A 53,744-nucleotide genomic window follows, 5' to 3' on the forward strand; every position below is an offset into this window, starting at 1 on the left:
TTCTGGATTTTTGGAGCTTCAAAATCTTGGCTCCCATTCACTTGCATTGTATAGACCAAAGGTGCTGAGAAATTCTTCTAAAAGTCTTCATTTGTGTTCAGCAGATGAAAGAAAGTCATACACATCTGGGATGGCATAAGTGTGAGTAAATGATGAGATAATTATCATTTTTGGGTGAATATTCCTTTAACCAGGCTCCTCAATCAGGACTTTTTTTTTCTTTTTCTTTTTTTTTTTTAAACTAGGTTCAGAATGGCTTCTGTCTTGTTTTGATATGGTGGATATAAGACCAGGTAAAGTTAAATACAGTTTAATAATGCACAATTTTCACATAAGTTGAAAAATATTGGTTAAAGGATTATAATCACCAATAATGGATTGTGTTAGGAATCTTATTTTATGGTTTGTCCTTAAATGGAATAAAAAAAAAAAACTAAAAAAAAATGGGATTACAGTTTATAATTGAATTATAATGGAATTGATTTGTTAACAGTCAAGGAAACTTTACAACAGTCAAAAAAATTTGACAACAGAAGACTGAACACATGTAAGGGAGCTGCTGCCTGGTTTACCATTGCACTTAGTGTTAATGTGAAAAATCTGGATGATCATTAAGCCCTAAGAAGTTTGTGAGCATGACTCAGTGTTGTAAATCAAACACTAAAGTTGAAACCAACGACCTTGTGCCAGCCAATGTAACTATGACATTATTTTCAAAAGCCTTGACTAAATTGAATAAATGCTTTTTGGCTAAAGACAGACAACTTCTGAAGGTTAAGGGCTCTTAGGGTGAATACAGGCAAAGTGGGACAACACTTAAGTTTTTGTTTTTAAAATTACTCCCTTTTCCCACTGTATATTATATTGGAGATCTTCAGATATTTAAAATTATATTGTGTGAGGGGCTAAGCCATTTGATGTTTCAAAACAATGCCAGTGATAAAAATATCAGTAAATGTCCCACTTTACCTTTATTTACCTTACAGACTGTATTTACCCCTTCACAGTGACAATTCATGTTGTCACTGATCATCAGTATGTATCTACTGTATGTTGCTTGTCTCTTTTGAAACTACAAAATGTCTTTCTTACCTTTTGCTGGTTACTTCCCTCATTTGATGAATCCTCAAGCTGTCACTTCACTCTCACCGATTTTCTCTCCCACTTTTATTTCTTCTCTCTCTTTTCCCCTCTTGCCTCCGTACTTTCCTTGTTCTCCTCTGCTAAGCAGGCTGCCTATTGGGTCTTTCCCTCTTTTCTTTCTGAAGGTCAACAGTGCTGTCTCCCTGCCCCGCCTTCAGGGAAAGTGCCAAATGAAATCGAAATGTCCATCCCTCAACTACAGGATCTGCTCTCATCACTCCTCCTCTGTATACACTGATGCATGTAAATGGGTTTGTATCCAAGTGTGGACCAGAGGACAAGAGGACTAGGGGGAAGGAATGGAGGGAGAATCAGAACTCTGCTGGTCTTATATAGAATAGCTCTGTTCAGTGCCGTCCACTGCCTGATCATAAGAATCTTGGGATAGTTAATCATAGACTTGTGCCTTGTATGTAGTTTAGAACTGCAGAGGACTGGGAAATATTTCTGGCTTTTGAATACTTAAAGGTTTAGTTCACCTAAAAATTAAAATGTTGTCATCCTTTACTCACCCTCATGTTGTTCCAAACCTGTATGAAATTCAACAGAATGACCAAGGTGCTTTTTTCCCCCCCATACATTGAAAGTGGATGATGATCATTGCCTAGCTCCAAAAAAAAAAACAAAAAAAAAAAACAAAGCACCATAGAAGCGTCATAAAAGTAGTCCATATGACTTGTGCACTATATTCCAATTATTCTAAAGCCATATAATAACTTTGCGAGAGGAATAAACCAAAATTGAAGTTGTTATTCACTGATAATTTTTCCTTCCATTGTACTTCTTAAATTTTCAGTTTAAGAATTTAAATGACAGAATTTTAGGGCTGGGAAATTTAACGCGTTAATTTCTGCGATTAATATTTTAACTTAAAAAACTAACGCGTGGGGCCTGGGTAGCTCAGCGAGTATTAACGCTGACTACCACCCCTGGAGTCGCGAGTTCAAATCCAGGGTGTGCTGAATGACTCCAGCCTGGTCTCCTAAGCAAACAAATTGGCCCAGTTGCTAGGGAGGGTAAAGTCACATGGGGTAACCTCCTCATGGTCACTATAATGTGTGGTTCTTGCTCTCAGTGGCCCACGTGGTGAGTTGTGCGTGGATGCCACGGAGAATAGCGTGGGCCTCCACACACGCTACATCTCCGCAGTAATGCGCTCAACAAGCCACATGATAAGATGCGCGGATTGACGGTCTCAGACGCGAAGGCAACTGAGATTTGTCCTCCGCCTCCCGGATTGAGGCGAGTCACTACGCCACCACGAGGACTTAGAGCACATTGAGAATTGGGCAGTGTTTAATGCAGTATCCTTTTTTTTTTTTTTTTTTTTTTTTTTATTCCTGAAATTTCACGCGATAGGAGAAAGGTGTTCAGAGTTGTTCCTGGCAGGCTACTTAGCCTTACAGGCTCCGATTAGGGTGGGGGTGGGGTTAGGGCATCTGCCGCCTGCCAGGAACAAACCCAGGCACTTTTGTACAATGAAACTACAAAATGTCTTTCTTACCTGTTGCTGGTTACTTCCCTCGTTTGATGAATCCTCAAGCTGTCACTTCACTCTCACCGATTTTCTCTCCCACTTTTATTTCTTCTCTCTCTTTCCCCCTCTTGCCTCCGTACTTTCCTTGTTCTCCACTGCCATGCAGGCTGCCTATTGGGTCTTTCCCTCTTTTCCTTCTGAAGGTCAACAGTGCTGCCTCCCTGCCCCGCCTTTGGGGAAAGGTCCAAATGATATCGAAATGTCCATCCCTCAACTACGGGACCTGCTCTCATCACTCCTCCTCTGTATACACTGATGCATGTAAATCAAATCAAATCAAATCACTTTTATTGTCACACAATGATATACATATACATACGATAAGTGCAATAGTGTGTAAAATTCTTGGGTGCAGTTCCGAGCAACATAGCAGTCGTGACAGTGATGAGACATTTACAATAAACATCAGATTTACACGACACAATTTAAAATCTAATATACACATAATTACACACAACACAATACACAAATAATAACATACAATGTACATTATACAATACACACAATATAGAATACACATTATACAATAAAAAATAGTATATATAGTATATATAAAATGTACAGTAGGTTGTATTGTACTGTATTGACATTCAGGCTGTCGACTGATAGTCAGTTGCCAGTGTGTTGTTAAGAGAGAATATAATTTATGACAGTCCAGTGTGAGATATAAGATTAATAAAGTGCAGCGCTGATGTATATTGATCGTGAGAGATCAAGAGTTCAAAAGTCTGATTGCTTGGAGGAAGAAGCTGTCATGAAGTCGACTGGTGCGGGTCCTGATGCTGCGATACCGCCTGCCTGATGGTAGCAGTGAGAGCAGCCAATGGCTCGGGTGGCTGGAGTCTCTGATGATCCTTCGAGATTTTTTTTACACACCGCCTGGTATATATGTCCTGGAGGGAGGGAAGCTCACCTCCGATGATGTGTCTGGCAGTTCGCACCACCCTTTGCAGTGCTTTGCGGTTGTGGGTGGTGCTATTGCCGTACCAGGCGGAGATGCAGCCAGTCAGGATGCTCTCTACAGTGCTGGTGTAGAACCATGTGAGGATGTGGCGGTTCATTCCAAACTTCCTCAGCCATCTCAGGAAGAAGAGGTGCTGATGAGCCTTCTTCACAATGGCCTCAATGTGGACAGACCATGTGAGTTCCTCAGTAATGTGGACACCGAGGAACTTGAAGCTGCTCCATTGATGGTGATGAGGCTGTGTTCTCTTTCTCTTTACCTGAAGTCCACCACAAGCTCCTTTGTCTTTCTGACGTTGAGGGAGAGGTTGTGCTCCTGACACCAGCGTGTCAGAGTGTGCACCTCCTCTCTGTAGGCTGTTTCATCATTGTCAGTGATCAGACCTACCACCGTCGTATCATCAGCAAACTTAATGATGTCATTGGAGCTATGTGTTGCCACACAGTCATGTGTGTACAGGGAATACAGGAGTGGGCTGAGAACACAGCCCTGTGGGGCTCCAGTGGGTTTATATCCAAGTGTGGACCAGAGGACAAGAGGATCAGGGGGAAGGAATGGAGGGAGAATCAGAACTCTGCTGGTCTTATATAGTATAGCTCTGTTCAGCGCTGTCCACTGCCTGATCATAAGAATCTTGGGATTGTTAACCAGACTTGATTAACTATCCCAAGATGGGCCAGTGTTAGCCACTTTTCAGGAGGTACTCGCTTGACTCAACTGCACATCCTAACACAGAAACTGATTGTGTGAAGCAGTGCATACTATTCAATGCCCGGGCATAATAAACACGAGAGTGGATTCACTGTACGGTGAGTGAAGACTTCATCCGCAAGCGGGCGAGTGATACGGGCAAGCTGATGTATCTTTTCGCATAGCACGACAAAATGTCCACTGATTTTATGGCATGTACACATACAGTATACTTGTATCAGAGATTAATAATACCTGTTAAAAATGTGTCAAATTAACTATCTAAAAAAAAAAAAAAAAAAAAAAAAAAAACTGTATATTTTAAATGTACACATTTAAATAATTAAAATAAATGATGACTAACCAATTTCTTGCAAGTTCTTTGAGACAAAGTATAAAGTAAATACATTTATGATTTTTTTAATGTTTGTTGTAATGTATCATGTATTTAATTATTTATTTACGATTAATCGTGACTAATCACAGAAAAATGTGCAATTAATTAGTTTACATTTTTTAATTGATTCACAGCCCTACAGATTTTTTTTTTTTTTTTTTGGGTGAACTGTTCCTGTTGCTTTATCTGAAGTTAAAGAAATGTTTTCATGAGAGTTCCCCTAGGTTCTATCTACTTTTGTGATCCTAACTGCACTAGGTTTTTTAATGCAAACTTGCTTTCTCTTGCTCTGTCTCTTCTGTACTCTCTATGAATGTTTGTTTCTTGTGAAGTTTGAGCTGCAGCTGCAAAACCGTGATGATGAGAATATTTGCTTACTCCCAAAGAAAGCTATTTTTCTGCTGCACACATATGCACACATACACGTACAGTACTTGCACATTCACATAAGGCCAAACCCAACCCAGTCCTTATAATATAAACTTAAGTGGATTAAACATCTGGCTTAATGACATCTGTGATAAATGATGTTTTAGAACAAGCCTTAGAGTTGCAGTTACGTATTTTGAATTGACTGTTCACTGTTGTCATCCTTGGAGTTGTCCCAGTGTTTCAACTCTCTGATAAATGCCTTGTGCTTATTTGGAATTGAAAGATCTGCAGTTGTGGTCAGCCTTATGGAACCTCAGCTTTCTCAGTCGTCAGTGGTATACCCTTATTGTTGATCAGCTCTGACATGTGAAGTAATGTTTCTGGTTCTGATCCAGTTCTGTTGTAGAGAGATCATTTTCATATGCTGAGATCTTTTGTTAGGGAGTTTCCATTCCATTTCCTCCTTTTCATCTTCAAATCAAAACTCACTAGAGATCAAAATCAACTCCTTATAATGCTATTCAGGCACTAGCTGGATTCGATCAAATAACATTACAGCAGTGTATTCATTGATGTATGCATGTACTGTATATACAGTATGCTTTTTTATTAATTACATGCCAGCCCAAGGAGGAGGGCTTCCCCAGCTGAGTCTTGGTTCCTCCCAAGATTTCGTCCTCATCTGCGTAAACATCTTGGCAAGTTTATACAGTAAATTGATCTTGCTGTTTACTGTATATGAGTCATTGTAACATTAATTTGGATATATTATGAGATCATTTAGGGGTCAATGACATGATTGACGCACCTTTTTTTTTTTTTTTTTTTTTTTTTTCCAGATCTATTAAATTATTCAAAAGTACATAAGAAGTACAACTCACACAAAACAATGACTTGAATACACCTCTTTTATGATGAACATGTTTTCATTTACTGATTTTTTATGTTTTTTTTTTTTTCAAAAGTCAAAAATGTGTTTAAAAGCTGAAATCCTTGAAAAAAAGAAATGTTGGCATGAGTAGTGCAGAAAAATCTTTTATTTATATTTCGGTAACACTTTACAATAAAGTGCGATTTATTAACATTAGTTAATGCATTAGGCATCATTAACTGACAATGAACAATATATTTATTACAGCATTTATTAAGCTTTGCTAGCTAATAAAATTACAATTGTTCATTGTTAGTTCATATTATTTCATATTGCATTAACTAAAGTTAACAAATACAACTTTAGATTTGAAAAATGTATTAATTTATGTCATAATTAACATTAACAAACATTAATATATGCTTCATTAATATAGTTCATGTTAATTAATGTTGTTAACTAATGTTAACAAATGGCAGTTTATTGTAAAGTGTTACCAATATTTATTTTTTAAAAAGCTGCGAAACAATGTTTTTTTTTTTTTTTTTTTTTGGAAATATGACTGATATTTGATTTTTCTTTTTTTTTTGTCCACCAAATTAAAGTCATAATTGATGTAACCAATATATAGGTAGCCATTTTGTTAGTTATTTTGACAAAAACCATAACACAGAAAAGACCCCTTTAGACTCATAAGAATGAGTGTGAAGTTTTAAAAATCAATATCTGTTATTTTGACATTTTTATGTGTAAAGGCACATCTTTTTCAGGTTATGTGGTGTAACCCTGAGAAATTTTCTTGATATTCTTAACTTCATGATATTTGTAAAACATATTTTTTTACTTTGAAAAATGTGTTTGAAAACTTTTTTAAATTGAAGATTAAGTTGAAGTAAATTTTTCAACTATTTTTTCTTCTTCTTTTCTTTGTTTTTTTGTAGAAAATGCTATAAATGTTTTTTCAAAAATGTATGAAACCAAATTGTACACAAAGATTATGTTTCTACGAACATTTAACAAGATTTTAAAAAAACATTCTCACTTTTTTCACCTCGGACAACCTTATTTGTCAGTGATCAGGATTTTGTCATGATTTTTTATTTGGCACAACAACACGTCTCTGCAAGAAATATATTAATTAAGCCAGCATCAGTGTGAACTATTCATTACTGACAGAGGCAAACCCAAAGTTTGATGATAATTAGAAGTAAATGGCTGGAAAGTGCACAACTGTAGACCCTTTTGGTAATGACAACACAGGAAATGTCTTTCCTTCCTCTTACAACAATGACAAATTTATTTCCATATCAAGCTTTATTACCCACTTATTTAAGATTTATGGCTACAATAATGGTTTGGCACATTGTGAAAACAACCATGGGTCATACTGTATGGATGGTACAGGGTTGAAATGACCCTGACCAAGAATTTAAAAGAAGAGTCACTGTTTTTCTTCTTGTATTGCTAAGATGTGATAGATTTATTTTGGCATGTGTTTGACAGATGATATTAGTGTGCCTCTGATGTGTGCAGTCTTGCCATCTGGGTTGTTTTTATTGTGTGTGTGTGTGCACAAAGACAGACAAAAACGATTGGCAGATGTGCGTACCCAGACGCACAGTATGTGTGGATATGATGGTTTTGTCTACCCTACAGATATGACAAATTATAGACATCTCCCTGTACAGACCAGAGCAGTGGTTATACTACAGTAGTGTTAACCCTCGGGAGAGTGGGGTAGATAGGCTGAGATCATTATTTATGATAAACAAGCTCATATTGCATGACTGGTCACTCCTAATTTTTGCTCTGTCTAATGAATCCATTCAGGGATTCATGAAGTAGGGCTGCACGATTAAGACCAAATTGTCGATTATTTCCCTTGATATTGTCTCGAAAGATCTGTCATCTAGATTTTTCTATTAATGTGCAGCCCTAGCATGTACTATATCTTCCTTTACATATTGTGTAAGCTTTTTTATGTGCCTTGTTTAGGGGTGTTTCTTCAACTGCAGGCACATTTAAGTCACATGGGCAATTTTTATTGGAACCAACAGACTTTTTTCCCTGACACCCTGATTTTTTTAAGATGTTGTAGCCTGGTTGAATAAAGCCTCTTTTTTCATACCATGTGAGTGCCTTTATTTCAAAAACTTTCTTTATTTCAAAAACGTTCTTCTCTTGGAAACTTTTAACATGCCTTCATCATGTATTTTTGGCATTTAGGTATTTTTACACAGACTGTTTAATACTGCTCATAAATGCATTTACACAGCAAAGTTGCATAAACAATGTTATGAGATAAATGTTTTAAATATAAAATTATAAATATAGAAAGGCTGCTCTGATGCTGTATTTCATTTATACAGAACCAAAGCAGCATCATAATATATTAGCTCTGAAATAAGTCCAATATAAAGTTGTTGTTTATATATATATATATATATATATATATATATATATATATATATATATATATATATATATATATATATATATAAACATTTAAAATGTAATTTCCACCACCAGAATTTCCACAGAATGTTCTCAAATAAGATAAATTTGAGATGTGTTGGAACTGACATTTGTTGGCAAAATGGCAAAAAATGGAATGTAATTCTCCTGTGGATATGTATAATCTCTGTCGGACATTATTAGTAGACATTATATAAACTAGTAAGAGTAATGGACATTTTTATTTTACAGAAAGTGAGTTTATTTTTCTGTAAAAGTCCACAGTTCCAAATGTGCCCATAGTTGAAGGAACACACATACAATACAACTATGTGTTCACCAGAAAACTTGTTTAATATCTGTTTGAACTGTTGGTACAGTATAACTGTATTCCGTTTTTTAAATTCTATTAAATCATGCTTAACAAACCATCCACCCTTACACCCTCTTATTTTGCCATCCAGAATGAAATCATGAGTTTCAGATCAGAAGCAGATGCTTAGTGATTTGTCAAAAGCATCTTCACCACCCAGTTTTTCCCTCTGTGTTTGAATTAATGAAATGCTAAGCACCAGACTTTTAATTCAGCTGTGGCCACCTAAAGCACTATGCTGATCTCTCTAGTGGAGGTCTGGTTGATGTAATCAGACTGAATTTCATTAAGCACTTTTTTCATTGCTAACCAAGCTCTTTCTCCTACCCAGAGGGTCTGTTACAAATAACCACCATGACTTGGTAAATCCACTGGGTACAGTATATAAAAATCAGCAAAAAAAACCAAAAAAAAACAAACAAAAAAAATATTCTTGTTATATTCTGCTGGGTTTCTGTAATCACTCTTAAAGAGTTAATCCAGCAGTTTCTCGGGGATGTCGTCCAAGTAATTAAAGCTATGAACTCATTACCTGGCTCAGTCTTAATATAATTTTGAAATTGCAGCGGGGTCATGGCATGTAGATTGGGCATATGTTAATACATTATTGAAGGTGATATTGAATTTAGAGATTATTACACAGTAGTTATTGTCTCAAAAGTAAGTAGGAGGTAATGAGAAACAGCTTCTATGTTTTGTAAGTCTTTCCATTTTGCTCCCTAATATTTTTATACGTAACGGGGAATGTTATATGCTCCAGTTGGACCTGTGTTTCCAGAGCTCTGTTTCTGTGTGGGACAGCCTCTTCCGTCAGAAGTGATATGAATCTCTTATGTCTTGCTAATGACTCTACCACAACAAAGCTATATACAGCATTTTCCCATTTCCCATGGTTCGCTTAAAAAAAAAAAAAAACTGTCTTGCCTGTTTATGTATTTTATTCTTAAACCTTCCAGCAATATATTCACTGGCCCCATAAAGTATTTGGACACTTAAGTCACACTTGAGAATGTTTAAATGACATTGCATTAGATACAGTGATATGGGACATCTTGCAAAAAAATAATAAAGGATTCTAGACTATTTCTCAGAACTAACATCACTTTCCTTCGCCATTTTCCATTTACTTTGAAACAATTGGTGTCAAGATTTTTTTTTTTTTTTTGAAGATTTAGTCTTATATTTGTTTTTAAACAATGTAACTATTGTTATATAATTTAATAAGTTTGTAACAAACTTCTTTTTGTGAAATGTTTGGCTTGAAAAGCATGTTAGTGCTTTATTTATTTAAAATAAATGCCACTTGGTTCAAACTTTTGTAATATAATGCAAACACACTCATACATTTTGAGTGTGGCTTGAATGTATTTGGGCCACTGTATATGAAAATGTGTTCCAACAGTATTGTTGGTCCCAATATAAGATGTTCCAACTAAAACAATAGGAACAAAAAATTATGATCAGATAAGTTATAAATCCACTTGCATTTTGATATATTTGTTTAGTTCATCGACAGCTTGAAAGTGTCTATGGATGGTATTGTTTTGGCTTGAGATGAATATGCATGAATGTAGTAATGGTGAAGCCTTTCTATCTGGGATCGTCTGTGTGCTTCAGGTTCATATAGAACCCGCAGTGACTCAAAGTTTGCGGGCTCTTTCTGTTTTCATGGTTTTGCTGATGGGGAATGCAGAACCAAAACCAATCCACAACTGCTGCTCTACATTTGCAGAACTTTCAGTGAGTAGCCTTGATCAGGTATCTTGAACACATGGCCCATTAACATCTTTTAGATTTAGAAGAGATGTTTCTTTGAGACTGGTTGCTCACTGAAGCTAAGCAGGGTTGAGCCTGACCAGTAACTGGATGGAAGACCTCCTGGGGAAAACTAAGTTTGCTGCTGGAAGAAGTGTTAGGGAGGCCAGCAGGGGGTGTTCACCCTGCAGTCTGTGTGGGTCCTAATGCCCGGGTATAGTGACGGGGACACAATACTGTAAAAAGGCACCGTCTTTCAGATGAGACGTTAAACCGAGGTCCTGACTCTCTGTGGTCATAAAAATTCCCAGGGCACTTCTCGTAAAAAGAGTAGGTGGATGCTGCACACTGGTGGAGTTTGAGGAGAGTTCCCTGTTCACTGTGTAAAGCATTTTGAGTGTAGTGTCCGAAAAAGCACTATATAAATGCATCATTCATTCATTCATTTGGACTGATGGATCAAAAATTAAAAAAAATGTTTTTTTTTTTTTTTTTTAAATGTTACTGTATGTGATCCATCCAACACTGGATTTATGAATTGGGCATAAATTAAGAAATATTTCAGCTACTGGTTTTATTTTGTTTTATTTAGGCATAACTGTGTTTCACAAATTCACTTTTCATTATGTTGGTCAGTTGGACTGAATTAGCTCTTCTCTTGAAGACACTGTGGTTGATTTCACTCTCCTAGACTTTTTAGTCTAGTGGGATCCTAAGGATGGACATATAAGCAGAGAGAGGGAAAGTAATCTTGAAATTCAGAAATCAGATGCATTTAATTGAAAAATTGAAAGTTTTTTAACATTTTAATCCTATATGAGTGATTAAAAGAGGATGACGGAAAAAGGAAAGATTGTCTCTCTCAGTCATCTATCCATAACCTTGCACTATTCTTCCATTGTGGTATTTCAAAAGCAGATTAGGTGATTATTTTTTTAGTAAGCATGCTTAATAAAAGTGTGTATTGTTTTTGATGTTGTCATATTTTCTCCTATCCTAGCTTAATATACAAAACAACCAATTGCGTGAGTTTAAGGCGGGACTGTTTTTAAAGACAAATGGCATACAGTGGGAGTGTTTGGAAAACCAATATTTTTGCAATTTAGTTTGGTTCTACTAGAGGTAGAGAAATTATACACTTCCCCTTTAAATGCCCATGTTTTAAGTGTCAAGGTCTGAATTAAATAAGCTACTAAATAAAATACCTCTCTTACATATTTATTGCATTGAATGGGCCATTGTAGGAGAACTGCATGTAAATTGAAATAAGCTGGTACAGAGGAAAATATGGATCAACTAAATTGCTGATGGAGCACAAAAGAAAATAATAACACTGTCAGTATTAAAACTTGATATAAAGAAGCTTATTATTTTAATTGCAATTTGAGAAGTTTGATGTTAAGACAAGCAGTTGAGAAAAACAAAGTATATATTATATCATAATATAACAGAGAGGTCCCCTGGATATGGAACATCAATTTATTTTCCAGACCAATCCAGCTTAAAGCCACTTAGGTGACAAAGAGCCTAATATCTGCATGTTTAACAGTTAACCTACTTTTTAGTACCTAGTACTCCTTAGAAGTACAAAGCTGCTGAAATACAAAGTGTGAAAAAAGACGACAGGGTGCAATAACTGAGACTTGCATTGTGTAGTATGTCAAAACAAAATATGGCTGTCCATATACAGTACATTCAGAGCATAAAAAAAGTTCATACTGTAAACGGTAGACCATTTACCACATGCTTATTCAAAACATTAGCACCTTGAATATTGATTTTTTTTTCTAATGCAATCTAAATATACATGCTTTTTGTATTGCATATTATTGCATGCTATCTCAAAGCACATAAAAAGGCATAGGCCTAAAACTTTGAGCTGGTTTAATAAGATCAAATATAAATGTTATGAAGGACTCGTAGACAGAACACCCAATCAGGAGGCAGCTTGTGATACTCCATTTTATTACCATCCAGCCTCAGTACCTTCATACGCGAATATGATGTGGGTCCCACTGCCCTGCAGAAACTGCTCACCTTGAACTCTGGATGACACAAAAGCAGATCTGTTTTTATGTGACTTGATTTGTTGCATGTACCTGTAGCAATTCTTAGGCTTTGATGTAAACATTTATATATAGGAATATTCCGGGTACAATACAAGTTAAGTTCAACTGACAGCATTTGTGGCATAATATTGATTACCACAAAAATGCACACCTCCTTTTCTTTAAAAAAACAAAAAAGCGAAAGTCTGGGTTACAGTGAGGCACTTAGAATGGAAGTGAATGGGTGCTAATTTTCTTACGCTTAAATAGTCTTTTTTCAAAAGTATAACCACAAGACATAAACGATATGATTTAAGTGTGATAAAATCACTTACTAACCTTTTCTGTGTAAAGTTATAGCCAATTTTACAACTACGTTGCCATGATGATGTAATGTCAATAAACCCTTAAACCCTAAAATGACTGTAAAAATGTCAATTTAAAAAACTTTACAGCTCAAAAAATACATGAGTTTTAACAGAAGGATTAATATGTGCTTTTATGAAATTATAAGCTTCACATTTTTGCCTTTAAACCCTCCAAAAATTGGCCACATTTACTTCCATTGTAAATGCCTCACTGTAACCTTGATTTTTGCTTTTTTTTTTTTTTTTTTTTTTTAAAGAAAAGGAGGGACGAGTCGAAATTAATTTTTGTTGTAATCAACATTATGCCACACATGCTGTCGATTGAGCTTAACTTGTATTGAACCGGGAATATTCCTTTAAAGAAATATAGGCCTTGAAAAAAAAGTCATTTGATATGTGCTGCCCCAACTTGCTGTTACAATAGGAAATACACAGGAAAAAAATGCACTTGTCAAGCTATTTCATGGGGTCTTTAATATGATGTTATTTCAGAAAATTTGAAAAAGGATCAATCTGTACTCGCCCAGTAAAATTAGCCCTCTTAAACAGGAGTTGCATTCCCATACTGTGAAAATAAGTTACAGGTGCATTCAGCCATAAATGATAACACAAGATGATAACATTTGTCAGTTTAATTCAACCTGTTTTAGACACTGATGTTATGCTCTGGGCTGCTAAAACTTGGCATGTGGTATTAGCTTTGGAATGACTTACATATGTTACAGAGCTTCCTCGGCGGTTAGGGACTGTACCCCATGTTGCTCAAGGCAGGTCTGTCTCTGCAAATAGGGAACTATAAGTTTACTTGGAAAAAAATTAGACCAGCTAAGACCAGCAGCTTAGGCTGAGGATCTATTTGAAAAACAGGCATGTCTCCACCCTCAAACATTTTCCTGCCTTTTGAGTGGGGCTATAGTCAAAACATTCTCTATTACATTATTTCTGTCTGTTTTCTATAGGTTAGCTGAACAGGGTGACAGGTTGTTAAAACTTTCCCTAACCTGCTCTTGCACACCAATATAACACTAATCTGTTTCTCAATAGAGGCTTTTTAAAGGTTAGAATATTATATTTCACTCAGATGCTCTAGCACTGCAGATGAGCTGGTAAACCAGTATTCATGGCATGAGGTTTTGCTGTATGGTTCAAAAACAGTAAATCATGACCATTGTCTAAAACAATAAATGTTTGCTGAAATCCTCGCAGTCAACCAGTGTCTTGTAACTGAGCCTGGTGCACTCCAGAGGAGGAGGGGGAGAGAACAGAGAGTGCTGTTAACACATGTGGATTCCTTCTGGAGTGTTCACAGATGTTCCCAAACCTTCTTTCGTCCCTCCCCTTTCCTCACTCTATCACCCTCTCTCTCCTTCTTCAGCTAACCTAATTTTTTCTTGCTATAGTCGTCCTGTCTCTTCAGACTGAGTGTCTGTCTGCAAACACACTGTGACAAACACTTTGGACAGTGAGAAAGGGAGGAAAGGAAACTGAGAGAGGAGGGGAAGTTTGTTGTTTTTCTTATAAATCCTGTCACATTTTCCGTAATTTTCCTCATGGCTAGACTTGGTCTGAATGTTGATTCTCCCATGACAAGGTTTATTTCTTGAGTCTGAAAGAACATGTCTTTTTCTAGAAAACTGTTGATCAGGACACAAACATTGAAGCAGTTCCCGGTCAAGTGTTTGGCCTGCCTAGAGCTTTGTGTTTAGAAACATTTCTTGAGCTGATATTTATAATATTTTTTATTTATGCCTTTTGATAATGTTCGAATTCATATGGCTTATTACAGTTAAAGAGCCAAGAGCAATGAGTGTGTGCTCCCTTTTGTCTAACCCCAATGTTGGTAATTAAATTAGCATAATGTTTATTCAGGACTTTATTAGCTCCAGCAGAATAGTCTTGCCTTAATTACACAATAACTCAGCATGAAGCAATCTGAACTGCTTAAATTTTCTTCTAAACTTAATTTTTCTGTGTCAAGTTGAAATGCAACAAGTGTCATAGTCCTGTTTTCGTAGTGCTACAGGACCAACCTCCAGTGCTCTTGTTTATGTAACATATAAATCTTATATCAGCTTACCTTGGATGTGGTTAACCTCCAGATAAAGGTACTGAAGGGTAATGGGAACTGTTGGGATTTCTGTCAGCTGGTTATAGGAAAGGTCCAGTTCTACCAGTGATGTGAGGTTAAAGGCTTCAGGGTCCAACCCTACATTCGTCAATTTGTTGTGTCCGAGCCGTAGATAACGGAGTCCATTAAAACCCTGAAGACTGCTTTCAGTTAGGCCAGTCAGAGAGTTGTTCGAGAGGTAAAGCTGCTGGACAGATGGGGGCAGATATCTGGGGAAAGTGTCCAGGATGTTGTGACTGAGATCAAGTAAGTTGAGAGCTACAAGACCTGGTGAAGAACATGACAGATATACTTAACAGTTAGTTTACAGAATAGCTTTGAGTATAATGCTGTTAATAAACTGTTTTGAGATGATTAATCCTTTAAAACATGTGTTGGTAACCTAAAAAAAGATTCTTGAAGAATGTAATAATAAGTTAACCCTGCTTAGAGTAACATGAATTCCCATACCTTTGAAGTCACCATCTTCAATAGTTTTCAGACGATTGCCTTGCAATAGAAGTAACGTTAGGCTCTCAAGATTTTGGAAAGCACTGGGAGAAATCTTTGCAATGTGATTATATGCAAGTCACAGCTGTTTAAGGCCACTGGGAAGTCCGGCTGGCACCTCTGTCAGGTTATTATTGTTTATGAAGAGATTTACCAAGAAGGTCAGATTGGAGAACAGCGCATTATCGAGATGCTCACTCAGTAGCTGGTTGTGATCCAAGAGCAACCAGCGCAAGTTGGTGGCATTGGCAAATGCTCTGGAAACGAGGGAAATTATATCATTACCTTGGAGGAAAAGGTACTGTATATGGGGTGGAAGGCCAACGGGAAGCTGATCAAGGCCCCTGTGGTCACAGTAGAGGGCTGTGGGCCACTGGATCGGGCAGTTGCAGTCTAAGGGACAACTTTGTGCACTAACAGCTCGAAACCAACCAGGGTCCATCCGATCTTTTAAAGTCAACACACTTGGTTCTCCCAAAAATCGGTTGATCCAGAGTGGTACACCTCCGTAGTCTAAGTCTACCATGGAGGCCCAAGTCGGTCCAAACACAGAGAGTAACAGGAGAATTGGCCTGATATCCATTCGCCTTCCTGCCTAAATGAAACAGAAACAAATTCTAATGACACTTTGAACCCCTGATAGAATTCATTATTGAAACTGCACAGGAAGCTTCTTTTCTTCTAGCTGTGATAAATAAAAGCCTGCACACATGCTGTTTAGAGAATGCCAAAACACAGAGGGAAATAATCTTTGTCAGTGTAAATTACACACAACTGCAGTAATTCCCAGCATACCTTTTCCATTCTTGCTTATTTTATCAAGTAATAATAGTTTTTGGTGTTGAAGATAATTTAAATTTTACACTTGCACATTTGTTGCACTTATAGTGTTATGCAACCTCTCTATTTCATTTACTGTACAGCTGAAGTTCTTAAATAAAATACTTTAAAGAGTCTTGAATCTTGATGAGTCTTAATGTAAGAGGCTAAACTGCTGAAACAATACTACTTTTTTACTAAATTTACTTCCCAGTAAATTTTTTCCCACTCTCTTTTTTGTCACAATGAAAACACACAAGCATTACATCATCTTCTGAAGTAAGAGGAATGTGCATACCTTTCTCCCCTCGCCCCCAGCTAGTTTTAGAAGAGCCTTTGAAGTGGTAGATTTGTTAAGATGATCCCTGTAGCAGTTTACACAGGACACTGCATTGCATCTGTGCAGATAACCTGAAGAGTTTTACCCAGCTACTGAAACATTCCACACTCTGCGATGTCCAAGGCCCCAATGTTTTTCATCTTTCCTTCAATATGGTTCCTTGCACTTTTTTTCCCAACCTGTCTCAGAAGCCTATGGTTGGAGTCTAACCACTGCACAACATTTGTTGGAAATGTGTGCTGGCAAAATAAAAAGGACAATCTTTACAGAGAATGCTGTTTTGATTTAAGCACCTCATAGAATTTCCTAGAAATGCTGTAGATAATGTAATTTTTTTTTTTTCTCTACAAAGTTTGACATGTATAATGTACAATTGATTTAGACTCAGAATCATATGGGGAGACTGGGCTAGTTGACACATGGGGTAGTTGTGACAAGGGCTATCTCAGTAACTAGATTAAGAATCAAAAGTCTGATTTTGCAAATGTGCATTTTCTCCTAGTTCAAAACCCTCTTAAATTAGAATATTTTTTGTGAATCCCATCCTCCCAAAGTAAATTTTCACAATCATCATATTTTGTTATGGCTGGTAAATAAGCAAACATAATCAAACCATACTGGCAAACATTAAGGCAAGGGTCCAATATATTATGATGGCAGATTTTTACCGAAAGTGTAAATGCGTTCTTCGGAAAAGGTATATTAAATTAAATTCAATTTGGGGCATGTCGTCACGTGTCTTATAAATGACATAAATTTGTTCAATTTAGAAGTTACAAAATTTTTTTTTTTTTACCAAAACCATTTGATATATTTTTGTATGTTACCTATTCCATTTATTTTGCTTTATAATTTTCACTTTAAAAACAAGTCTGTAATAGACTGTTTAATGCTGGCATAGATTTAAAGACAAGTGTAGATTTTGTTTTAGTGGTGGAAATGTGGTGACGTGGTGTTACGTTCATGTGAAACCTACACCCCGCTCGTGGGGCAAGTTGTCACAAAAGGTCAACGTGTGTTTTAAGAACTGTATCTTTTTTCCTAATATATATATATATATATATATATATATATATATACATATATATTTTTTTTTTTTTTTTTTTTTTTTTGCCAAGACTTTAATGTGTGTGTCTATGCAGAAACTGACTTTCAAAAATAAACCTAGAGTACCCTGAAAAAAATTTCACTGGAGGAAAAAGTGTGACAACTATCCCTGATCTCGCCTACTTGTGCTTATGCTTATGGTTATTCTTACACAAACCATCTACTGTAACATAAACTCCCTGAGGCCATTGACTGATGAACTGTAATCATACATATCATTGTGCCTGTGAGATAGGAGAGTATATTTGAAGGCACTATATTTACTCTGTGAAAACAAGTCCTGCACAGCAGTCAATTCTGGAACATCTAACAGAGAGAGAGAGAGAGAGAGAGAGAGAGAGAGAGAGAGAGAGAGAGAGAGAGAGAGAGAGAGAGAGAATGCTTACAGTTACACATCTGGAGGGGGCCTGGGGAGCCAAACAGACCCTGATAGTCTGAGTGTGTGAGTGCGAGAGAGAGAGAGAGAGAGAGAGAGAGAGAGAGAGAGAGAGAGAATAGTTTAGTCAAGATAGGTTTAGTCCAAACACTTCAAAGCTCTTCCATAGGGATGACACAATGTTTTGGTCTATGAAGGTCTGAAAAGTCAGAGTGCCCTCTAGCATTCAAATGAACCATTACACTTATATCATAATTATTGTTATTTATGGTTTTTCAAATAATGTGATATTTTTAATGCACTACATTGAAAGTGATATAACCTTTTATTATTATTATTATTATTATTATTATTATTATTATTATTATTATTTTACTTTTAAAATACTTTGTCCTATCCCAACCTAATATATAGAAAATAATTATAAGTGATAAGCTTGATTGCCCCAAAAAGTGGCGCTATCAAAACATTGCTCTGTTTGTCTGAGCATCCCAACCAGCCTAGCAACACAGTAATATTGGCGCAACCATTGGTGTGATTTTAGGGCCAATGGCAGATGGGTAAGTGTTCAGGCAACCTGTTTGAAAACAGTCATTATTTTTAAAATTCAGCTTGGAGATGCTCGTGGCACAGAAATGTCACACTTTTTTTTACTTTTAAAGGTAAAGTGTGTAATGTCTATGCCAATATGTTGAGTTGGGCTAGTTGGGATGCTGTTGGAGCAATGTTTTCATGACGCCACAGTGTTTACAGTTTCTGGAGGAATCAACCTATGAATGGCTCCTTTAATAATTTTTTTTTAGCAGCGAATCCTTTGTTTCATAACCATGCAGGTAACTGTTTTGTCCTGGGAGCCTTTACCCCTAGGGCATATCCAGAGTTTGAAACCTCTTCACTGAGTACTTTGAACCCTTTTTGAAGGCTAGACTTTTTTAAAAAAAATTTTATAAACCCTGACTTAACTCTGAAAGTGTGTTTTCTGAATGGGGCATTTATGTTATTCTGTTACTTGAACCAGTAGTCTGCCAGTGGCTGCTGAATTTCTTTTCCACATGAACAGAGGAAACGAAGGACCTTCCAGTGTTTTTTTAAGGATTTTACTTTGTAAATGTGCAGACAGTGCAGCCTGACCACAAAAAAAAAAAAAAAAAAACTTTGCTTACCACCCTGAAACAGCAAAAACAACACTTTTGGAATGGTTAGTTTTGTTATCAAAATTAACATCATAGAACATTCAATTTATTACCATAACTGGAGTGTTTGGAATTAAGCAACAAAGTCTTGCTACCCTGCTGAAAAAAAATTCAGCTTAAAGATGCAATACTGCTAGCAACATTTAAGAAAGAACGGGCCAAAAAGGTGTGTGTGGTGGCTGGAAACAGCTGGCCAATGCAAAGTTTTAGAAAAACTTCATACAGGTTGGTAAACACCTTACTGTCAACATCATCTGTGTGTACTACTTTGCCGCCTACATTTATTACTGGTTTATTTCTGTCTAAATAAGTCAACTTGAACACACTGGAGTGCAGAGTTGTCAAGCTGGTGAAAATATACCTACATCTGTACAAACGTTCATTTAGAGACATTTTCCAAGACCATGACGTGATTACATTTTTTTTTTTTTTTAGATTAGTCAACAATAAGAACCAAATATACCCAAGTACTTTTAAGTGCTGATTCAATCTGTTGTTTGATATGCTGCTTTGTGAGCCATTTACACCTCTATTCAATATCCCTTATATGTTTGTTACCTGTTTGTATGACCCTTTTATACAGTTATATTTGCAGTAGTAATCATGTAAAAATAAAGAAGGATAAAAGCCTTTACAAAGTACAATTATAGAGGGTAAGCGCTTCATATTATGGCTATGTTTAGCGTGCTAGTGTTAGCATTAGCACCATGAATGCAGAATGTAAACATGGCAAATTACACATTATTTACTGCATATTAAGCTATTTTAAATCATCACTGAGTGGTTAAAACAGCTTCTTTTACTGATTTAATATATTCTACTAGTGTTAAAAGTTTGAAGGTTGATGGATTTACAGACACTGCAGTAAGAAAAACAGCCAGCTAACTAGAGAGAGAGAAAGAGAAAGAGAGAGAGAGCAATTTAAAGCAGATTATAAGCATTACATTGGCCTGTTTGAACATCCTTCAATGTAAGTTTATGGGATTTTTCCAATTTTTGCTCATAGGCTGTACAAAAACTGTAATTCTGATCAGTTAGAAAAGGCATAGCACACTATTCCAGAACAGTCTCAAAGTGCCGACTTTGGCTGATGTATGATAGAGGAGTTAGAGATGGAAATTTGGTCTTGGTTTAGGCAAAAAAAAACCCTAACCAGAGTTTATAGAATAACATTATGTAACGGTACTGTAGGCCCCAGTGGTGTGGTCAGTGTCTGAATATTTGTAAACAACACACCGTTGCTCAGCTGTTTCGACCTTCTTTCTAGCCCTTTGTGAAAAAATAAGAACTTTGCCGTGAGGGTATCAGAGCCTTAAAAAAGTCTATGGTCTCCCCGCTTGGCTAAAGCTGATTAAGCTGGTCTGTTTTGATGGTTTTAGAGGGGTTTTAGGCACTTTTCAGTTGGTCAAACTGGGGGTTAAACCAGCTAAAGGCCAGCTTGGCTAGGCTGGGTGACCAGCGAGCCAACCTTAGGCTGGTTAAAGCTGTTTTTTTCAGCAAGTTAAACGCATGTTCTCCTCAACCTCTAGTACTGTACCTCTTCAGTACTGTTCATGTCTCTTTCACAGAAGGTCTGCTTACAACTTCCAATCAATACACAAAATCTGTGTACACATTTCAATGCTTTATGACACTTACAGGCCAGACAAAATACTGCTTACATGCAGGCGGTTTGTGTTTGCATTTTATGAGTATGCTTCAGTCGTGTGTGCTTGTCTCTCTTGGCAAGCTATGACTAAGCTCTTTGAGGCGATTTTGTGGTTTGTTGACCGCTATGGCAAAGGCATGCCGAACCACGGGCACATGACTGAGCAGGATTTTAGATGTGTAGAAATAATGATCAGCTCATCCTGCAAAGAGCAAATGTACCTTTGTTGTCTTACATGTCTAATGCATTCAAACACATAATCAGGTACTGATTCTAAATGATTTATAAGAAGATTGAGGAAAAGGAACTTGTATGTCACAGACAAGCCTTGTTTGAAGGATCTAGACTGCATATATCACTGTGAAGCTTTGTAGTACCATTAAGCCTGTAGATTAATTCCAGACTATGTGCTCAGTATTTCCTATTGAGATCATCTAGCTCTGAATATGATTAAGGTCTTGGCTGCAGAGTCACATGCCTTTTCCTAAAATGATGACTAGAGGGAGCTGTATCACAAACTATCAACACTACACAAAGAAGGTAATCACAATGATTACTCGTTTGTGTTTGCATTATCAAAAATAATAATAATATGTGAGTTGAAATCATACTCATCAAAATAGTTTGACTAATCCCACATTACAACACTTTAGGGTTAGTCAGAATGATGTCCATGTTCATTTATTATCTGTAGGACTCTAGTTTCACTACAAAAGTTTAGGCACACCTACTGTCTTTTTTTTTTTTCATTTAAATTTTAGAAAGTAGTAAAGTTATCAAAACTATCAAATAACACAACTGGAAGTATGGTACTTATGTAGTGGGGGAAAAAAAGAAAAAAAATGATATAGTCTTTTTATAGTTTTATATAGTTTTGATATAGTCTCTTAGTTTACTCTTTTCAAAGAAGCCACACTTTTTCTAGATTTCAGCTCTGCACACTCTTGGCATTGTCTCAAGCAACTTCATAAGGTGCATCCTGATGCTTTTTTAAAGCTGAATATGTAACTTTTTCAGTGTTAAAATAATTTCTGCTATCATATGCAGACAATATAAGTAAGCTGTTTGTTCAGCAACTGCTAGTTATGACCAGAACATTGAAGAGTTGGTCGAATGAGGCAAATAATGCATTAAGAGACTGTTTTGGAATTACGGACTGGAATGTTCTCTGTGATTCTCATGGAGACAATATCGATGAGCTCACTCAATGTGTCAAAGTATATATAAAGTTCTGTGTGGACAGTATTTTGCCAACAAAGACTGTGCGCTGCTTCCCAAATAATAAGCCATGGGTCACCAGTGAACTTAAGGCCCTTTTGAATTAGAAGAAATAAGCCTTTAGAGCAGGTGATAAGGAGGCGCAGAGAAGGGTGCAGAGGGAGCTTAAGGTGAGAGTAAAAGAGGGAAAACTAGAGGACAGGCTTCAGAACAACAATGTGAAAGAGGTGTGGAATGGAATGAGAAAGATTTCTGGATATAAGGTGTTAAGCAACCAGCCACAAGAACAGGGTCTGGACAGAGCCAATGAGCTGAATAAGCTTTTTTAATCGGTTCAGCTCTGATACATCAATTGGCTCTGTACCAACCACGCTGTTACCATCAACTATTCCACTTGCAATACCACCTCCCTCCCCTACTCAAATATTGACATCACACTTACCAATACAATCCATTCATTCCCCCACTCCCCACTCTCCTTGTGGCCTGTGTATTACAACTGACCAAGTGGAGAGGGAATTGAGGAGGCTCCATGCTGGGAAGGCAGCCGGCCCTGATGGCATAAGCTCAAGGGTCTTTGATGTATGTGCAGAACAGCTGAGTGGAGTGGTACTGTGGATGTTTAATATGAGCTTGAGTCTGGGAAAGGTTCGGGTCCTCTGGGAAACTTCCTGTGTGGTGCCAGTGCCAAAAATTGGGAACTGTAAAGATCTGAATGACTTCAGACCAGTGGCGTTGACATCACATCTGATGAAGACACTGGAGAGGATAGTCTTGCCCCACCTTAAATCCTAGGTTGGCACTTTATTAGATCCCCTGCAGTTTGCCTACCAGTCACAAGTAGGAGTGGAGGATGCCATCATCTACCTCCTACACAAGGCTTATCTACAGGCAGTATGTGCGTCTACAGAACTGTATTTCAGATCTGACAGTCAGCAATATAGATGTGCCACAGGGGACTGTTTTGGCACATTTCTATTCACTTTTTACACCTCTGATTTCAAATATGACACGGAGGCATGCTACCTCCAGAAATTTTCTGATGACTCTGTGGTCATGGGGTGTATTAGTGAAGGAAAGGTTGAGGAATACAGGAGCCTGGTGGAGAACTTTTTGGACTGGTATGATCTGAACCATCTCCAGCTTAACACCAATAAAACCAAAGAGATGGTGGTTGATTTCAGACCTATAAATATCTTGGAGTGCACTTGGACAATAAGTTGAGTTGGGCCACCAACACGGATACTGTTTATAAAAAAGGCCAGAGCCGACTCTATTTTTTGAGGAGGCTGAGATCTTTTGGAGTTCAAGGGGTAATGCTCCATTCCTTTCTATGAGTCTGTGGTGGCAGCATTACTGTTTTATGCTGTTGTGTGTTGGGGGAGCGGCATTAAGGCCGGTGACTTGAACAGACTGAACAAACTGATAAGGAAAGCCACCTTTCTTTTGGGGATGAGTCTTGACCCCCTAGATGTGGTAATGGAGAGAAGAAAGACTTTAGGTCTTTTATATCTGCAGCAATTAGGATGTACAACAGCACACTGAATTGAAGCATGCACAGTAGAGTATACACATTAAGCATAACTGTGTTTTAATTGTGTATATATTGTATAAATTGTTATGAATGTATCTATATTTTTTACTATTTTAATATATTGGGCTGTATGCATTGATTAGCACTATTATGAGCTGCAAGGTTGTTAAATATATATGGAATGACATTGTGTGTGTGTATGTGTGTGTGCGTGTGTATGTGATGTGTTGTGATTTACAAGCACTGTGATTTTTACAGAAATTAACACTGTCCTCCATGCTTACATAACATTTCTGCCAGTTAAATTTGTAAATTTCTATTATTATTGTTACTGCAGTATGATGATAGTGATTGATTATTTAATTTGTAGTTGTTGTTTTTTTCCATATTTATTATTGTTGCATTTACTATATTGCTATTGTTCTGTTTTGTGGTATCTATGTCTCTGCTGCTGTAATGCCTCAATTTCCCTCCGGGGATGAATAAAATAGTATCGTATCGTATCGTATTGTTAATTTTCTCGAAAACTATAAACACTATGTTTCTGTGGTGCTCTAAAAATGTTATAAGGGCCCATCCAGCCCAACACAACAACATCGACTCAACCAGTGGTCTGATCAACGTCTGATAAACGGCAGGCAGGGGTGTATTCAAAAGTTTGAAAACAATGTTTATTTTTGCAATTCCGTTAGGTGGTGCTAGTGGTGGCAGAAATGACTCATTTCAGCTTTACACTGTCTTGTTCTTATGAATGATTGCCACTTGAAGGCCACTTTTATATTCATTTCCTTCAAACTCATCTAATAAAAATATATATATTTAACAAAATACCAGTGAATAAGTTATATTTTAGTTTTAGTTTCATTTAAATTTGTCCACAAAACTAATTGAAGCAATAGCTTTAATCAAGATATTTAAGACCATGAGAAGAAACTTAAATTCAGTCAAGTGTGTCCAAACGTTTGACTTTTTGTATGTTCAGTTTTTTATACTCTAGGAACCTTCTTTTCTTTCAGTTGTTAGCTAGTTTTTCCTATAGCCCAAGACAATCAGACACCTACAGAATATATGGTCATCATTTCTGCAAAATAACTTCCTTAACGCACTGATCACTAATGATTTCAGTCTTGGTTTGCACACAGAAGCCGATGCTCAAAATAAGTTGAGAAAGCACATCTCAGTGGGATTCGGGTCACCTCTACTGTCTGACCTCTGTGTGCTGAATCACATATCAGCCTAAAATTCAAAGAACTTCAGTCATGGATTGGGAGAGGTCAGCAGGAGTGGGGACACAGACAGAAGGAATTTAAAGTGTTTTCTGATGCTAAGTTCACGTCCGATTAGACCCTGTGTGTTCTGAGCCTAAAGCTTTTTCTACAGACAGGGTAAGAGCTGGTACATGGATAGCTGCAGGTTTCTAATCAGTTTTATGGTCTGTTCTACAATAGTTATAGTTGTATGACTAATGTGACTTCAGAGCAAATGGGTGACTTTTAACTTGGACAGTAACATTTAAACTGCTTAAATCAATGAGATTAAAATTGAAGCTGTAAAACAGAACTGCAAGCTTTAAAAGATAAATGTCAGGCAATGAACATTTACAGTGTATTGAAATTTGTCAGTTACAAAAGCAACTGAAATGAAATACTTTACCACATATGTTATACAGTATACTGATAGGTTTGGTTTTACAGTATATTTTCAGTGTAGTTTTAACCAAAATGTGTGAACTACTCATATCCCAAGCCAATCTCATGCACAGAGTATGTATGGTTAATATCAATGTTGGTTGGTTTGTAAATGTTGGCTCCTTTTCTCCGCCTTTTGGTCTGTGGTGTAAGCTTCTTTTAGATCTTTTTCGAGTCCTCTGTATATACACAAATATGCAAACAGTGATCAGGATTGAAGGCGGGACTTATTGATTTTCAATAAAACTTGAATTTTCTGTCACAGTGCTTAACACAATTTTCGTATTTTCTAGTTTTCATAAATCATAATTATATATTTTTATGTTGGAAAGATTTAAAGTTGTGAAGCAATTTACAGAAGGTGACTGACTTATCCTGTTACGGGTAAAATAAAATACTTGTTTGGTGATTGTTGTTACTACACCAGAATTACTACAGTTATTTCAAGAAACGCCCTAACAAAAAATCTAGAGTCTGGCAAACTTGCCACAGATTTGCCACAAATTTGCCACTCATTATTTTTGCATGCAAATGAGCTCGTCATTCGCCGCAAGTGTTTGCCAGGAGTTTGCAGCTCTTCACTGCAACAAAGTGGTGAACCTGCAACAAAACTTTGGCAACAATGAACAATTTGCTGCAAGTCTGCCGCAAAGGCAAAGCTCATTTGCATGTTAAAATGAACAGTGGCGAATTTGTGTCAAGTTTGCGGTTCGATTTTTGTTAGGGCGGTCACTAATTTAAACATAAGCTAGCATGTATGCCAGCTAGCTAGACAAAGATCAGAGATTCTTTTATTTACGGAAATAAAAACCTCCACGGTTGCGCATTCCAAACAAATGAATGGGAAAACCGTAAATTGACACCTACCTGTCGCAAAATTGTCCATGACTTCTCTTATAAAACAGCAATTTTATCGTAGTAAATTCCACACATAATTCCTTCATTAAGTATTGTTTAGTGTAAAACCTGTTGAAGATTAGCTGAAAGGCGGTCAGTTCATTAAGTGATGAGCTGTTTCCACACAAAAGCAGTTTATTCAGCAAAAGCATCTTCTCCATAAACAGCCATTCAAAAAGAACGGCCTCTTGTCTCCTCGACAGTGTACTACAATAGAATGTCTATGGGACCGCCATGTTATGCTATTTTAGGCTAAGCTTGTTGGCTCCCCTATTAGAAAGGTTATGATAAAGATCTATCAAACAACTGTAGCTAGCCATCTAACCAGGGACTAAAAATGGTTCAAGGAACTAAAACGAAAACTGAAAAACGAATGGAATTTTGAGCAGAACGTAACCGAAAACCGGAACAAAGTGATTTTCAGTTGTTCCGAGTGAAAATGTTGTTTTTAAATGCTATGGTTAATTTTGTTCTGATGATTTTTTTATGAAACTAAAGGCCAAAGGGTTCATGTTGCCCAAAAAAATTAAACATGCTTTGATCCTGAAAGGAAACTGCCGCATCACACATTTCTTTGCCTAATTCCACATTGTGGATGTGGCATTCTCTGAATGAAGACCTTTTTAACAACTATGTATAATTACTACATATACATGCATGGCTAATCCATATAAAAGGAAAACATTATTGGAGGTAAAAAGTAAATTTTTTAGTTGTGTCCAAGTCTTCACTGAATTATTGTTAGATATGATACATTAATACAGACTTGGTGTTGCTGGGATTTGACGCAGAAGCAGATCTGTAAATAAAATTATACTTAAACTGTTAATTAACTGCTTAATTAATCCACCACACAGAAGAAAAAAAAAAAAAAAAAAAATATATTATATTCGCTTAATTTGGTGAGGCAAATGGCTTGTTTTGGGCTTGTTTTTCCAGACCATGTTGCTTGTTTCTCTTGCAAGATCTGGCAATACTACAATTGGTATTTCACCCACCCCTTAGCATTGTCATTTTTAAAAGAACATTATTATCCGTTCTTTTATTTTGTTCTAACCAGTAAACTTTTGGAAAGGAGACTGTGGAACTTCTGAACCAGAACTAACAAATACAGTTTTTGCTCAGAACGAGCTAAAATAAAAAACATTTCGTTTTTAGTCCCCGCATCTGACCACATTATTTTGAATAAATACAGTACCTTTAGACAAAGCTTACAAATCTTTTATAAAATTGTACTTAATTAATAACTAATCTTCTCACCCCCACTCATCTTAAATAAAATAAAATCTCTCTAAAAACTTAAACTGGATGGCAGGTCATAGCTTATGATTGCGAAAATGTTTGTTGAGCAAGATTTTGTTTTTACTATAAAGATTTCACAATATGATTTTTACTCTAATCACTACATTTAAGCAATCTAGATAAAATAATTAGCTAAATTACATACATTATTAGAGTCAGCTCACTATACTACCCATCCACACCTATGGTTTTTCATGTAGGCTACTTCACCCTCTGGTCTCCTTCAAAAAATAAACAAACAGTAGAAGATTCCTCAAGACCTGTGGCTGTGATGGTAGCTTTATTTCAGGCCTGGAGCAGTCAGAACCTGAAGCTGGCTTTGTTGAGTTCATAGCACACCACAGATCTGCTTACCTAAAACCAGCTGCCTGTGACCAGGCATAAAAGGTCACTTATGGGGCTTTTCCACTGCACGGTACAGCTCGACTCGACTCGACTCTGCTCGCTTTTTGGGGGTTTTCCACTGTGGATAGTACCTGGTACCTGGTACTTTTTTAGTACCACCTCCGTCGAGATTCCAAGCGAGCCGAGCCGGTACTAAATGTGACATCAAAACCCTGCAGATCACTGATTGGTCAGAGAGAATCGTCACTACCTGCGTCACTGGATTTGTGACACGGGACATCAACCCACTAGTTTTAAAGTTAGCAACAGCGATAGCAATTTCATTTTATACATGCGACTTTCGAAATGTAAAAAGAAATAGCTGTGCGCAAAACCATGGCGTGGTCAATAAATGAGGTGCAGACGTTCCTCTCGTTAGCGACGAACAAAACGACGCGAAACGGAAAAGTCTTTCAGGAAGTGTCTGAGCTGTTGGCCGCACACGGCTACCACCTGGCCTAACAACAGTGTAGGGAAAAGTTAAAAAAACTTAAAAGTGACTACAGAACCATCAAGCACCACAACAGCCGGAGTGGTTCAAACAGAAGAGAGTGGAAGTGGTTCGACCAAATGGACGCTATCTATGGCAATAGACCGGCGAGCAATGGGAGGGAGAGTGTCCTGGACTCGGCCACGGCGTTGTTGGAGTCCACGATGGAGGAAAGTACGTTTTGTTAAGTTAACTCTATATTCTGCTTGAAAGCTTCACTTTATTTAGTTGACCAGCTACTGGAAAGCTTGCTTCTAAAACAACCAGGCCAATTTAACTGTTACACTTGTGTAAAATCACTATGCAACAATTGCTTTATGCAGCACAATGAGCTAGTAGCTACTAACTAACAGCTAGCGGTCGTGTTATTGTTTATGGTCAGTAATGTTTGTGTCACGTTTAAGATGATGTCACAGCAGTAGAGGTGGCGCAACTATGATGATCAGCCTATAATCCCACCCATGTTGAGGCGGCACTAAACTGCAGTGGAAAAGCAAGCTCAGAAAAGTAAAGCGAGCAGAGTCGAGTCGAGACGAACCGTAATGTGCAGTGGAAAAGTGCCAATAGAGAGGCACTTGTATTCCTCAGAATGAGTGCCTAGATTTATGACAACATAGAAGACAAGAAATATATGGGAGAATCAGACAGTCATGTCTACTTACTATAGGCAGAATGAAGACCAGACATTCATAATCAAATACTCTTATTGTTATCAGAAAAAGAGAAAAAAATAGTATATTTGGGTTCTGTTTTTTTTTTTTTTTTTTTACCAAACAAAGAGGCTGTACTTCAGATGTAATTAATGCCATGGCAGGGTTATTTGGGTTCTTCTGATTTTCATGAAATACCTTTCAGTCTATGCATGTTAAACACATACACACACACACACACACACACACACACACACACACACACACACACACACACACCTATATATATATATATATATTCGATTTTAGTGCAAGTGTCCAAGTCTTTACATGTGCTGCTTTCCATTTCCTACCCAACAGAAAATTTGTGTGTCTTTTACATCTGAAACAAACATGTATTTGCTGTGTCTCTTGAAATGGTCAAAAGTAGGATTGGTCTGTAAAGTTGAAGACAGCTCCCTGATGGTCTCATGGTGAGGGCCACTTTCTCCTAAATGAAAAAAGCTTGATGTGTGCAGAAGCAGATGTGCTTAACATTTTCCACAGCTAGGAATAACTGAGACCAGCCAATCTACACTGGTGGATTTGGGATGGAGAAAAGGAAGCCCTCTGTAATTGGACAGGGATTAAGAGGGGGCTTTCAAGAGGGTGGAGGCAAAAAGCTTGTAGGGGAGAAAGGTTATTTGCAGTGTTTGCCAAAACTCCTCCATATTTCTAAAGGAACTCACAGTGGGACAAAGAGAAGGCAGTGCCTTTTAATTTGATCAGGTAGGTGTGATCCTGTAATTGCCAACATGTTAGTAGATTTGTAGTTTTTTTGTTGAACATTTTTGTCTTATTTTGAATCTCTGCATAAATGAAGACTTGTTGAGAATTCCTTTATTGGACTGAGATTTGGTACATAGTGGAACAGGCTGGATACAAGTTGTGTGTTGCCTTTTGTTCTTCTTCTTCTTAAAAAAAAAAAAAAAAAAAAAAAAAAAAAACATTCTGGTAATCGTGGGATGTTTTTTTTTTTGTTCTTATGGCTTACAATTGTTCCCTCACTGCTGACTGTACTCTTTTATTACATTTATATGTTCCTGAAAATGTAAGCCTATATGTTATACATACTTTTCTAGGTTACCAGACTTACATTTTCTAAAAGATTAAATGTACATTTAGTGGGAATAAAGTAAATTTTGTCATTTTGCTGTGTACTGTGGCCCCAAAATGTTTTTGGACACTTCTGGACACTTAAGTCACACAAAAGAATGTTTTCTGTGACTTTTTGCAGTAGGTGTCAAGGTAATTTTTAGTGGATGTAAACCAGTTCCACTCAAGTTCACACAGGTGTCCTAGCAGAGTAACCACAAATGCTGATGAGTGCCATCATTGTTTTCAGTGATGTTTAACATGTACATCTTTGCTAATATCTCAAAAAAATTTGTTTTAGGGTTTCACGACCCTTTAACTATTGCCATGTTCCACTAATCAGGAAGTTTCCAAATTCTTTGTCTTAATTTTTTAACAATATATCTATTGTTTTATCATTTGAAACTGAACAGACTTCTTTTTGTAAAATGTTTTATTTGAAAAGTGTGTTTGTGCTTTATTTCTTCAAAATAAATGTAATTGGTTTGACATCTTGTTATATAATGTAAAGACATTTATAAGTGTGGCTTAAGAGTCCAGATACTTCTCAAGGCCACTTTATCCTCTACATTCAATTTCCATTTTTATGCTATAATCATTGCTCTTCAGTTATCATGCATAAAGGGCCATTTTTTGTCAGATCAACTCTGATGTATGTATTTATTTTTATTTTTTTTTATCGTTTCTTCCAGTAATTTATTCATTTAGAATTTTGTCAGTAACTAAGCATTAGAAATCTATGAATATTAAAGTTGTCCATTCTATTTACAGTTGCTGAATCTCTTGCCGTTGTGATAATGCGGATAATTGCTCTACTGTTTCTGTTGGGGCTCCTGAATTTCACTCTGGCTCTGGGCATGGATCCCTTCCAATGGCTCTCCTCCCTGCACAGCCGTGGTTATGCCTCCCTGCAGGCCGACAACACCGGGGGAGAATGCCCTGAGGAATGTGACTGTCCTCCCACCTTTCCATTTGCCATGTACTGCGACAACCGCAACATGAAAAAAATGCCTTACATTCCATCCTGTATGAATTATCTGTACCTGCAACACAATCAAATCACCTCTGTCCCAGATAATGCTTTTGGTAATGCCACCAACCTCATATGGGTTATGTTGCATGAGAACCATACAGTATTAACTCAGTTGGCATGAAAGCATTTGCTAAACTGGTAAACTTGGATCGCTTGTACCTGAACAACAACAACTTAACGGAGGTACCATCCAGCCTGCCTCGCTCTTTACGTGATCTTAGTCTCAGTCACAATAAAATTGCCAAAGCGTCCCCCAATGCTTTTGAAGGACTGGAGAATCTAACCATTCTTTTGCTACATAATAATGATATCCAGGATATCAGTGGGAGCCTGAAAGTTCTCAAGTCATTAACTTTGCTGGACGTGAGCAGTAACCAGCTGAAGAAGGTTCCTGACAGTCTTCCTGAGATGCTCCACCAACACTACCTAGAGTCCAGCTCCACTGATGCAATTCCAGCCAACATCCTCAACCAATTCACCAACCTGCAGTATGTCCGTATTGCTCACAATGAGCTCACAGACAAAGGCATCCTGCAAAACACCTTTAACATTAGCGGTCTGGTAGAGCTTGATTTGTCCTTCAACAAGTTGGAAAGGATTCCTGTTGTTACAAGTACCAGTCTGCAACATCTCTATCTACAGGCCAATCAGATCAAAGGTACCATACATCTTTGGAGGTTTTTACATTCTTTTTTTTTTTTTTAAGTAGGGAGTGATTATTTTAAATCTTTAATGGGAGGCTCATTTTATTCTTTGACCAAAATAAAAGACAAAATTCTATCATTAAATCACCAAGATGATATACAAGAAATGGGGAAGATGTCACACTTACATTTTTATTATTTCCCTGGAAGGGTTAATTTTTTTGAATGTCTCAATTTTTGTATAGGAACATACCTTGATGTCTGCTACAAAAAAGGTTTGAACATTTCCATCGTTATTGCCCAAGAAAAGAGTGCATTGAACACATGTTGACCTTTTGTGACAACAGAATAAGTTATCACAATGGAACCTGCCATCAAACAAACTATTGGCTTTCAAGCGAAATTTAAAAAGTAAAATAATTATAAAACAACAAACAGAATGTTTGTTGTTTTTAACATTAAACATTTATTCTGTATTCTGTACAGAATACATTTATGGCTAACAGATATTAAATTGTAAATAATAAATTGTTTAAATTTAAAACAGATGCGACAACTTTCCCCAATGAAAATGACAACTAGTGTCAACTAGCTCCAGTCTTCCCCATGCAAAACTGAAATGATTAATGATTGTTGTAACCAATAACTGTTATCATATGTTCCCATCACAGAAATGTTAAGTGTTTTTCATTCCTTTCAGAGTTAACTTTGGGCAGTTTCTGCAGTGTGGTGGATGTTATGAACTTCTCCAAGCTGAGAGTCTGGCGACTGGAAGGAAATGAGATCAGTTCTAGAGATATGCCCTCTGAAGCTGCCTTGTGCCTTCGACTTGCGTCTGATATTGCTGTGTAATGGCCCTGGCTAACCAGCAGAGAGCTCTTTTGATTTTCTCTGAAATTATAATGTCAAAGTGGCATAACATTGCATTGATGTACATTTTTATTTTTGGTGTATTCATAGTGCTTTGAGATTTTGTGAGAGATGAATGTCATTTTCTGTGGACTTTAGAGAGAAGTACAAATAGCCTACTGAAATGGTGAAAAAGGGAAAAATTGTGAGATTTAGATAGGAATTGGAGATCCTCTGTTAAGGGATGTGAAGCCTGTTTGTTTTTATCAAAAGCTACAAAGCTATTCTTGAATGCATTTTATGGTTTTATTTTATGGTTGTGTTCATCTGTGCATGTCTGTTTTATCAGATGACAGAAGGCAGTGCTAAAATATCATTGCAGTCTGCTATTTGTCTGATAAACATTTGATTTACTTTAGGTGTATGCAACCTGGATTCATGTGTGTTCAGGAATGGAGTTTGAACAATGCTGTGAGTATTTATTTTACATGTGAGACAGAAAGATGTAACAGGACAGAGACATCATACTTGACAACATGAAACAAACTGATTCTATATTCTGTAAAGGAAGAGGGAAAAAAAGAAAAAACATAAAAAAATTTTTTAGAGCAAATACTGTATATTGCATGAAATATGTGACAAAAGACTGAAGGCATGTAAGCCTTTTGTGTGGCTCAATAAAGCTAACTGTTGTATCAATACATTTTGTATTAGTATACGTCAGGGAATTAAATAACACCAAACAAACAGATAATTTACTTTGATTCTGATGTCATTGAATACTGTAGAACATAACACACATTCTCAGGTTTTCCTGCTATCTCCCATAAAGAGCACCTATTTCAAATATTACCTTTCATGTAGTGTGATATATAGCTGTTTGTGAATGTAAAAAAGTCTGCAAAGTTTCAAAAATCAAAGTGCACGACAAATGGAGTTATTGACTCCCAGAAGAAAGACCGATTCTGAACACCTGAAACGAGTCGTTAGTTAATCCAGACTTACTTCCTGTACTAACCGATGTAATTTGGTAACAAAAAACCCACCTCTGGTCTGTATATGTGTACAGCCAGTGCACGCTGTTAGCCTGTTAGCTGTTAGCCTCTGCTAACCAGCTAACTCAAGTTATTGTCAAACTACATATAAACTTACCACTGAGAAACGTCCTGTTCTCGTCGTGCTTGCGATGGTGGTTTGGGTAGATCTTCTAATGTATCACTATCAGACTCAGGCTCAAATTGGTAGGGTAAAACAGAAATTTTTTCAGATGGAGCTGAAACTCGGATATGGTAGTGGCATGGTAGTGCTCCATTCTGACACGCGCTGTAAGCAGTAGGCCAATCACAACAGACTGGGACATCTGACCAGTCAGAGCAGAGTAGGCTCTCTGAAAGTTTAGAATGAATCCTTTAGAACGGATCATTGAACGAGTCGTTTTTGACAGTGGGAAAAAAAGGTAATACTGCAATTTAAATTATGAGCAAATTAAAGTGTTTTTTGACCTTGGATGCATGTAAATCTATTGTATGAGACCTTTAAAACAAAATTAGACACGTTGAAAAACCATAATAGGTGCTCTTTAAAGGAAAAATGAAAATTCTCTCATCATTTACTCACTCTTTTGCCATCCCAGATGTGTGTGACTTTCTTTCATCTGCTGAACTCAAATGGAGATTTTTAGAAGAATTTCTCAGCTCTTTTGGTCCATATGCAAGTGAATGGGTTGCAAAATTTTGAAACTCCAAAAATCACACAAGTCAGCATTAAAGTAATCCATAAGACTCCAGTAGTTAAATCAATGTCTTCAGAAGTGATATGATAGGTGTGGGTGAGAAACAGATCAATAATTACATCCTTTATTCCTATAAATTCTCCTCCCTGCTCAGTCAATCTCCACTTTAACCTTCACTTTCTCATTCTTCTTATTGTGTTTTTGGTGATTCACATTCTTCATGCATATCACCCACTACTGGGCAGGGAGAAGAATTTCTAGCAAAAAAATGACTTCAATATTGTTCTGTATCTCACCCACACCTATCATCATATCACTTCTGAAGATATGGATAAAAAGGAGTTGTATGGTTTACTTTTATGATGCCTTTATGTGCTTTTTGGAGCATAAAAATGTTGGCACCCATTCACTTGCATTGTATGGACCTACAGAGCTGAAATATTCTTCTAAAAATCCAAATGTGTGTTTTGCAGAAGAAATTCATACACATCTGGGATGGCATGAGGGTGAGTAAATGATGAGAGAATTTTCATTTTTGAGTGAAATATCCCTAAAAGTAAACATATTTTTTTTTACTTTTTTCATTCTTATTTTTCATTATTTTGTCTTATTGATTCCTCAATATCCATGAATCCTTATACTTTACTATAAATCAAACTTGATCATCAAAGATGCAGTATGAAGCAGTTTTGAAAAGTTGATGTAGTGTATTTCTGCATGCAGAACTTTTAACTTGACAAAGATTGATTCAAGGATGTAACCTTCAAAGGAAAATTGACACATAGAGGAGTGTGGCTTTTGAGCTCACTTAAATTATGCCATCAATCAGTCACTTATTATGGTAACTCAAGTGACAAGTTTTATTAGTCATGTGTTGTTATTATAGCCTGCAGTTTTTTTTTTTTTTTTTTTTGCTTAAAAATAGTGGTTTATAATTAGTCCTGTATCAGTTCAGAATCTAAACATCTTTCATGAATGTCACCATGTGTTTAAGACAATAGGATTATGACATCATTGTGACCTTTATATCAACTCTTCTTTGAAGCAATTCATACATGTGTAATGGGGAGTATGTCATTCTACAGCAGTTAGCAGCTTAAATGGCAGATGTCACTGCCTTCATTAGTAATATGTACTTTTCAAGATCCCAAAACCAGGACAAGTGTCTAACTATGACTTTGAATTCTCAAACAGACATTACAACAGACCAGGGAAAAACAGGAATACAAGCTTTACACCAGAGATTAAACTACTTGTGTGGCTCAGTGAACATTTAAATGTGAAATTACAGCAGAAATGTCAAATGAACTCATCCGTATTACTACTTCTACTATACACAGCCAAAACCCTAATAACCACAGTGTGCCCCAGGGACTTACAGTACATTGGTGCACATATTTTCATATATCTAATTTATATTAGCTTTTAGAGTATGATTACATATTCCCTCTGAAACAGACACAGCCATTGAGAAAGATGTTATTTTTCCTTTACCTTTAATTACCTGATAAGCACTTTAATGACAGCTTCACCACTTCTGGTCAATAACATCAGGTTTACATGTTGCACAGGACTCGTGACCAACATCTCACAAATGGTATAATCTGATAGTTAACACAATTACAATGAGTTCCAAGTCTTAAATACAGGTGGTGAGGTTGTTTGCAAACCACAGATGTTCAAACCTGTAGAAGTGTTCTGTCTGTTGAGTTAATAAGTTCAGAGGTGTGCCCTCTGGTCAGGCTTGATACAAAGCTTGTATGTTTGCTATCCATCCCTCAGTGTCCAACATTTGAGAGAAAGAATGTCTGTGGAATGTTAATAAGGTTTTGGAATTTGCACTTTACCAGGTTTTGTCAACAAAAAACAGGGAAGTGAATTTGCTTTAATCCCAGAATGTTTTTATTATTATTATTATTATTATTATTATTATTATTTCTTGTGTTTTTGACTTTAACTGTGACCTGCTCCATCATTTTAAGTCACTTTGCCCAAGTGACACAGTTCGACTTTAATGCACAACTGTGAAAAGGAAAGCATTTAAATGATTATATCTCAGCAATGGTTTGGAGACACATACAAATTATATCGTTAGAAGATTAAAAAAAGAAGGAAAAAGCTTTAAAAAGTAAGCTTAGATTGTCCATCCTACTATAGTGCATAAAACTCAGGATGTGTTTCTAGGTCAAAGTGACACAAAATGATGGTGCAGGTCACATTTGGTTAAAGTTCATTGGAGCATGTATCCTAGACAGACTTAAAACAGCAGTTTTCTGGTGGAGACATCATTTGAATTGATCAGTAACTGTAAAACAAACAAAAAGAATTAACAAAGTTTTAAAGGATGTAACCAAATGTTGAATATTGGGGGACCAAATGTACACTGTAAAAAACTGCTGTAAATTTAAGGCCAAATTCCTACAGCAATCTACTGTGATTCTTAACTACAGTAGTTTGCTGTTAAAATGTTGCATTCTGGGAGATCAAGAGCAGGATCACTGTGGAGTGACTAGTTTTATGGTAAATAGCTGTTCTGTGCAAGGCATTATGGGAAAATGAACATTTAAAATCATGATATCATCTTGGTGAAAGCTATAGTGACATTTTGAAACGTATATTTTAACCCCACCCCCCACCCCCCCATACAAATTTTAGTTTGTGGCACATGGTTAGTGTTGTTGATGCTTCTGACCAACTCCTCTGTTCTTTATCATCTCACATCAGCCTTCACTTGTCTGTCTAATGAGAAGTCAAATAAAAAAAAAAAAATCAACCTTAGAAGCAATGTACATATTAAATGTACAATTTTGCCAGGATTGTACAGTGTATTTTTTTTATGAAAAAACAAAACAAAAAAACAACAACAACATGTACACAGTAAAATAACAGTATAGCACTGCATTGTGGGTTATAATGGTGAAATACCCATAAGCCTTTGCGCTTGAATAAGTATGTATGATTTGGCAAATGCATTGGAGCTACAAAGATTGTAAAAAAAAAAAAAAAAAAAAAAAAAAAATGTACAGAATTATTTATTCAGACTTAATAAATAGTGTTGTTGTTTTGTTATCAATAGTTGTGTTTTGAATGAAGTCACCATTATGGTGATTAGTGATCTCTTGAGCTGGCACCTTGGACCTTCTTTATTATTATATTATGTTCTTCCAGCCAGTCAATTTATATTTAAGTAAAAGACCAGTTGTTTCACTGTGCTACTTGGAAGACAAAACCTAAGGTCAGATTGAAAATCTGATCATACCTTACAAATGGCACTATATGTGGCAATAGTGATGCGTTACACATAAAAGCAAAAACAGTGAAGGATATTTCAGCAAAAATTATACCATCAAATTGAGTGTTTGATGTTTTTGATGAACTTTCAACATAACTTGAGCTGTTACCAAGACACACAGATTTCTACTCTCGGCATACAATACGCAACAGTGGTGACAATTATAAACATACTTTTACATAAATAAGTAAGAGCTGAACATTAAAATCCAAGTAACTTAGACTACAACAAATACAACATCAAAATAAACCAGTAAATAGTAAAATAATCGAAGTAATTTATTTTTGCCGCAGTGCATGCTGGGAACTTAGCTGTTAATTTCAACAACAGTAGATAGTATGTAATTTGACAGCTATATCCTGCATAAATTACAGTTGTATACTGTAGCTGTAAAAACAGTATATAGCTGTTAATTTCAGCAACTGCAAGACACTGTTAATTTTACAGTAACATGCTGGCAATGCTGCTGCCAGTTCTTTACTGTTTTTTGACGGGAAAATCTTTAAGAGTGTATCTGCCATATTGTTCAAACACAATTCTAAATATTTGGGGTGTGGATGTGCCCCACTCAATATTTATGGTTGTTACGGCCCTGATTCTAACAAACACATTTCCATAGTTTTATTATAGTATCTTTTTAAGGAACAGATGGAAACAATGGCTTACATGTTGTAAAACTACAACACTATGTGAACTTTGATTTTCATATAAAACATGTTCTGCTATCATATTGGAATGATAAAGCCAATTTTGTTTCCCTGGATATTGCTTCCTTGATTCCCTGAATAGCCCTGCTTACTGATGAAATATCATGGAAATTATCTTGCTGTATTAATATGAATGAGTCATATAAAGTCTGAACATCATGCTTTATTTTATGTTGTTGATTAATGCAAGGGTAACTGTCATACTCTGTCATGACAGAGGATGATTGCGCATTATACCTTAAATGTCCCCTGTACACATATAAAACATAATTTGCTGTTTTAATATTTGCGGACATGCAATTTGTAAAGACAACCAAAGATTCACCAAATCTGAGTGAAAATTATGAAAATATATAAACAAACTGGCTCATAGGGGGCCTGGGTATCTCAGCAAGTAAAAGACGCTGACTACCACGTCTTTAGTCGCAAGTTCTAATCCAGGGCGTGCTGAGTGACTCCAGTCAGGCTTTTTAAGCAACCAGTTGGCCCGGTTGCTAGGGTGGGTAGAGTCACGTTGGGTTAACCTCCTCGTGGTCGCTATAATGTGGTTCTTGCTCTCGGTGGGGTGTGTGGTGTGTTGTGCGTGGATGCCGTGTAGAATAGCGTGAGCCTCCACATGCCACCCACAGCTCTTAAATGTCGGAGGTGTCCAAGTATTCATTAATTCAGTCAGTTGAATTGTAAGTTATACATAAAATTTACAATCTTTAGAATGTGTAAAAAAAAAATTATAATATTTTTTTAAAGGCAGTTTCTTCGACATCAGTGACGTTTTAACACAGTGTGTGGACTTTTCAGATGGTTGCTTAGCATATTAGCGAATATTTAATGAATATTTAACTTAAATGTAAATTTACCCCACTAAAAATTATTATGCAGTCATAATGCATTGATGTTTTGTTTAATTATAATTTGTTTGGTCTATTGAGGACACCGCCCCTGTTGTGTAGCCCCCTCTTAGTTTTTCAGAGCCAGTTTTTCCTTGATATTTACTTGGAAATTTCTTAAATATTTAGTCATAATAAGTAATTAGTCCGGTACTTCCAATTCCAGTCAAAAAGAAAAAGTTTTTACACTGTAAAGATATAAAGAGTAAATGCACTATATGCACTGTATTTAACTGTTCCATCAACTTCTAGCTAATCAATACTGAATAATTCAAACTTAAAATAGTAATTTGAAGTTGAGTTACAGGAATTATAATCAGGCTGTATGTGCAATGTGTATGAACACGCAAAATGTGATGTTTTGTCATGTTAAAAAAAAAGGAGGGGTGGATGGCTGAGATGGGCAGGATGTGACCTGTATATAAGACTTCCCACCGTTTTTCAGTGCAGTTTTTCCTCAAGTTCACTCGGTCAGTTGAATTTATCTCTTTACCAGTAGCTCTTGAAACTGCAATTAAGAATGAGGAAATACGGCTTGAACAACATTACAGACATACTGTTTAAAAACAACAAGGTAGGAAGCAATAGTAGCTATAGGAAAATAATAGGAAATAATATAATTCATATAGTTTATCATATATAATCATGTTTTAGATTAGAAATTTAGTTTATATATATATATATATATATATATATATATATATATATATATATATATATATATATATATATATATTTTCTAGGAAATTTACAAACATCAGAAAGCATTAGCTAAATATAATCTTTTGTGATGTTATTTACTTTTTTCATTCTTTTTTGCAGGTCAGTGATGAATCTAACACGCCAGATTCTCATGTTGGGACAGAAGATGAAAACACTAAGAGGGGGAACTGGAGCAGCAAAAGAGAGTACATGCTGTCTATGATTGGCTATGCAGTGGGTCTTGGCAATGTGTGGAGATTTCCCTACTTAGCATACAAACATGGGGGAGTTAAGAAAAATTGCAAAAGTACTATTTCTAGAATCTAAACACCTTTCAAATTTTTGTCACATAATCCTATATCCCTATATATTTCTCTCTATCCTGTACACTACCACACATCTCCCTAACAAACCAAGGGGCCTTTCTCATCCCCTACACTATCATGCTGGCTGTTGCTGGCCTGCCCTTGTTCTTTATGGAGAGCTCATTTGGACAGTTCTGCAGCCAAGGTCCCATCGATGTATGGAAAGCTGTACCTATACTGCAAGGTAAGCAATGGACACTTAAATTCAGAACATTTTATTTGTAAGCTCTCCAAAATCCAGGAATATATGTGTTGCTAATATTGAAAAAGTCAATGGTATTATGATTCATGTTACACATTTGTAATTATTAGATCCTCTCTGTAGCAAATTGAGTTTGTGCGGTTGATTAGTATTTTGTGTACTATAATTTACAGTTTTCCTCTGAAACTGGCTGATGTAGTAGCAAAGTTGCAAAGAAGGTGCCTTAAGTGTTAAAGTGTGGATTCAGGTTGACTTTTGCCATATTTTAAGGTCCATTACTGGAGTAAATGTTCAAAAGCTAGTTTGTTAATGTATCAAACTGACCTTGAGACATATTTTGCAGAGTTAATATGGATAGTTAATATGCAGACTGCATACCTACATTTATCCTCAGGACATTTACATTACTGTTTAATGTGGTTTAATGTGGTTTGCGGACACTGAAAAACCAATGAGCATGTTTTTTACATTTTGAGTCCTGTTCAAATCATTGACACAGTGTTTTAAGCCGATTGATTCAAACACTTATTTTTTATACTAATGACCAAACTCAACCATGAAACTATGTGGCGCAAGCTGATAGGTTCTTTGAGCTTGTTATCTGTTAGCCAATCGGCTTACTCACATGTGACATGTTAAGCCAGTCAGCTTGCATGGTGTAAGCTGATTGGTCTTTTGATATGTAATCGGGTCACCAAACAACTTGCGTCTCTCTCTTTATGTAAGATTTAAATTGCTCAGTTTTGCAGACAAGCCAGTTTCATCTCTGTGCACTGCAAGAGTTTTTCTCTGAAACCCTCCTCCACCCCAGCTTCGCTGGTCTAGATCTGCTACATGGGGATTGCTTGAATGTTTATTTGTGCAGCAGCATGTCACACATGCTTGATGCAGCATTTCTTGCATATTGTCCAGTTGTGCAGCAGTAGCAGCAGCAGCAGCAGCATGTCTGCATGCTTAACTCAGTTTGACTGTGTAGTTTCTAGCAATAGTAAGTCTCTGTACTTGTTCTGCAGCAGCAGCGTAGCAGATCTAGTCCTATCAAAATGTCATACTCACATTTACATGCTAAATCTTTCAGAGTTGTCATGACTGAACTTATGTTTTGTAATCTTTGATACTGTAGGTGTTGGCATCACAATGATGCTGGTCAGCACTTTAGTGGCAATCTACTATAATGTCATCATTGCATATAGTATCTACTACCTTTTTGCATAATTTCAATATCCCCTACCCTGGAGTGGATCTTCAGACACGAATTGCAACACAACTGATATAGGTTTGTTGTATAGACTGTTTCTCTGCCAAAGAGGGCCTTGATGTCAGGCATAGCATGGCTATTTGCTCAGAAAATGAAAGTATTTCGGATCTTTCCAGATTGACTGTTTTTTTTTTAAAGCAAATTTTGTCTTTCAAATTTAACCCTGTGACAAACTTCTCTAATAAGCACTTCCTTACACATGTGTGGAATAATAAGAGTTTAAATTATAACTAAAACTTTATTGATCTAACTACTCTAGCAGGTACAAAGTATTTATCAAAATAGAATTGAATAATACTGTACAAAATGTTCAAATGAACCTGGATAGAGCCCCAGTGAGAAATACTGGGAGTAAGTTGACATTTGTTATTGTAAAATAGCTGCTTGTCAGTGAGAAGAAAGCTTTTTAAGAAGCTTTTTTATTTATCAGTTTAATTATGCCATAAGTACGAGATACAGTGTTGAAGTGGTAACAATTTATTTTAGAGTGTCTGTGTCACACATGTCACATTACTATTTTTAATTACTTTAGTAATAGCAATAACAATATGCAAGTTTAAACAGCTACACAAAATAATTACACAGTAATTACAGTACATGTAATTCAATTAATTTTTTAATTGTACAAATGCTATAGTAAAATATGATGCTGTTGCGTTTACTAATTGGTTAACTGTAATTGAAAAATGATTTTGAAACATTATATTTTATGCAATTGTACCATTAAGTATTGCAAAATTTATTGTAAAAATGAAGTCAAAAATACAGTCACCAAAATGTCATCATCAAAATTTGTGTTTTTAGTCATGCTTTGTATGAAATGGCTTTTTGACCTTTTTTATAGCCAGATCAAGCTGTAGAATTTCCGATAAAAGATGTTTTTAGTTTTATTTAATTTGTAATAATTTTGTTGGTATGTTTGCATATTTTTCCTTTTATTTGTTAATTTTGACATTTTGTTGACTAAATGATCTGTCCAAAGCATGGTGGCCCTTCAGCGCACGAGCAATATGGATGAGACAGGACCAGTGGTCTGGCACCTGGCCCTCAGCCTGCTGCTTGCATGGATAATAGTTGCAGCAGCTCTATTCAAAGGCATCAAGTCATCTGGGAAGGTAAGTGTTTCATCACAGTAAAGTTTATTTGCCCCCCCCCCCCCCCCCCACACACACACACACACACACACAAACCGGCCATGAATCAGATGAGTATTTGCACAATTTGTCAATAATTACTGTAATTATGTTTAAAAAGCCAAGCCCAATTTTGTGTTTTAGGCTTTGGTTTGGCATTCATTGCATACCCTGACACTCTCTCTAAGCTGCCTATATCACCACTGTGGTCTGTCCTGTTTTTCTTCATGCTGATCACTCTTGGCTTGGATTCCCAGTTTGCAATAATAGGTAAGACTCAAGTAATTGATCAGTGGTTAAATTACATTTCACAATGATTGAGAGATTGCATAAAGTACCTGGTACACAGTATTGATGATAAACAATCCTATTCAAAACATATACTGTATATACAACCCACAATTCATGCCTCCATGTGGCAAGTAGTGGTATTGCAAACAAGCTTCTCACATAAAGTAGCCCTTTGTAACCTTTCAAGTATGTACACCAGCATACCTCAATTTTCATTTGGTTGTTGAACCAGTGCCAACTTCAAGAGAATATTCGCAGCAAATGGAAGCAGATCCAGATATTGTGAAATTATTCTTTGGTTTCATAACAAAATCATGAACTGACCTGTGCAAATGTAGTTTTACAAGATGATCACAATAGCTGTTTTATAAAGAAAATATTTGCCTGTGAATGTCAATAGCAGCTCATAAATATTTGATGTGAATCATGATCCATCCACAGAGGTTATTGCCACCTGCCTCCAGGATGCCTATCCCCACATTTTGAAGTCCAAACGGGGCCTCATTACCATAGCAGTCTGCACTGCTCTCTTTCTGCTCGGCCTGCCATGCGTCACTGGGGTAGGCAAACCATTATGAGCAACATCATTTAGGAATGTAGGTTTATATTTAATTCATGGTAAAGATATATAAGTGGAGGATTCACCTCACAAAGCATCTAAAACTTTAAATAATAATAATAATAATACTTGCTTTTACTTAGATAGTGCTTTTCTAGGCATTCAAAGCATTTACATAGTATAGGGGGACTCTCCTCAACCACCACCAGTTGCAGCGTCCACCTGGATGATGCAACGGCAGCCATAGTGCCCACACACCAGCTATTGATGGAGAGACCATAAACATATTACAAAAACATATTACATGAAATGTAGTTGAAAATAACTATTATATTTAATTATATGAGTGGATATTAACAAACTGATGTTTATAACCATGGTTTTATAGGCAGGAATCTATTGGGTGAATAATTGATACATTTTGCGCTGGATGGATTATCCTGGTTGCAGGATTGCTGGAGGTGCTAAGTCTGTCCATCCTGTATGGTAAATATGATTCTTGTAATATGTGATAATTGTATTTTTTGACATTTCTACCCATTGATCTGTTCATTTCTAAATTGCACTAACATTTTCCAGGTGGTAATCGATTCATCAAGGATATTGAGATGATGATTAAGACCAGGAGCTCCCTCTTCTGGTTATGGTGGACGGCTTGCTGGTTTGTTGGAATATCAAATGCAGTGTTAAAGCACAAATAAGTATGTAGCACATAGTCTTCATGTTTTGCATGTTTACATTTATCATTTTATGCGCTCTTATAACACAATTCCTGTTGTGTTTTATGTCAAAATTGACATAATTTGACATTTTTATATACTTATAATTAAAATGTAATGTTAATATTTCATGTGAGCAAAACAAGGATCAATCGGGTGACAAACATACAGTATAGTAGGGAGCTCAATGCATAGGTGCTTGGGTGACTAGTGCAAGCTGGTAATGTAAAAGACAATTGGGTGAGAAATGTATACAATTTTGTGGGATCCACAAAGTGTGAACAGAAAGAGTTCATATAATTTACAGCACATGTATCATTTTATTTTATAAAATAACTTATTTGATGTTTACTTGTCTTCTTCTAAAAACTCTATACAGTCTTTCACCACTGTCTCTTACCTTCCCTCTACTTGTAATTCTCTGAGAAATTTGAAAATTTTTAATTATAGCACTTCTCATATTATTGCCTTTTTCTGTCCAAGTCGCTTTGGACAAAAGCGTCTGTGAAACGAATTAATGTAAATGTAAATAAATGTTGAAAGATTTTTTTTATCATACAGAATCACAATGATATTTTCTGTTTATAAACATTCTGATTTACAGGGAACACAGTCCATGATATTTTTTCACCAAATGTATTAACCATAAATTACTGTGGAAATTTGACCATATGTGAAATGTAGAACAATCCTATCAGTTGTCACCCTATGCAGTTTTACAATGGGTTCTTCATGTTGCTTGTCATTACTAGAGTTCCCAGTCCCTCTTTGCAAAGTATGATCAGAGCGTATTTTCCCTGAGTACAGAAGCTGCCAGTTAGACCCATAGTACCTCTAAAGTTATTTTGTATCACTATTTTGTATCACTATTTTGTATCACTATTTTGTATCACTACCTTCTGGCTCAAGATGGCGCCGAGTATGGCTGCTGTGTTGCGAGCTCCGACACAACATAGTAGTGTTTTGTTTGTTTTGTTCACAATTCTTATGTTTTTTGTCTTGGATGTTGTCTGCCTTATTGTCTACGACAGACAAACACTTTTGGACATTGGTTCAGCAATTTCACACCGTAAACCAGACTTCAAATTTCTCAATGCCGACCCACTGTTTACAAACACGCAAGCGGAGCCCTTTGTCTGGGCAGCACAGCCACGGAAACGCAAAAGGAAAAGGGGAAACAGAGCCGGCGTTCTCATCAGAGTAAGACGCCGCGCAAATCGACCCCCGCTACCCACTATTCTATTGGCAAATGTTCAGTCTCTGGATAACAAGCTCTGCGAGCTGAAAGCGCGGATCTCTTTCCAACGAGATACAAGGGACTGCTGCATTATCTGCCTTACGGAAACTTGGATGTCTGCGGAGATTCCAGACTCAGCCATTGAACCCGCGGGGTTCTCCGTGCACCGAGCGGACAGAGCCAAAGACCTCTCAGGTAAAAGCAGAGGAGGTGGTGTATGTTTTATGATCAACAAATCCTGGTGTGATCAGAGGAATGTACATTCTGTCAAGTCTTTCTGCTCTCCTGATCTGGAATTTCTTACGCTTCTGTGTCGACCATTCTGGCTACCGAGGGAATTCACAGCGGTCATTATCACAGCTGTGTACATTCCCCCACAAGCCGACACAGACCAGGCACTCAAGGAACTGTATGGGAGTATAAGTGAGCAGGAAACCACGCACCCTGAGGCCGCGTTCATTGTGACCGGGGACTTTAATAAAGCCAGTTTAAAATCAGTCGCACCAAAATACCACCAGCACATTAGTTTCAACACACGAGGGGACCGGGTTTTGGACCATTGCTACTCTCCCTTCCGGGATGGCTACAAATCCCTCCCCCACCCACCATTTGGCAAATCGGACCACTCTTCCATTCTGCTTCTGCCCGCTTACAGGCAGAAACTGAAACAGGAAGCACCCACCCTCAGAACGATCCAGTGCTGGTCGGACCAATCAGATTCCATGCTACAAGACTGTTTTGATCACACGGACTGGGAGATGTTCCGGTCCGCCTCTGATGACGACATCGAGCTTTACGCTGATAGCGTAATGTGTTTCATCAAAAAGTGTGTGGAGGACATGGTTCCGACCAGAACAATACGGATCTATCCGAATCGGAAACCATGGATAAATAACGATGTTCGCGCGGCACTTAATGTGTGGACCTCCACTTTTAATTCCGGGAACGCGGAGGAGCATAAACAAGCCAGTTATGCCCTCCAAAAAACTATCAGAACCGCAAAACGCCAGTACAGGAGCAAGATTGAAGGACAGTTTAACACCACCAACTCTAGAAGCATGTGGCAGGGAATTAACATCATCACAGACTTTAAAGGGAATAAAAACTCCGCCATGAACACCGCTGCCTCTCTCCCGGATGAGCTAAATACTTTTTATGCTCGTTTCGAGGGAAATAACACCGCCCTCGTGGAGAGAGCTCTCGCGGCTGAAGCTACAGAGGTTAGTTCACTCTCCGTCTCTGTAGCGGATGTAACCCGATCCTTCCGACGGGTGAATATCCGCAAAGCCGCGGGCCCAGATGGCATTCCGGGCCACGTCATCAGAGCGTGCGCGAACCAGCTGGCTGGTGTTTTTACGGACATTTTCAACCTTTCCCTCTCTTTGTCTGTAGTCCCCACATGCTTTAAAACATCCACCATTGTGCCTGTTCCAAAGCAATCAAAAATAACTTGCTTAAATGACTGGCATCCTGTTGCTCTGACCCCCATCATCAGCAAATGCTTTGAGAGACTAATCAGAGATTACATCTGCCCTGTGCTGCCTCTCTCTCGACCCGTTGCAGTTTGCTTACCGCAACAACTGCTCCACTGATGATGCCATTGCATCTACAATACACACCGCTCTCTCCCACCTGGAAAAAAGAACACTTATGTGAGAATGCTGTTTGTAGACTACAGCTCAGCATTCAACACCATAGTGCCCTCCAAGCTAGATGAGAAACTCCGGGCTCTGGGCTTAAACAGCTCGCTGTGCAGCTGGATCCTGGACTTTCTGTCAAGCAGACGCCAGGTGGTTAGAATAGGCAGCAACATCTCCTCATCACTGACCCTCAACACTGGAGCCCCGCAGGGCTGTGTTCTCAGCCCACTATTGTATTCCTTGTACACACATGACTGTGTGGCAACACTTAGCTCCAACGCCATCATTAAGTTTGCTGATGACACGACGGTGGTAGGTCTGATCACTGACAATGATGAAACAGCCTACAGAGAGGAGGTGCACAATCTGACACACTGGTGTCAGGAACACAACCTCTCCCTCAACGTCAGTAAGACAAAGGAGCTTGTGGTGGACTTCAGAAGAAAAGACAGAGAACACAGTCCCATCACCATCAATGGAGCACCAGTGGAGAGAGTCAGCAGCTTCAAGTTCCTGGGTGTCCACATCACTGAGGAACTCACATGGTCCATCCACACTGAAGTCATTGTGAAGAAGGCTCATCAGCACCTCTTCTTCCTGAGACGGCTGAGGAAGTTTAGAATGAACCGCCACATCCTCACATGGTTCTACACCTGCACTGTAGAGAGCATCCTGACTGGCTGCATCCCCGCCTGGTACGGCAATAGCACCGCCCACAACCGCAAAGCACTGCAAAGGGTGGTGCGAACTGCCAGACACATCATCGGAGGTGAGCTTCCCTCCCTCCAGGAAATATATACAAGGCGGTGTGTGAAAAAAGCTCGGAGGATCATCAGAGACTCCAGCCACCCGAGCCATGGGCTGTTCTCACTGCTACCATAAGGTAGGCGGTATTGCAGCATCAGGACCCGCACCAGCCGACTCCATGACAGCTTCTTCCCCCAAGCAATCAGACTTCTGAACTCTTGATCTCCCATGATCAAATACATCAGCACTGCACTTTATTACCCTTACTCTTATATCTCACACCGGACTGTCATAAATTATATTATTATTATATTATATTCTCTCTTAACAACTGATTATCAACCGACAGCCTGAATGTCAATACAGTACAATACTGTACATTCTATATATACTATATATACTTTTTTATATATTTTTATTTTTTGTTTTTATTGAATAATGTGTAGCTATATAGTGCGTATTGTATACTGTACAGTGTATGTTATTATTTGTATATTGTTGAGTGTAATTATGTGTATATCAGATGTTTAAATTGTGTTGTGTAAATTTGATGTTATTGTAAATTGGTATATGTCTCATCACTGTCACGACTGCTATGTTGATCGGAACTGCACCTTAGAATTTCACACACCATTGCACTTGTGTATATGGCTGTGTGACAATAAAGTGATTTGATTTGATTTGATTTGATTTGATTTGAATCTGAAGTTTTATTTTATTTGACCCTGATCTGATGCTGCCAGTCATATTATACAAGTCTATGTTCTCAAAGCTTAAAAGCTTTGCAAGAAATGTATCTTCAAGCCATCCAAACCCACATAACAGCATAAAGATAGAACAGGGAGTTTTCTAACTTACCAAACAAATCAGTAACATGTTCATTGTGCCTATGTATGTTGTTAACAGTTAATCTGGGCCTTTATGTAACTACTTACCTAGGATCACCTCTCATATGTTTTGTTTTCAATATTTAGATGACTGGTCCCTATTGGGCAGATGCTCTATTGGAAAATGCAGAGTCAGCATATCAAAAAATGTTTGAACAAGGGTTTATTTGGCAAAGCTTTTTTTTCCCCCAATGGACAAAACTTTAAAGGGCAAATGACTCCTTGCGTTCTCTAACAATATCTAGCTTATTAAAACTTTAATATTTAGCTCTTTTTTCAGTGTTAAGCAGGACAAATTATTTGGCTAAATAACCTTTTTGACAAACAGTATTATTTCCACACTTAATCACTGTTGAACATGTTATCCACAGTTAGCCATTATTTATCTAAAATCTTGTGAATTTTTTTGTGCGCACTGTCTAATGCAGTTACTACTGTTATTTTATTTTATAAAAATAAAAATTACCTCTATTTACAAGATTTGAGAAAAGACCTGGAAACATTCCAGCTCATACTGTATATCTTTTGCTTTCTCCACTATGACATCAACAAAATCAGGAATAAAAAACAACACTTGCCTTATTTATTTTTTTAAAAACAATATGCTATGACAATTACGAACAGCAGTAAAAATCATGGCAACAACCTCTGAATTTTCTGTGGAAAATATTGAAAAATCTAAGCACTATTGGTGGCATGCCAGTTTCACTGAAACTGTAAAACTGAAAAATATCTCAGAAAAGTCATTAGGATAGGCCGCTAAAAATGATGCAAGACAAACCCATACCTTGATCAGGTAGCTCTTCATGTTGTCATAGCCAATCCAAACACTCAGGTTGTTGTATGCATGTGGAACCATCTGGAAAATATGCCATGCCCGAGTAGTTCCATTTGCCAGGAAGGTACAGATCTAAAAAAAAATTTTTTTAAAAAGAGTCATGAGTCATTGCATCCATATTCAAGCAATGACACATTTTTAATTTAGACAACATAAGACATCATAACCATGAGAAAGAAAATAAAATTTGTTTTCAAAAAGTCCCACCTCACAGCATATCCACGTCTCTGCTCCTACTCCGCCGCTAGCAGGCTGGCAGGATTCAAACCGGCGATCCCCGGCATGGGAGCCGGACGCGCTAGCATGGAGGCCATAAAAGCCATGGCCTCTAGCCTCAGTTGCTGGTGCGTCTCTTAAGGCCAGGAGATTGAGGTTTACATACTGCATTGCTATCATGTACCAGCTGGCTACACCCAGATTCCACCCTGTTTTGTGATAAGTCAGGCCCAGGCCAGCTTGACATCTTGAAGGTGCGTCCATGGGTGGGAAAACCTACTTGAAGCTTCTCAACAGGGACACCACTCCTCTTTTCGTAATTCATTGCATATTCGAGAAAGTGACCAAAATGTCAGGTTAAAACAACATTGGCTTTGACTGAAGTAAAAAACAATGAACAGTACCAATGTACCAACCAATGTATTGAATAAAAAAAAAAAAAAGGCAGAGCCCAGAGACAGGAGAGTTGAGAGCAATATACATCAGTAAAGAAAAGGGGCTTTGCCTTTTGTGTAGTTTATAAAACAAGAATATTTGGATGATCTCTTACTCTTGGCTGCCAATCTCCACTAACAGTCAGTATAGTCTCCAGATTGCCTTTCCTGATGAAACAACACAAGTTGACATTTGAATGGTTCCACCAAATTTTTTGTGGTATTTAGAATTAGTTATATTTTTTTCTGCATTTAGAAGTACTAACTGGTTATTTGAAGGCTGATTCTGTTTGTAGAGCACCTCAGCATTAATGGGTTAGATCTCATTGCTCTCCATGCCAGCCAAGGCAGATCAGATGGTATAGGCAAATGCTTTCCATCACTAGGTCTGTACTGACCCCATTGGTAAAGTAACATGCTAACAGGTTGACACTGATCTGATGCTGCCAGTCATATTATACAAGTCTATGTTCTCAAAGCTTAAAAGCTTTGCAAGAAATGTATCTTCAAGCCATCCAAACCCACATAACAGCATAAAGATAGAACAGAGGAGTTTTCTAACTTACCAAACAAATCAGTAACATGTTCATTGTGCCTGTGTATGTTGTTAACAGTTAATCTGGGCCTTTATGTAACTACTTACCTAGGATCACCTCTCATATGTTTTGTTTTCAATATTTAGATGACTGGTCCCTATTGGGCAGCTGCTCTATTGGAAAATGCAGAGTCAGCATATCAAAAATGTTTGAACAAGGGTTTATTTGGCAAAACTTTTTTTTTCCCCAAATGGACAAAACTTTAAAGGGCAAATGACTCCTTGCGTTCTCTAACAATATCTAGCTTATTAAAACTTTAATATTTAGCTCTTTTTTCAATGTTAAGCAGGACAAATTATTTGGCTAAATAACCTTTTTGACCAACAGTATTATTTTCACACTTAATCACTGTTGAACATGTTATCCACAGTTAGCCATTATTTATCTAAATCTTGTGAATTTTTTTGTGTGCACTGTCTAATGCAATTACTACTGTTCTTTTATTTTGTTTGCTTACAATGAAATTAAATTCCTATCCTTTTTCAGTTGTATTCAACTATTCAAAGTGCAGCTAATTGTAATTTAGGCAAACTTGTGTTTTTTTCTTCCTTGAAGTGCTTGATTTCTTAAGATAAGCATGCTCATAAATTGTGAACAAAATATGTCCTAAGTTTGAGACTGAACTTTGCATTTCTTTTCATAACATTCTAAGCACTTTTGAATAATCATTAGAAACAATTGTAGCACCAAAATGCTTGTCTTCATTTTTTATATTTTAAGAACTGAACAATGTGTAAACACATTTTTGCCTACATAACACTAACAATTTTTTTTTTTTTTTGTTCCTGGGTAGTGTGTTATTTCCTAATTGCTTATGCCTCAAAAGTATAGAAAATGGCTATTATTCCCCACAAACTTTGCTTTAGTGACCAGGACAGTGATATTTTGAAATGTACAGTGCATCCGGAAAGTATTGACAGCGCTTCACTTTTTCCACATTTTGTTACGTTACAGCCTTATTCCAAAATTGATTAAATTAATTATTTTCCTCAATTCTACAAACAATACCCCATAATGACAATGTGAAATAAGTTTGTTTGAAATCTTTGCAAATTTATTTAAAAAAATAAATAAATAATAAAAAATAAAAAAAATCACATGTACATAAGTATTCACAGCCTTTTGCTGTGGGGAAAAACATCCCCACAGCATGATGCTGCCACCACAATGCTCCACTGTAGGGATGGTATTGGCCAGGTGATGAGCGGTGCCTGGTTTCCTCCAGACATTATGCTTGCCATTCAGGCCAAAGAGTTCAATCTTTGTTTCATCACACCAGAGAATTTTGTTTCTCATGGTCTGAGAGTCCTCCAGGCGGGCTTTTATGTGCCTTTTACTGAGGACTGGCTTCAGTCTGGCCACTCTACCATACAGGCCTGATTGGTGGAGTGCTATTGTTCTTCTGGAAGGTTCTCCTCTCTCCAGAGAGAAATGCTGGAGCTCTGTCAGAGTGACCATCGGGTTCTTGGTCACCTCCTTGGCTAAGGCCCTTCTCCCCCGATCGTTCAGTTTGGCCGGGCGGCCAGCTCTAGGAAGAGTCCTGGTGGTTCCAAACTTCTTCCATTTACGGATGATGGAGGCCACTGTGCTCATTGGGACCTTCAATGCTGCAGAAATTTTTCTGTACCCTTCCCCAGATCTGTGCCTCGATACAATCCTGTCTCGGAGGTCTACAGACCATTCCTTGGACTTCATGGCTTGGTTTGTGCTCTGACATGCACTGTTAACTGTGGGACCTCATATAGACAGGTGTGTGCCTTTCCAAATCATGTCCAATCAACTGAATTTATCACAGATGGACTCCAATCAAGTTGTAGAAACATCTCAAGGATGACCAGTGGAAACGGGATGCACCTGAGCTCAATTTTGAGTGTCATGGCAAAGGCTGTGAATACTTATATACATGTGATTTTTTTTTGTTTTTTATTTTTAATAAATTTGCAAAGATTTCAAACAAACTTCTTTCACGTTCTCATTATGGGGTATTGTTTGTAGAATTTTGAGGAAAATAATGAATTTAATCAATTTTGGAATAAGGCTGTAACATAACAAAATGTGGAAAAAGTGAAGCGCTGTGAATACTTTCCGGATGCACTGTAACGATGGTCATTATAGCCAAACAGTTCAATTTTTGTTTCATCAGACCAGAGGACATTTCTCCAAAAAGTAAGATCTTTGTCCCCATGTGCACTTGCAAATTGTAGTCTGGCTTTTTTATGGTGGTTTTGGAGCAGTGGCTTCTTCCTTGCTGAGCAGCCTTTCCTCCCTCCCTCCAGCACATCTATACCAGGCGGTGTGTGAAAAAAGCTCGGAGGATCATCAGACTCCAGCCACCTGAGCCATGGGCTGCTCTCACTGCTACCATCAGGCAGGCGGTATCGCAGCATAAGGACCTGCACCAGCCAAC

The 53,744-nt window shown here is 37.2% G+C and overlaps 1 protein-coding gene and 3 pseudogenes across 2 annotated transcripts in view; 2 read left to right on the forward strand and 2 right to left on the reverse strand.

Annotated features, from left to right (window-relative positions):
* LOC127428286 (prolargin-like) overlaps nt 1–1,350 on the reverse strand; it is a 9,511-nt gene extending 8,161 nt beyond the window's left edge. The window contains exon 1 of one of the 2 annotated variants that reach the window (XM_051676548.1): nt 1,093–1,350. Coding sequence is in view for 1 of the 2 variants with exons in the window: in XM_051676547.1 (XP_051532507.1) it covers nt 1,093–1,115 (23 nt within the window). In the remaining variant the exon portion in view is untranslated. The remainder of the gene's footprint in view (nt 1–1,092) is intronic. The other variant, XM_051676547.1, reaches the window with a different exon arrangement.
* An 11,027-nt stretch (nt 1,351–12,377) lies between these two features.
* Nucleotides 12,378–16,795, reverse strand: LOC127428288 (lumican-like; annotated as a pseudogene).
* A 14,371-nt stretch (nt 16,796–31,166) lies between these two features.
* On the forward strand, nt 31,167–32,898 carry LOC127428289 (fibromodulin-like; annotated as a pseudogene).
* Nucleotides 32,899–40,033: 7,135 nt separating this feature from the next.
* LOC127427775 (sodium- and chloride-dependent neutral and basic amino acid transporter B(0+)-like) lies at nt 40,034–45,365 on the forward strand (annotated as a pseudogene).
* The last annotated feature ends 8,379 nt before the right edge of the window (nt 45,366–53,744 follow it).

The sequence above is a fragment of the Myxocyprinus asiaticus genome, chromosome 37 (genome assembly GCF_019703515.2).
Source record: "Myxocyprinus asiaticus isolate MX2 ecotype Aquarium Trade chromosome 37, UBuf_Myxa_2, whole genome shotgun sequence".
Classification (NCBI taxonomy): domain Eukaryota; kingdom Metazoa; phylum Chordata; class Actinopteri; order Cypriniformes; family Catostomidae; genus Myxocyprinus; species Myxocyprinus asiaticus.